Source organism: Arvicanthis niloticus, chromosome 14 (genome assembly GCF_011762505.2).
Source record: "Arvicanthis niloticus isolate mArvNil1 chromosome 14, mArvNil1.pat.X, whole genome shotgun sequence".
Lineage (NCBI taxonomy): Eukaryota > Metazoa > Chordata > Mammalia > Rodentia > Muridae > Arvicanthis > Arvicanthis niloticus.
Window position 1 is genome coordinate 37,551,205 of NC_047671.1, and position 72,089 is coordinate 37,623,293.

Below are 72,089 nucleotides of genomic sequence, written 5' to 3' on the forward strand. Positions count from 1 at the left end.
TATTGGTTAGAAAATTTGCTTTCAAAATATGATGACAACATAAGAACATTTCGAGAGATGCATGAATCTAAGTATTTAATTACTTCTGACCCAACACTGTATCAGAAACTTTTCTAAATACTATACACGAGTTAGAAGAAAACCTCATTCCTCAGCACAGAGGAGAGACCACATTACTGAGAGAAACAGAATCAGAGGAGATCTGTGAAGCAATCTGTCATGTACAACTCAGCAACACCCCAATATTAATATGGATGTGACAAATGTTCACACCTTCCTTGTTTTATTTTTATTATAATTTTTCATGCAATATATTTCTATGATCTATTTCCTTTCCCAAAGCCTCCTGAGTCCTCCTTACCTCTCTACTTTTGCAACTGATCCTTCCTCCTCCTGTTTTGTGCTTTTTAGCTTCTTTCAAAAGTTCCTAGTCACCCTTGGTTCCTAGTTGATGTCTGATGTATTTTGGAGTCAATACTTGTTGTCTATACGTCTTCAAGTTCCACAAACCTTAACATACTTTCTCTCTGTCATTCATTTTAGAAAATTCTAAGCCTTGTGTCTCCTTTTCGTCACTATTTTGAGCCCTCCTTTCTTTTCCCACTTCCTTCTTTCCTACCTTCCTCCTCCTCCTCCAGCTCCTGCTCCTGCTTCTCCTCGTCCTCTTCCTTCTTCTCCTCCTCCATCCATTTGTTCCAGTTTGGGAAACTACTATTGATACAACTTCAAGCTTAATTTTCTTCATTTTTATATTGAAGTATAGGAAATGGGGCTGCCCACAGTGTACTTTACTTCCAAAATCAATGAAGATAACTAAAACAATCCCCTTCAGACATGCACACATGACAACCTAATCCAGACAATACTGAGACTCTTCCCATAGAATTCTAGATTATGTCAAACTGACAATGAAAACTAATCATCAGGCACATAGATTCAGCAGAGACATAAAAACTAGAATTGACTATTACTGTGATTGTCTTAGGACAGGACTCTGGGTTGTGTTTGTTTGTTTGTTTTCTTTGAAGAATAGGCATTTACTATGGAGAATACTCCAACAATATTTTTAATACTTTTTCACTCTTGACACTGAACACTTGTAATTCCCACACAAGGGATGCCAAGATAGGAGGGTAGCCACAAGTTCAAGGCCAATCTTGGATACATAGTGAGTTCAAGAACAGCATAGGAAAGAGAAACAGAGACAAAAAGAAAGGTAAAAGTAGAGGAAGAGACAGAGAAAAAAGAGAGAGAGACAAATAACAATAAGAATGATAATAATATTAGTAGCAATAGTAATAACAAATATTTACATTTATCCTTATCCTCAGACACAGATAATTTTTCAGGATTGTTTCACCTGAAACTTTATGAAGGTTTTGATCAGGATAGTGGACATGTGGGCTCTGTAGCTCTGACATAAACAGTGAACAAGAGCCTTGTCTGAGCATTTGCTATGAAGTTCTCATTTCGTTGAAAGGCATCAGTGTGGCTTTATAGTCTCCCTGTGATGTAGCTTGGTGTAGGTTTTATATTTGTCCTGATTTTCAGAATTGTGTCTTCAGGTCTCCAATTCATTGTGTATAAATTTCAGCAACAAGCACTTCATGCTTCAATATTTATTTTTATTTGCATATATTTGTCAGAGACCATTTTATAATATCAGTATAATCATTCTAGCCAAACCTAACATACATAAAAAATGAAAATTATAGATTTTTCCCTCATGAAAATAGATTTAGCAGTCTCCTCTCAGATATTCAATAAGTCACTCATGGATGACTAAGAAGGCTCAACAGACAAAGGTGACTGCATAAACCTGGTGATCTGACTTTGATCCCTAGAACCTACATAAAGATGAAAGGAGAGAGTAAACTCCACAAATTGGTGCTCTACTATGGACAAGTGCTCTGTGGCATGTATATGTCTCCCTTGTTCTGTCTCTCCTCTTCTCTCTCTCTCTCTCTCTCTCTCTCTCTCTCTCTCTCTCTTTCTCTCTCTCTCTCTCTCACACACACACACACACAAATACACACACACACACACACGAATAAATTACAGTTTTTAAGATGCAGTGGGGAATAGGCACATATGTTTCTCTGACCCTCTTCACTGTTTATCGGTTTTCTGTCACTACAATACACAGACCATGAGCTAAGCAACAACTCTGGCTTCGTGGTCACTTGTCCATTTGAAATTCTCAGGTAAATCATTTCCTCTTTGCTTCTGTTGGACACCTCCAGCATGGACAGCCCATAGACTTCAAATTAGTTAAAATATACTCTTACAGTTAAATACTTATTGACAGTCAAAACTAAGATTTGTGTGTGACTGAACATTTAAGCAACACAGTTAATTTATTTTAGGTGGAAATCCTCTTCAGATAACTGATTATGGGTTTTATAAGAGACTGTTTTTGTCTACTTTGGAGACTTATTTTCAAACAACCGTTGACCACTTGTAGTAACCATTAAATAGACATTTAAGATTGAAATAGCTATCTGCAGGCATTCCTGCAAATTAATACTGTTTTGCCGCATTCCATTTTTCTTACAATTACTGTTTTGGCTGTCCATAAATTAATGTCTAGCACTCTAACAATGTAAACATTTATTCTTTTAATTTAAATTTCTTGACACGAGAGGTGCTTCCAGAATAAAGTAAAATATAATTATTCAGCTCAAGAAAGGCAGATGAAAATGACAGAGTAAATAGATCTCTTATATAGTCCTTTCTACAATTAATGATGATGCTGAGTCCTAATTTCTTTTGGATGAAGTATTGTTTTTTTTTTCCTTTAGTTTGTGTTCTTAGACATAATCTCCCCAAATCATCTTACACTATCTCCTTTCCCTCTCTTCCTTCTTCCTCTTTTTTCTTTCTTTCCTTGTTTTTCAAATTACAAGTCTATGTTGGTTACTCTTACTCTTTCAACACACAAATGGACAAGCAAGACCTTTGACTATGTACTGTGTCTGCTTCAGGACCCTCTTTCCTCTGGTTATCAAATGGAGTCCCCACCACTACCTGTTTAAAGAGATGTTAGATAACAATGTCCTCGATAGATGGTTCACTCTGGTCTGTTGTTGGTGTGGCTATTACTCTCATACATAGTCCACATACGACACCCTCTCCCTCTTTGCCTATCATGATGAGTCTACAGTGTCTGTAGACATTGTGCCCCATATGCTTCAGTGAAGGAACAATCTTTAAATCTGAATCAGTGTTTTTAAAAGTCTGTCTTGGGCAAAATAGTAACATGATAGACTATAATAGATGCCAAAAGAATACTAACTGGGCCACTGTGTCTGGACTCAGTGGGAGAGGAGGCACATAGTTCTGCAGAGACCTGATATGCCAGGGTGGGTTGATACTGGAATACAGGATGGGGGAGGGGGACCTGGAAGAGGGAAGAGAGGATTAGAATATAAAATGAATATATAAACAAATTAATGAAAAAAACTAATTCAAAAAAGAATAAAAGCTGGATCAAGTTTGAGGATATTTCTTTCATTCCTGCTAGACAGATCCTCAGAATCTGTGTTTCTTTAGCTCCCTCAGTTCTATATTTAAGCTTTATCTCTCAATCTTGAAGTTCATTCATATTGCTAACTTTAAAAAAAACACATATTTTAAAGGAGCTTAGCACTCCAGAGCCCATGCTAGTCTTGAATTCAGAATCTTGCTGCCTCTACCCCCAAGATGCTAGGATAGCAGGTGTTTACCACCACAACCAACTGCTACAGTAAACTTAATTAATTTATTTATCAAGTCAACAGCCTTTGTGTTTTTGGAAACCAGAAAATATTTTAAAAGATAGAAATTATAACTAAAGGCAGTTCACCTATTTTTAAATATGAATGTATATAAGTGTTGGAGTATGTAGTATAGACAAGTGAGCTCCTTTGGGACAGTGATCACAATTATCCACATCAATGATTATATTTATCACTTGTTATATTTTTCATCCCCAGTCACTTCCTATGGAACAAATGCATCACTTATTTATGGAAACAAATTAATGCGCTTTTCAACCAGATACATTTAGGGATAGAAGGGAGGAGTAGTAAATAGTTGACAATTATGACAAATCGGGTATTCAGACTATGCCAAATAAACCAAGATTTATACATATAGCCAATACTTTAACACTGGTAAGTTATGATGCTGTATGTCACTATATGCTTGAGCATTATATTATTGACAACTTTTAGAAATCTGTCCACATGTGTGTGTGTGTGTTTGTGTGTGTATGACAGACTAGCAGTCACTCTGAGAAATCTATATGAAGCTGCAATCAACATATTAACCATTTCTAAGAAAAAATTGTAAGCAAATAACTTAAACTTAATAGAAACAAGAGAGTTGCCTAAAAAGGAAGCAGTTACTCACTGTTTATTAGAAACAATTTTAGCAGTTTGCGGAGAGAATGTTACTTTCATTTTGATATGCAATCACTAGTGTGTCATGGTAGGCACTTTCTAAATTATATTTCTAAATATTACGTGACATTTCTCTCACAACTGTGCTTCTAGTTTTTCAATATGGTAATCTTTTATGCAATTTAATTTAAAATAGGTTAACTTTACATGAGCTTACTACAAAGAGATTTCAGAGAGGAGCTTGAAGAAGAATGTATAAATGGGGTGTGGGGGCAGCCCCCAGGGAGACACACCTCCAGAATGTGACAACAGTAGAGTTGGCAAAGGAGTCAACTCATTGTGTTTGAAAATTAAACTCATAATTCTCAACACTTAGGTATTTAAAGTGTCCCATAGTAGCTTGCTGTGGGCCTGAGAGATAACTCAGCAAGCAAAAGCACCTGTTCTATACACTACACTTTCAAATACAATCTCTCAAACTCATAAAATGGCTTCTGGAATCAAGAGGAACATATATTCCTACTCCCAGTACTCCTACAGAGAGATGAGAGGTGGAGAGGAGAAAAATCACACCCAAGCTCACAGGCCAGGCCAGCCTGAGGTACATGGCATGGCAGAAATGGAAGACATTCTGCTCTCAACAAGTAGATAGAGAGAAGAGACTCCTAAAATTTGTTCTCTGATATCCACCCATTTGACATGACAGACACATGCCTACAGGCTCACAGGCTTGCAAAACCTCACTAGTAGTGAAATGAAAAGAACTGGATCTGCAACTTTGTATTTCTCTATAATCTAGTTGGTAGTCCCAGAAGACTTACTGGGAAAGAGGCTTAGTCATGGGCAAGGTAGAATATATCCATGGGTGATTAAAAACTGCAATAAAAGACATATCTGCACACTTAGTATCATGAACCTTGTGTAAGATCCAAATAGAATACTGTGAGGTTCACTACATGAATTTTGTACCGGAGCCTCAAGTTGGAAATTTCGCAATGGTGTAGTAAGACTAGCAGTAATATAGGCTCCTAATTAGTATATCTATTATATTAGTATATGTCTGAAGATGCCTAGTATATCACCTCTGTATCACAAGTATATAAAATATACAGAATTAATTTTCCAGATTCCATTACTAGAAGCACACAGTTATACTCTAGCAATGCCTGAGATTTGCATATGATTTGGAAATATATATCAGAAAAGAAGAGTGTCGTTCGCTAGTGGCCATTGAAGGCTGAGATAATAGCAATGCATTAACGCTTCTCTGAAAAGTTTACCATTGGGTTATTTGTCGTAAGTAATTGTCAGCATCTGGTTTCGGAGGCTCTAAACTTCTTCAGAGCATTTTTAGTGTTTATGCTTCCTAAGACAGTTCCTCGCAGGGGGTCCTTCTGTATTTCTCTTTCCTGAAAAGAAAATTTGCAAAAGTAAAAATGTGTTAGATTTATTAATATGTACTATAGCCATTTATATTAAACAACTTCATAAGAAAATAGTTCTACATGTGATGTGCATGTATGTGTATGTGAGCATGAGTGTGTATTATGTGTGTGCATGACTGTGTGTGTGCTCATGTTTATGTGCACATGTGTGTGTGTGCACACATATGCATGCTTCTGGAGACCAGAGCCAGTGCCTCATAAATGCTCAGTATGACTTAAAGATATAAACGCACATGAGCTCTCGTCTATATAAGATAACCAATAAAGCCTTTGCCAAGCCTTCATCTGTGTGGAAGATTTTTACCTCAGCTCTTTTATTAACTTCAGACCGAGCCTATGAAAACATTATTAAAAGTATGGAGGAGTCGAGCACCACAATGTGACTACAACTCCAGAGTAAGAATGCACATTTCTTCTCAGGTACTTGAAAGATTTACAACATAGACCACACACAGATGATAAGGCTATTGGATACACTTCATAATTAGGTATGAAGAAACTACAATTCCTAACTCAAAACAACACAAACTTTTCAAAACCACTTCCATATGCCATTTTTATTAGTGTGTAAATATATTATTTTTCTCCATGACTTGATTTTGGTTTTCTTTAAGCTTTTATATATATATGGGGTGTGGGTGTGTGTGGGTGTGTGTACATATGCATACACACACACAAATATGTATATAAAGTTTTATATATATATATATATAACTTTCTGTTGGGCCTTGGACGAGGTAACTCCATTTAACCTGTTACCTTCAGTCATGTAGGACACAGGTAGAGGGCGTGATTAACAAGTCTCTACCTCCAGAGATTTAAATATTAATGAATTATCAAAAGGCCAGGGGTGTAGCTAATTAAGTTATTTCCTCCCCTTTTTCCTTCCCTATAAAATGAGACTCCCCTGGCCTTTGACGGGGGAAGCCTGTACCACTTACATCCATTAACCATGTCATAAACAATAAAGCTTTGGAAAACCAGACTCCACATGTCGCATGGTCTCTCCGCCTGATTCCCAGCTTTTGGAACCCTGGAACCTTGCCGATGCAGCCGCCGGCCTGCCCACCGACAGCTGCGTGAATGTGGGACCCTCCACTGGCGATGTGGGAAGCCCGCCCGGGACCCTGATGCCGGACTGCCCTGGGACTCTGCCGCAGGACTCCCTCCCCACGCCTGCCCGCGAGATTTCTTCCCCACAACTTTCTTCATCCATCATTTATTGATGGGACTGAAAGCTTCTTCAGTATCTTGGCTCTCTTAGATAACATGATATGGAAGTTTGTCAGCCGTGTGCTGACTTAGATTCCTTCATGTATATACCTGGATACATGGGACTAGTGTAACTAGATGGGAAGGTGGATCTACTTTAATCTTTTAAGAAACCTCCACACTCATTCTTATGGTAGATGCACTAATTTGCATTCCCATCAACAATGCAGAGGGCTCCTATTATCTCAGATCCTTACCTGCACTGCTCTATTCTGATTCACACGTTCTTTGTGCTAGAAATATTGAACAGTCTTATGTATTAATTTGCTATTTATATTCATTGTTTTAAGAAGTATTTGATAAATTTATTTGTCCACTCATTGATTGGTTGAATTGACATTTTGGAATTTTAATCTCATGTTTGATGAATAGCTGGCAAAGATTTTTTTCCTGCGTTCTATAGGCTGTCTCCAACACTTCTGGTTGTTTTCTTTATTGTGCAGCAACACCATAATTCATGCAATCCAACTAGTCAGTTCTTACTGTATCTCCTGGGCTTTTAAACTCTTTTTTGGCTTGACCTTCTCCTTGTCTTTTTCTGAAGTGCTTCCTCAAGCAATTTCAGAGTTTTAAGTCTTATATTAAGAGACAAATTTTACTTGATTTTTAGAATTTTAATTAAAATATAATTACATTATTTCTCCTTCCATTAACTTCCTCTAACTTCTGAGTCCTCTCTATTCACTACGAGCCATTTCATCCCATATAATCCCTCTAACATTCATGGCCTCTTTCTGTTCTGTTGTTGTTTTTGTTGTTGTTATTATTGTTACATATGTATATGTCAATGCACATCTATATAAATGCAACTATCTTAGTCCATCTAGTGTTGTTTTTATGTACATGATGTATGGGATGACCACTGGTATTTCATAACTAAATAGTAAGATCATCCTTGGGGAAAAGAAGTTCCTCCTCTCTCAGAAAACATTGCTTCCCTGTTGAGAAATGAAGCTCATAATGGTCTCCCTTCCATGTTAGTGAATTTTTTTGCACCAGGCAAGTGATAGACGCCTATCTTAACTCTGCTATATATCAATCTTGAGATTTTCTACTACGATTTGTTGAAAATTTGTCTTTCCTCTAGTATATACTGTTAGCACTTTTGTCAAAAAGGAGGTAATTGTACATATGTCATCTTATTTCCAAGTTCTTTCTCTTGATCCACAAGCCTGTTCTGTGCCTGTATCATGCTTGTTGTGGTTATAATGTCTCTGTAGTACTGTTTGAGACATCATCATTCCTCCAACATTGCCTGTTCTGTTTAAGATTACTCTCCATATTCCCTGTCTTTCTTTTCCAATATGAATTTTATGATTATTTTTTCTTAGATCTGTGAAGAATGTCATGGAAAGTTTGGTGAAGATTACTTTCAGTGATATATACATTTTTACTATATAAATTCTTCCAATCCATGGTCATGAGGGTCTTTTCATTTTCTAATGTCTTTTTCTATTTCTTTCTTCAGAAAACACCATTATTGAGAAAACATGTTAGTTTGAAAACCCCTATGGGGAATTAAAGACTATTTAGAGCTAAATTATAGTGAAAATATATTCTGTACAACATGCTCAATTTAGGTAATAGAGTATTAAGAAGGAATCATATAGTGTTTGAAAGGGAGTACTAAGAATTCATGAGCAAGGGATCTTGTGGATAAGAAGAAAAGCACCAAATATAAATTAAATAAGCTGAAGAAAATTTTACAATAAGAACAAAATCTAATAACCATTATCAAACAACCCTAACATATAAAATCTAAGATATTTACCATATATATACATATAAATATAAATATATATAAATATATATAATATTAATATATAATATAAATTATATATATTATATATTATAAATATATATATTTATATTATATAAAATATAATATATATTATATATTATAAATATATATTTATATATTATATATAATATTTATGTATATATAATATTATATATAATATTATATATAATATACTGTATATTATATATATTATATATAATATATATAATATATACTATGTACTATATATATTATATATAGTATATAGTATATATTATATATATAGTATATATATTATATATAGTATATATTATATATAGTATATATATTATATATATAGTATATAGTATATATTATATTATATATATATACTATATATATATAATATATATATATTATATATATATAGTATAATATATACTATATATTATATATATATAGTATATATTATACTATATATATATAATATATATATAATATATATATAGTATATATATATAATATAATATAATATATATTTTATATAGTATATATATAATATATACTATATAAAATACCAGAAGCATGGCTATGGTATTTATATATATGGCTATGGCTATTATATATATATAATTTATATATTATATATATATTATATATATTATATATATTATATATATTATATATATTATATATAATATTTATATATATAAATATATATACATACATATATATATATTATATATATATATATATTGCTGAGTACTATATAAAATACCAGAAGCATAGCCATGCCTGTGGCTCAAGAAATAAAGCAATTGTTGCTTTTGTTCTGGGTGTGAAATGTCTCTTGCATTTGGATACTCTGTTTCCATCTAGTAGTCCTGCTTTGAAAGGTTGTCAAACATTTTCGATGGTTACATAGAATAGAAATGAATCCAACCAGGCAGAGCCTGAAAGAAATATCCACTTCTGGTCCTTCCAGGAATCTCTGAATTCTGGGTCATGAGGATGTGAGCCTCTCTCACATTCATCTACTGCCATGCACATCCTGGTGTCCTGAATATGGTAGAGTGTACTCTTTAAAACTGTGTGGCATAAATTCTTTTTTTAACATCAGGTTATTTGTCATAACAATAAGAACAGTAACTAATATCAGATACAAGTTTTCTAGAACATTGTCATAATCTGTTGGTGGATTAAAAATCAACATGTGCAAATGCCAAGAAACTGTAAAAGATATTGCTAACTCACACTAGTAGTATACAGAAGTGGAAGAAAAATATCATCAAAATGAGACAGTAGACAGGAAACTTGGAATAAATAAAATTGAGTATATCATATCAGATGAAAGGTTAATCATAGTAGATCCTGACATTTTCTAGTTTTATACTAAGATATAAACTCTTCCCCTGCCTCTCTCATTCTGTCTGTCTTTATTTTTCCATGGCTTTATGGGAAGCTTTTTCTCTGGAGTCTCAATATAACACTTTGGAAAACCATTGCTATATGAGGCTGCACTGGAGGACTTTTCCTGGGTAGTAACGTGTTTAGTGATGTGATTTAGCAGGACCTTAGTAACAGTAGAGGGAATAGATTTAAATGAGATAACGACACTCTAGGAGTTAAATCAGTTTAATAGCTCTTCCAATAACTGAAGCAAAAGGACATTGATGCCTAAGCAAAGAAACAACCCTAAGAGTAACTTTAACTATCCTCTCTCACACACTGGAAACATGTCTGCATTCTGGAAACATTGAAGATCGTTAGGCAATGAGTCTGAACGTCACTCTTAATTTCCAATTATGAGACATCAGAATTTAATTGCATAAAATGATCTATTTGTTTTTAAAATCCAAATACAATTTTCTTTCTCACAATTGCTGCACCAAGATTTCACATAAGAAAAGTAGAGAGAGGGAAGGAGATTTTACCCAATGTTTTAGTCCATTTTTTTATGAAAAGAAACAGTTTGGGGGTCATATGGTGGCAGTTCCTTTTATTCTGGGGAACTTATGATTATATCCAGAAAGTTTATTAAAATATGCAAGGACCATGTTATAGAAGTTCATAGTGTGTCCAATTATTTTTATAACCTGAAAAAGAATGAATGTTTAGTCTTTGGGGTTACTTAAAAAATGATGATTTTCACAATACTATATTGCAAATAGGTTTTGAAGCTAACTGGGTTTTAATATTTGTGCTGCATGTTTGTAAACTTCCTACTTTGAGTGATCAGCTATTGCCTTTATGTTAGAGAACCAACTTTTGTTTATCCCTTTTTGGTTGTACTCTGATTTGGAAGATCTATGAAAAAACTTCTAGTATTTTAGGGTAATTGAATTTCTAGTTCTGTCTATAAATCAAGTATCTGCCCTTTGATCATAATGACATAGATGAAAGCAATTACTTTTAATGTCACTGAAGTCAGAAGTCTTTGACCCAAAAGCACAGTATAAGTTCTCAAAGGTTTTAGCGTATGATACTTATGACATTAGAGAAATAACAGAGACCTACTTAGAAAATTAGCCCTGTAGAAACTCTGAAGTTGATATTGGAACTCTGAAGAGCTGTCACTAATAACAATGGAGAAGTTATCCAAGAGATAAACCCTGTTCCCTACATTAGGGATGATATTTTCCATTAGGCAAAACCATCCACAAAGCACAGCTCTCTTTAAAGGGAGCAAATGACAGAAGCAACTGGGACCGTCACTTTGGAGTAAGTCACAACACATAACCAGTACCCAGGCATATTGCAGATGCTGCTTCTCAATGTGTGTGTATGAGTATATTAGGCTTTTAAAATAACATAACAAAAATTAAAATAAGCATTTAGTTGTCACTTTGAATGTAATAAAATAAGGATGAGACACTAAGTAATCATTGCCTAATCAAACATAGAAGAGCTGGGGTACCTCCACAAAAGGGCTCTTTATAATATTCTATTCAGAATTGCTATATATCAAGTATCTCATTAATGTCTTTTAATACTCCAGATGACTACTGGAGTACTATCATGAACATAGTTTGTTACTGTTTTTTAAAATAAAAAGGCAAAGCTTCAGCTTTCTTTGAAAAAATGGATTATTATTATTGTTTGAACAAATATCCCTTCTATACTCTGTATATCTAGAAAATAAACTTTGAGTTCTGATTTTCTTGCTTCTAATGCTGGGATCACAGCATTAGACCCTAACACAAAAAAAACTAGCCTAAAGCTATTATCTTGAGGAACATAGGAGGAGATAGGGTTTTAGCTACCATGCTGGAGATCAAGCCCAGGCTGCTTGCATGTTAAGCTACTCTCTCTCTCTACCTTAGACCCTTTAAACAAACTTCTTTTTAAGTCTAGAAATCATATAAAAGTAACACATTTTCTTCCATGTCATTTATGAATAGAATAGAAAACTTGAAACAAAATTATTTTAAATATACTGGCCATGCACAGGGACATGTAATTTTAGTCCCAGCTACTTAAGAAGCTGAGGTTGGTAGATTTGGGAGCCTAAGAAATCTTGGCCAGCATGTGAAGCATAAAGAGACCTTGTCTCAGTAAAGAGGGGGAAGAAGAATTGGAGGAGAAAGGAAAGGTATATTGGAGTGCATAGATCCAGAGAAGATGAAGAATACTATAGAGACAAAAGCTAATGAGAAAACGACTGTCATTTGGTAACAGTGATAGAGAGGAGATATTTCATGACTAGTGGTTTACTCTCCCTGTAATTTTATTAATACAGGTCAGTGTCACTTTAAAATTACATTGATAGTATGGATGATTGCTTACACTTTGTTTGTCAAGCAATCTTTGTTTTATCTATTCACTCTCCTAATTTCTGCATGTGGCCAAACAAGCAATACACAGAATAAAGAGGCAGAAAGTTCTTGGCCTTTTCACTGATTGATCAGGGCCACTATGAAAACCAACAACAATCAGAAATGATTGTCAGCTGAGTCATACAGAGCCTTTCATGACTGTAAAACTGAGTAAACTGTGCTCTCGCTGTGACTAGAGAGGTCTAATCCTATTTAAAATACATAGAGTTCTCACTCCAAAATAAGTAAAATGATGGCTAAATTGACCTTAGTAAATATTTCCCACGTGTAGGCATATGTCATTCTCCCAATCTCCTCCTCATTTCCTCAAGGTAACAGATTAGGTTAGTTCCTTTGAGTTTTGGTCTAATTAAGCCAGTGGGAATATATGCAGGTAGTTCACAGGAGGCCTGTGTTACTCATTTCTGTCACGAATAATTTTGCCTGGAGAGAATCTTCCATAAGTATCTCAAGATTCTCTGTCAAGAAATGGACTTGTTTTCCCCAGGGTGCAGACAATATGGTCCCCAGGGGGGTTGGGGGTAGAATATGAATAAGGCAAGATTCTGAGACTCTGGGTTTCACTTATTTTCATCCTACCTGCTTTTCTTTATATCTATTTTTGGTTTGTATACTCTATGATGCACATGTCACAGAAACATATTAGTGCCAGCTGGTTTGCACATAAAATATGTATGACAGCCATAGTGAAATATTTTTAAATAGTGGAGAGCAGCATCAGTAAGTAAATACGTGCCCAAACTGAATTTGACAACACATCAATCAGAAAGGCACCTTTGGATGCTGGAATCCCTAAATATAAGCTTCACTTCTTGCAGCTTATGAAAAATGTATTGTCTTTGCTCAAACCATGTGACTAAAGAAGTTGTGGAGACCACCTGCTTGCTTCAGTTGTAGTAATGAACTGTTATTAATGCGGTGACTGATAAGCCCTTTGGAAAAGTACTTGAATGACTCATTCAACATAGGCTATTGTAAGAGAAAATACAAAAATTTAAATATCTAAATAAAGCTTGCTTTTAAAATGGGATTCTAAGCCAGTAATGTGGGATAGCATTTTTATTTCATGCCGTGCTTGACTGTTTCATTTCAGTAGTGGATGGTAGCAGTTGACAGATTTTTCAATGAATATCCTAGAGCTTTATTCAGCTGAGGACTGGGCATGGTTCCGGAAATACCAGAATGCCTTTACACATCCAGTGCACTCTACCACAAGTCTGCTTCATAATAGTAAGATTCACCTCACACCATCATCAAAGTTCTTGTAAAATGAAATCAATACAGACATGAACTAGCAATTGAATAGCACCTTAAACAATTCTAAGTTTTACATGCATGCATTCATTTGTATCCACATGATTTTTCATGGAGAAGTAGAACCATGAGAGCTGTCCTGGTGCCTGTTACTTCCATGTTCCCAGTTGATCCATTGCGATGCTCTTTATTCATCTACATGACAGGCAACTACAGCAGACCCTAAGCCAGAATCACTCAGGGGAGGCCTGGACTTTCCACTCTTTCACTTCTACTGTTCTGTATAATCACTAATGATCTGTGTTAGTCAATCTGTGTGAGTTTCACACTTGGGGTGGGGTTAATCCTAAAATTTAAATTTTCATAAAGAAATTGTTCAGAGTTATAAAAGCACATTGCCCACGAGTTGGTCAAAGGATTACTTGAATCCATATTCTCTCTCCTCATTTCCATTCCTCAGCTATAACCTCTTCACATCTCTTACTTTCCACCCCTTCTTGTTGGAATAACCTGATGGTTAGCTACTTGATTTTTCATTAAATAAAATGCAGCTATGGAATGTTTTCTGTTGATTTTATTTTTCAGTTGATGTAGTTCAGCTCTTTTCTTTACTAATTTCATTGATTTTCTTTTTTTTTTTTTGACCTTTCTCCTTTATATAGTTATTTCTTATTATTTTAGTATTTTGTTTAGTCTTAAAATAGTTTAAGTGTCACACATGTCTATGTTCAAATTTTACTTTCTCTCAGATTTCAAATATAAATTATTGTCTTTTCAGTTACTTCAATGTATTTTTGCAATTTTCCTATTGATTTTTTCTCTGATCTAGAGATTTCCTGTAAATGTGTTTATTAATTTCTCTTTTTGTCCTTAAAAGGTTTATTACACTTTATGTGTATGATCCTTTTGTCTACATGTATGTGTGTACACCACATGTGTGCATGGTACCCATGGAGGTCAGAAGAGGGCATTTGAGCCTCTGAAACTAGAGTTACTGATGATTGTAAGCTGCCATGTCAGTGCTGCAGAAAGAATCTTGATCTTCTGCAAGGGCAGCAAATGTTCTTAAAGCTGAGCCATCTCTGTAGCCCCATTTTGTAATTTCCTTTTCCCCACTAATTTATTTATTTATTCACTTTACATCCTGATTGATGCCCCCTTTTCCTTCTCCCCCCCCCCCCCAACATGCACAATTCCTCCTTCCACCCTTCTTTTTCTCTGAGAGGGTGGAGGCCCTCCTGGGTATCTTCCCATCCTGACCCATCAAGTCTGTCTAGGGTTGGGTACCTCCTCTCTCACTGTGGCAAGACAAAGCAGCCCAGGTAAAACAATGTGATCCACAGACAGGAAAGTTTTGGGGACAGCCCCTACTGCAGTTATTGGGGGACCCATATGATGATGACCAAGCTGAACATCTGCTACATATGTGCAGGATCCTAGGTCCAGCCCATGTATGCTGTTTGTTTAGTGGTTCAGTGTCTAAGAGCTCCTAGGGTTTCAGAATATTTGACTCTCTTGGTCTTCCTGTGGAGTTTCTATCACCTTCAGGGCCCTCAATCTTTCCCCCCAACTGTGTCATAAGACTTCCTGAGCTTCTTCCAATGTTTGAATGTGGGCCTCTGCATCTGTTTCTGTCAGCTGCTGAGTGGGGCCTCTCAGATGACAATTATGCTAGGTTCCTGTCTGCAAGCATAAAGGAGTATCATTTATAGTGTCAGGGATTGTACTTACCATGGCGTGGGCATCAAGTTGGACCAGTTATTGTTTGGCTGTTCCCTCAGACTCTGTTCCATCTTTGTTCCTTCTCTGTTCTTGCATTTTTTGTAGATAGAACATATTTTGGGTTGAAAGTTTTGTCGGTCACTTGGTGTCCTTGTCCTTCGACTGGAGGTCCTGCCTTGCTACAGAAGGTGGCTATTTCAGAGCCCATATCCCCACAGCTAGGAATCTCAGATAAAGTTACCCCCACAGACTCCTGGGACTCCCAGGTCTCTGGAATATTCTAGAGAAGCCCCCACTCCAGCCAACTGCTGATTTCCATTCATTTTCCTAGCCCTCTGGCCCCTTTCCTTTCTCTCACAAACTTGACCCTGAACCTTCCTTTTCCCATTCCACAACCACAATCCCCTCTCCCACTCAATTCCCTCCTCCATCTGCCTCCTATGACTATTTTATTCCCCCTTCTAAGTTAAAGCCCTTGCTTGGGCTTTCCTTCTTGTTTAGCTTCTTTATATCTATGGGTATCCTATGCTTTATGCCTAATATCCACGTATAATTCTGTACATACCATGGATGTTCTTTTGGGACTGGCTTACCTCACTCAGGATGATATTTTCTAGTTTCATACATTTGACTGCAAAATTCATGATGTCCTTGTTTTTAATAGCTGAGAAGAATTCCATTAGGGAAATGAACCACATTTTCTGCATCTATTCTTCTGCTGAGGGGCATCTGGGTTGTTTGTAGTTTCTGGCTATTACAAATAAAGCTGTCAGGAACACAGTGGAGCACATGTCCTTGTGGTATGATGGAGCATTTTGGGGGGTATATGACCAGGAATATCAAAAGGATATAAATTGGAAAAGAAAAAGTTAAAATATCACTAATCATAGATGATATGATGATATATATATAACTGACCTCAGAAACTCTACCAAAGAACTCCTACAGATAATAAACACCTTCCACAAGGTGGCTGGATACAAAATTAACAAAAAAAATCAACATTTCTCATTTATACAAACAATAAATGGTCTGAGAAATAAATCAGGGAAGCAGTACCCTTCACAATACCCACAAATATTAAATACCTTGAAGTGACTCTAACAAAGCAAATGAAAGACCTGTATGATAAGAACTTCAGGTCTCTGAAGAAATTGAAGAAAATATCGGAAGATGGAAATCTCTCTCATAATCATGGATTGGTAGCATTAACATAATGGAAATGGCCATCTTACCATAAGCACAATCTACAGAGTCAGTGTAATTCCCATCAAAATTCTTTTTTTTTCTTTTCTTTTTTACAATTTATTTATTCACTTTACATCCTGATCGTTGTCCTCACTCGTGATCTCCCCCTTGCACAGTCCCTCCCCTCAAAACCCCTCTTCTTCTCCTATGAAAAAGAGCCCCGCCCTGGGTATCCCTCCTTCCTTGAACATTAAGTCTTTGTGGGGTTAGAAACATTCTTTCCCACTGAGGCTAGACAAGGCAACCCAGCTAGGAGAATGTATTCCACAGTCAAGCTACAGCTTTAGAGACAACCCCTGCTCCTGTTGTTTGGGACTCACCTGAAGATAGAGCTAGACATCTGCTACATATGTACTCCGGGCCTAGGTCCAGCTTTTGTATGCTCTTTGGGTTGTGATTCAGTCTCTGAGAGCCACCAAGCATCCAGGTTAGTTGACTCTTTTGGTCTTCCTGTGGAGTTCCTATCCCCTTCATGACCCTCAATCCTTCCCTCAGTCCTTCAATAAGAGTCTCCAAACTCCATCCATTATTTGGCTGTGGGTCTCTGCATCCTTCTGAGCCAGCTTCTGGGTGGAGCCTCTCACAGGATAGCTATTATTGACTCCTGTCTGCAAGCAAGTGTATTATTAATAGTGTCAGGGATTGATACTTGCCCATGGGATAAGTCTCTAGTGGAGCTGGTTATTGCTTGGCCATTCTCTCAGTCTCTGCTCCATCTCCTGAGCCTGCATTTTCAACCCATTTTGGGGTTGAAAGTTTTGTGAGTGAGTTGGTATCCCTACTGCTACACTGGGGTTCCTGCCTGGCTACAGAAGGTGGGCTTTTTCAGTTCTATATCTCCACTGCAGTGAGTCTCAGCTAAGCTCACCCCACTTCATTTGATTAAGAGCCTTCCTTCTCCCAGGTCTCTGGCAAGTCCTCGAGATATACTCCCGTCCCCAACCAGTTGCAGATTTTCATTCATTCTCATGGTCATCTGGCCATCTCTCCTGTCTCTTCCACAACTCTTTACAGATATTGAAAGAACAATTTTAAACTTCATATGGAAAACCAAAAGGCCCAGGATATCTAAAACAGTCCTGAACAATATAAGAGCTTCTGGAGGTATCACCATCTCTGATATTAAACTGCACTACAGAGCAGTAGTAATAAAAGAAAACTTCATGATGTTGGTACAGAAACAGAGACAGGTTGATTAATGGTAGTGAATCGAAGACCCAGAAATAAACAAACATGTGCACACGCGCACGCCCCCCTATGGACACTTGAGTTTTAACAAAGAAGTCAAAACCATGCAATGGAAAAAAAGAAATCATCTTCAATGAATGGTGTTTGTCTAACTGGATGTCTGCCTGTAGAAGAATACAACTAGACCCAAATCTATCACCCCGCACTAAACTCAATTCCAAGTGTATCAAAACCCTCAATATAAAACCACATGCACTTAATCTAATAGAAGAGAAAGTGGGGAATAGCCTTGAACTCATTGATACAGGAGACAACGTCCTAAATAGAATGTCAATGGCTCAGTCTGAACAATTAATAAATGGAACCTTACGAAACTAAAAAGCTTCTGTAAGGCAAAGGACACTGCCAATAGGAAAAAATGGCAGCCTAGAGATTGGAAAAATATCTGACAGAGGGCTAATATCCAAATATCTATATATAAAAAACTCAAGAAGGTAAACTCCAACAAACCAAATAACCAGATTAAAAATGGGGTACAAAGCTAAACAGAGAATCTCATCAGAGGAATCTCAAATGGCTGAGAAACACTTAAAGAAAAGTTCAACATCCTTAGTCATCAGTGAAATGAAAATCAACAGATTCCATCTTATACCCATTAGAAAGGCTAAGATCAAACACTCAAGAAATAGCACATGTTGGCATGGATATGGAACAAGAGGAACACTTCTTCATTGCCGGTGGGAGTGTAAATTTGTACAATCACTCTGGAAATCAATTTCGCTGTTTCTTATCAGGTTGGGAATAGTTCTACCTGAAGACCCAGCTATACCACTGTAGGGCGGTAGGCTGTAAGAGGCAGCTGGGCACCTGGTCGAACACAGGCCTCAAAGCCCGGACCCTAATGGGACAGAAGGTGTTCGTTCGGCTTTGCTCCTGAGCCCCTGGTTCCTTTCACTTAGCTTCATCCCTCCACAGTCCCACCCAAAGAGAGGTTTGTATCACCCAGCACAGGTAAAAGGCATGTCTATGGGCTTCAGCCTCAAGAGATTTCCATATTAATGAGATACCTGAAGGCCAGAGGGCATAGCCAATTAAACATTCCTTCCCAGACCCTCTTCCTTACAAACAGCATTTACACAAAGGCCTGCCCTGGAGGCACAGAGTACAGCCAGATTCATACACTTTCCACCATGATAATAAACCTTTTAAAGCCTTGGACTTCTTTGTATCTTTGGGTCCCTTCTGTGGAACTACTGAGCAGCTGCTTAATCTCTCTCTGAAGACTTCTCTATGTTCCCTCCGGAGGCTTGCCAACTCAACCAAGCTAGCAGAGCAAGCCAAGCGAGTGCAGTAACCAAGAGTCTCTACCCACAGGGTGCTGCTGAGGTTTCTCTCCCCCTCATTTCTCTCGCCTGTGGGCCGGACCAGCCCATATGCCCTCATGTCTCTGTTCTTCAGTGGCTCCCAGCGGCATCTAGGAGCCCAAGGACAGAGACCATCAGCCTCCCAGGTCAGCCGCATTGGCCTGGAGACCCCCACTCAGGAGCCCTGCCCCCGCGGGACTTCAGGCTGAGACCTCTCCAGACCCAGGCAGAGCCCCAGTGGCTTCTCAACCCAGCATCCATCTGTCCAGCGCAGCGTGGAGTGAACTTAGTCAAATTCTGGAGCTTCTACTCCCCAGAGACGTGGTTCCAGCCGCATGGGGCAGCAGATATGTGAGAACCACAACTCTGCCCAACAGGACCCACGCTCACCTGTGCTAACAGCCCTACATACCACTCCTGGGCATATACTTATTTTATAATTTTTAGTGAGCTAGGAACGTTGATCAGTTTTCATTATTACACCTGATTGTACTGGATTCTGGTCAGGGGATATGACATACAATTTTCCTTTTTTAATTTTATAGCTTCTATATTGCCCAGAATAATTTAAAAAAAATATTTTGTAGGCAGATTATGAGGGAAAGTACATTCTTTATTTTGAAGACATAAGATTTTATACCCATAAGCATATACCTGAATGAGTACATTGAAACTAGAGGATTTCTAAAAATTCTTACACTATTTTTGAGATATTGTCTTACTTTGTAGCCCTAACAAGTCTCAAACTCAACTATGCAGACCAATGTGGCCTCAGACCCACAGAGATCCCCCTGTCTCTGGCATTGCCTACCAAGTGCTGGGATTAAAGGCATGTGCTACCATATCCAGCTATCTTAAACATTCTCAGTGTTTCTTATTTATTGAATTTGGACAAAATTGGAAATGATAATACTTAAACTATTGTAATTCTAGTTAAATTCTTAAATGTCTTGTGCTTTGTCTGTTTGCCTGCTTGATTTAACACATGCAGTATTATAAGTAATCTACATTTTCATTAATTATGATCTTTATCATTAGATAATTTTATTTTTTTACCACTTTGAACTTTATACTGGATCTTGTCTGTCTGACCATACCTCATTTTTGTTTAATTTTCATGGTCTCATTATTTTAAGCTTTTCCTTAAAATAGCAGATTATGGTGTGTAGTTTGAACATCACCTAATGACACCTGTATTTTACTTGAAGAATATGAGCCCTTTGCATTAACTGTAATGACTTATATGCCTTGTTTTATCTCTTTTGCTTTTTTTCTAGTTTAATGTCATTTTTAACAAAATTAACATATTGTGATTTTTTATTGTAGTTTGTCTCAAACTGTTGATTTTTCCAAGTATTATTCACCATGGTTTTACATTTTCTTGCTGTGTCTTTCCAGAGCTCTCTACACAGCACTCTGTCTCCTCCAGCTTCCCTTTCTTTTGCTGTTCATATGTAGCACCTCTCCAATACCTTTCTTTAACCACTTCATTTTCTCTTTTGTCTTCTGTCTCTTCATTTCTTTCCTTCATTATAAATTTGTGACTTGATAGGCGAGGTTGTCACCCAACTAATTTTTTTTTTCAGGTTTTGGAAACACTTGGGAGCCCAAATTTTTAAAAATTCAAAAAATACTGTCATTATTTTTGTGTCATGGAATGGTTTCATTTTCTTAACTATTCTTTCCTTTCCTCTTTTAAATTAAGATTGCATCTCCATGGACCATAACCTCTAGTTTGAGGGATCTATTGGGAGATCATTGGGGGACTTTAGGCAAGGAGAACACCACTGCTTTTACTGGCCTGTTAATATCATTCCCCTTCCGTTGTATCTTGTCCTCAGCTACTCAAAAGATGCCAAGAGCAAAACTGAATTCTCTTTGTAGATGATGGGAAATACACATGCAAAACTACTTTTCTCTGTTGGCTCTCTGAAGCTCAAGTTCAGTCTCTGTAAAAGATGGAAAAATGCTCTTGGAATTACAGCTATAGAAGCAAGTCAGGCCCCAGGCACTTAATAGGATGTGATCCCTAGATGTGTTCACATTCTTCCCCCTATGTGTTCTCTAAAAAGAGAAATCAGTTTATTCTTGGCATCTTTTTGAGTAGCAGAAGATAAGACACAATGAGGGGAGTGTAGTATCAACGGAGCCTTGAACGTATTGGCCTTCTCTTTGTCTAAAATTACCCAGTGATGTTTTTGCCTAACCAGTGAAGTATTTGCCTAACCACTTAAATATAAAGCTTTCATGTATCTTCTCTTGAATGACCAAAAAGTAAGTAAGTAAGTAAGTAAATAAATAAATAAATAAATGCAACAACAACAAACAGCAGCAACAACAACAAAAAACAATAACAACATAAAAAATAAACAAAAACGTTAACTAACTCAAAACACCATTTTTTGAGTAAGAGAGTCAGAAGAGAGTTAGTTATAAGACCCCTTCTTGTCATCCATCAAATCGTATTAGAGATTGAAAGATATGAAGTATTCAATTTTCCATGGAAACAGGTGTTTCATTTCCCATCATATATGTACTAGGAGATTATCCTCCCCTGCTGATGTTATAGTTATCATACTCTGCCTCCAAATTAAAAAGTCTAACAGTTGATTTCAGAAATATGCATGAACGCTTTGTAAGCTCATCCATAGCACCAGATACTTTATAGCAAACCTTCCACAAGTTATATCTGTATTAAACTTGACAACTTCATTTAAAAGTAAAAATAGATTTATTCTTATGAGTGGCAAAGGCCATCTAAAGTTTATATCAAACTAGTAAGCCAAAGTTAGATTTCGCAATGTTTTATAAAGAATTATTTTCTCTTTATTAGTACCATGATTTATAATAAATAGGCAGGGAGACATGATTACATAAAATTTAATCTCTCTCATCTCAATTGTTAGACTTTTAATTAAGAGGCATCATCGTATGTGTCAAAGAAAAATGTCCTTTCACATTGTTAACTGTGTATGTATTATTATGTGCTTTTTATTTTCCTTCTTAATCAAAGTTTATTATCATCAGAATGAAAATATTCTTTGTAATATTTATGGTAAAAAACATGAAAATATGATCCAACTAACTTCATCCTTTGAATAACAAGAGAGACTATCCATACCATTGAGAAAGTAGTTCAATAGAGAAACTCAGAATCAGTAATAATACTTTTTTGCAATAATGAGGATTCCTTTTCAGCAGAAGATTGAGTTATTTAAAATGTAATGCTCCCAAATCATTAATCTACCTCTTCAAAAAAGTCAATCACCTTTACTATTTTCTTGAACATGGCTAATTTTTTCAAAATTTGACCTCCAATCTTCAGATCTCCATGAGATAGACTTGCTGGGGACTTTTATCCTGTTCTTGACATCACTACCAGGTCTTTATAAAGACAAAACTTTTGTCAACTTCTCCATATTAAAAAATATACCTACCTTACTTCAAGTTATAGTGATGTTTCAAATTATATAAACAAATAGAAGCTTACTTTAGTAAGCTCTAAGAACATATGAAAATTTATATCTGCTGATATAAATGATATCATACATGACGAAAATATGATGAGACAAAAAAGGAAGACTTCATTTTCTTATTCTCTGCTAACCAACCAAAGCTTTGTTCATTTTGTCTGTTGCCAGGCCGTGAAAAGATAAAATGTTTCCATTTGGTCTTTTAGGCCAAACTCCCTCTATTCATCATCCATTTGTAGTGACTCGCAAAGCATTTCATTTGCCGTATCTTCATTTCAGACCATCATTTCTGTTGTAATAATTGCAGCAGAAATCAATAATAACTACCAACCTTTCCCTTTAAACGGTGTAACTCGGCCTCCCTCACAGTTCCACGTGACCATGTGACAAGAGTATGTCCCAGATTACAGAATGTAACCTAGGGTGAGATATTAACAAATCTAGTGTTGGATGGTCCATGTTTTTTCACTTCATTACACACACATACACACACCACACGCCAGACATTTTATAGCATGCCTTCCACAAGTTATGTCTTTATTAAATATCTCTCTCTCTCTCTCTCTCTCTCTCTCTCTCTCTCTCTCTCTCTCTGTCTCGTTCCTTTGGATATATATATATATATATATATATATATATATATATATATATATAAAATCATCTTCCATCTATTGTTATGTCTTCTACCTTAAGGCCCAGTCATGACCTTGAGGCCCATTTATTTTAGAAAACTTCATTGCAGCAGGGGATTATATTTAAACCTCCTTTCTGTGTCCTGCTGCTCTACTTTGACTGTTAGAACAGTAGCACCATTACTGTTGGGCAAGGCTGTTCAGAAGGCATGTGATTCTGTGAGCTTCATTTGTTTTCAACATTCCCCCTATTTCCCTCTTAGGGAAAATGTAAAACAGCAATGTCACTAAACTTTGGCACACTTATTGTGAGACGTTTATGGTTTTTATGTTACATTGATTTCTGTACTGGGCATTTACTTTTGCTATAAAGTAGATGAAAATTTTAGGATAATTTTCTTCTAGTCAATTTGCCTGCATTTTTCATGAGATAGAGAAAACTAACATAAAGTCTGTGACACGAGTTAGATTGGTCCAGGCTTTTAAAGAATGGTTTCTCCAATACTGAACAAAACCAGTAATGTGTTGATATTTCATAAAGCCATTAGTTTGGTTTAAATTTATGGACTTAACTGCCATAAAATACCTTCTTTTTCAATCAATAGTACATTTACCTGGTTCAAAATTCAAAAGATACAGCAAGTTATATGGAGAAAACTATTCCTCTGTCTTTCAAGTTAATGTTACTTCACTCAGGCTCCCTTTCTCCCACACAGTGCCTGTTATCATATTACCTGTGTTTTCTAGGTGTACTATCCCAAAAACATCTAATTCTTATTTTGATTGCTATGCTGTATTTCTGTTTGAGTATCATTTAGTCAGTCCCTTCAAAAATCAATACAAATTGCAGTGAACAGCTTAGTACAACATTTATAAAAAAAAAAAAAAAATGACTCGGGCATAGAGATCCATAAGATACATGTAGCCTTCTGTAGTGGTCTTTCAATGAAGTTGTACTGACTGAAGTCCAACCAACGTTCCCATTCCAATCAATCTTTGAGAAATCAGTTTTGTTAATTATGGTAAACATGAGGAATAAAAGATGGTATCTCAGCAGAGTTCCAATATGACTAATTTTCAAAAATAACCATAGATATACATTGGCGTGAAAGTCAGTTATATGTAGAATTCTGTCAGCTGTTTGTGGGTTTTACCAAATTTCCTATTGATCTTCTTCACTTTGTTATCTAAAGTTTGGCCTGAGGCGTGCTGTCTGGATTGCAGCTTTTCTTCTGACTTGGCTCAAAATTAGGTTTTACATACCTATTGTTTTTATTTAATTAAAGTGATATCACTGATAAATTGACTTCAAGAATCTGAAAGAGAAATGTTAGCACACATCTAAATTCCTAAGTGTATATTAGTTTCCCAGTCCACCTGAAGCCAGATGTAGCCTAGGACAACAGCAAGCTATAAACATGGTGCTTCCAAGAAGACTGCCATACAGTACGTGACTCACTGTAAAGTTTATGGTCATTTTCTCCATATTTCTTCCTTCTGAATATACGTTGCAGTAATCCTGATAGACCATGAAATATTCAGCAAAATGGAAGAAACCAACTGGAAATGGACAAGCATGAAGGTAGGATAAATCTGGATCCTTGAAGACTCTACTAGGTACCATGTCATCCTATGCCTGTGGCTCTCTTACCTAGCTTTCGTGTTACTAAAGTCTCACCCTCTATTGTCCTCAAAATTTCCAGAGAACTGACCATTCCTGTATTCTGACAAAATGAGGTTAATTAAATAAAAAAAAAAAAAATAGCAGTCATTGAAACTACGAGGCAAATTTGTCAGTCCCCTTACGAGATGCCTTTAGAATTTTCTTTCTTATGGCCAGCCTCCCTATGTGGAGCCTACTATATGTCCCACTAGGCAGAGTTGGAGGCTTCAGTTGAAAGAAGCTAAGTATTGATTGGAGGTGAACCCTGGCCTCCCTACCTTGCTTCTGCTGGTTGAGAATCTTTATACTGGTAGCCAGCCATGTTCCTTGCCTGGCTTCTCCAGGCCCAGTATTTCTTCTGTGAACAGTAGATGGCAGAGGAAGTGATGTAACTTCAACCTCTGTAGAACAGAACTGTCATGGAGCAGGTGGGATGAGAAGTCCAAGTGAGAGAAACTTCAGCTTTGCTAGGAAACTGAGAAAAGAGAGCACCACCTTCTTTCTCAGCCACTTCCAACAGGAGCTTCTGCAGAGCTAAGGAGCAGAATGAGTACTTTGTCTCTGGTGATACAAATCTTCCCTATTCTCACATAGGTTCCAAAGGGGTGTCTGCAGAAGTACCTGCCAATTCCTCTGTCCTGCCAACCCTCAGTAATCACCTCTTCCCCAGCCCCTGATTGATATTAGTATTTATCTCTATATAGTTATTATTGACTCTAATAATTTTTATTTCCCAAGTACCTTGTATTCACAACCAAGCTTAATTAAGATTTATTTCTATATTCTTGCTGATGTTTATGTGAGTTTGCCTTCTACTGCTCTGTGGTTTAATGTCTCATTTTTCATTTTCTTTATTTGATGTTTCTTTATACATAAGTCTTAACAGTTCATTTTTTCAAAAGCAAGGTGAGACTTTTGAGTTAGGCTTTGATGTCCTGATTTACATGTCTCTAAATGTATTCTATCACTTTGAAGGTTTTCTTTAATCCATTTCTTTTCTACAATGTTCATGTATTCTATTTACATTACATGACCTAATGGAATACTTATTTGACATTTGTGATGGATAGAAGTTTCTTGGTACAAACTATTTATATTTGGCTTATGTGTAAGAAGGGTAAAGGTCATGTAATAATCTAAATGCACTTTCCTTGTAAACTAACTTTGTATGGATTCATTTAGATTTTATTATCTCACCAATTAAGTCAAAGCTGTGGGTTTAAAACAAGGCCAAGTTTCTCTTTTTCCTTATTGACTTGTTCTGTCTTAATTTTCCCTGTAAATATGGCTTCTCCCATTGACCATTCAGCTCATTTGCTGCTTAGAACAAAATCTTTTTTAGGTCTATTGTTAGTGTGGCCTGTCAGGACCTTCATTTAAGGATGTGGATTTTCTGTATTCTTCTAATTCAAAATCATGACTGTTCCTCTCTTCTATAAACCCTCCGTTCAAACAATCCTTGATATATTAATAGCCATTAAATCAGTTTCCTTTTAATGAGGTTTTAGAATTCTCCCAGTTTTGTTGAGAGTTTACTTTTAGTTTCTCGTTTCCCTGGTATAAGAAAATGTTATCATGAAATGTATTTAAATACGTACTATTTAAATTTGTAATTTATTTAAACAGTTACATAGAAATATCAGTTATGCATATTAATGAGGTATCATATAATAAATAACATATCTATAGACATAATGTTTCTATACATAACCATATTTGCCTCCTCACAGACTATTTTTGTTAAAACTTTCAAAATCCTGGCTTTTTAAAAAGGCCTGTTTATTACTGTATTGAGTTCATACATCATGCAAGAGTATACCAGAAAAGTTTTATCTACTATGTAGAATAAATTAGTATCCTTTAATTTTCCTCTTTTTCTTCTTCTCCCCCTAGTTTCTCCCCCTGATACCTGCCACCTCTAGAAACCAGCTTCTACTCTTAATTTCTGTGGAATCAAATTTTTTAAGACTCTACATATGAATGAGATCCTACAGCTTTTGTTTTTGTCTGTCAACTTCTGTGACTTAGCATAAAATCTCAAATTTTATCCACGTTACTGTAAATAATAACATTTCATTCTTTTTTATGAGTAATTAGTGTTCTTTGGAGTTTCTGTTTCATATTATTTTATCTACTAACAGTTGGTAGGCATTATTGCTTTCATTTCCTGCCTATTATGAGTAGTGATGCAAATAGTTATGCAATCAAAATACCAAAACATATGTAATTTTGATATCTGGGTCTGTTACTTTTTTTTAAGACTGTCTTAGATACATTTGCTTCTTTTTGTTCTAAAGCTTTCAGGTTAAAATCAGCAATAGGCCTGACATACATGCCTACCAACACAAAGTCTAGGGTCTCTGTGGAAAAACACTGAAACAGATAGCTATAAGCTATTGTAAACAGGCAGCTTTGGTGGAAACTTACCAGCCTCAGTAGTCATATATTTTATAAATAGGCAGCCTTGGCAGATAGTACCAACTTAAAAAAGGACAAGTGAATCATAGGGAGAGTAATAGTGACCTGTCCCCTGACCTTCACCCAGATGATACCCTGCTCTGAAAGATATCTGTACTCTCCATGAACACCTATGCTCCTGTGTCATCCCCTTCCCCACATCCTGAATTTTTGTGTTTATAGCACCTGTGATAAAAAGTAAAAATTATACAAAAAAAGCTTTCAGGTGTGCTGTCAAGTTGTTAGTGTATGCTCTCTCCAGTTTCTTTTTGTAGGCACTTAGAGCTATGAGTTTTCCTCTTACTACTGCTTTCATGGAGTCCCATAAGTTTTAGTATGATGTATCCTCATTTTCATTAAATTCTAAAGAGTCTTTAATTTCTTTCTTTATTTCTTCCTTGACCAAGTCATCACTGAGTAGAGTGTTGTTCAGTTTCCACGTGTATGTGGGCTTTCCATTGTTTTTGTCATTATTAAAGACCAGCCTTAGTCCCTGGTGGTCTCATAGGATACAAGAGATTGTTTCAATCTTTTTGTATCTGTTGAGGCCTGTTTTGTGACCAATTATATGGTCTACTTTAGAGAAGGTACCATGAAGTGCTGAGAAAAAGCTATATTCTTTTGTTTTAGAATGAAATGTTCTATAGATGTCAGTTAAAACCATAACTTCTGTTAGTTTCATTGTGTCTCAGTTTAGTTTTTGTTTCTATGATCTGTCCATTGCTGAAAGTGGGGTGTTGAAATCTGCCACTATTATTGTGTAAGGTGCAATGTATGCTTTGAGCTTTGGTAAAGTTTATTTATGTATGTGAGTGCCCTTGCATTTGGGGCATAGATGTTCAGAATTGAGAGTTCATCTTGGTACATTTTTCCTTTGATGAATATGAAGTATCTTTCCTTATCTTTTTTGATTACCTTTGGTTTAAAATTGATTTTATTTGATATTAGAATTGCTACTCCAGATTGTTTCTTGGGACCATTTGCTTGGAAGATTGTTTTCTGTCCTTTTACTCTGAGGTAGTATCTGTCTTTTTCACAGAGGTGTGTTTCCTATATGCAGCAAAATTCTGGGTCCTGTTTATGTATCTAGTCTGATAGTCTATGTTTTTTTATTGGAGAATTGAGTCCATTGGTATTAAGAGATATTAAGAAAAAATGACTTGCTGTTATTTTTGTTATTAGAGGTGTAATTGTGTTTGTGTAACTATCTTCTTTTGGGGTTGGTGAAAGATTACTTTCTTTCTTTTTCTGCGTTGTAGTTTTCTCCTTATGTTGGAGTTTTCCATCAATTATCCTTTGAAGTGTTGGATTTGTGAGAAGACATTGTGTAAATTTGCTTTTGTCATGGAATATCTTGATTTCTCCATCAATAGTGATTGAGAGTTTTGGTGGGCATAGTAGTCTGTGCTGGCATTTGTGTTCTCTTAGGGTCTGTATGATATCAGTCCAGGATCTTCTGGCTTTTATAGTCTCTGGTGAGAAGTCTGGTGTAATTTTTATAGGTCTGCCTTTATATGTTGCTTTTTCTTTTTTCCTTACTGCTTTTAGTATTTTTTTTTGTTGTTTTGTACATTTGATGTTTTGATTATTATGTGACGGGAGATATTTCTTTTCTGGTCTAGTCTATTTGGAGTTTTGTAGGCCTCTTGTATATTTATGGACATCTCTTTCTTTGGGTTAGGGAAGTTTTCCTCTGTAATTTTGTTGAAGATATTTACTGGCCCTTTAAGTTGGGAAATCTTCACCCTCATCTATACCTATTATCCTTAGGTTTGGCCTTCTCATTGTGTCCTGGATTTCCTGCATGTTTTGTGTTAGGAGCTTTTTTGCATTTTGCATTTTCTTTGACAGTTGTGTCAATGTTTTCTATGGTATCTTCTGCACATGAGATTCTCTCTTCTATCCCTTGTATTCTGTTGGTGATGCATGCATCTATGACTCCTGATCTTTTTCCTAGGTTTTCTATCTCAAGGGTAGTCTCCCTTTGAGATTTAACAAATATACACAAGAGGAATAAACGGAAGGAAATAATCAAACTCAGGGCTGAAATCAACCAAGTAGAAACAGAAAAAAACTATACAAAATATCAACAAAACCAGAAGCTGGTTCTTTGAGAAAATGAACAAGATAGACAAACCCTTAGCCAGACTAACCAAAGGGCATAGAGACAGTAGCCAAATTAATAAAATCAGCACTGAAAAGGGAGACATAACAAAAGAAACTGAAGAAGTTAAAAAGATAATCAGATACTACTACAAAGGCCTATACTCAACAAAATTGGAAAATCTGGATGAAATGGATAATTTTATAGACAGATACCAGATACCAAAATTAAATCAGGAGCAAATAAACCATCTAAACAGTCCCATAACCCCTAAAGAAATAGAAGCAGTCATTAAAAACCTCCCCACCAAAAAAAGTCTGGGGCCAGATGGTTTTAGTGCAGAATTCTATCAGACCTTCAAGGAAGACATAATACCAATTCTCTTCAAGCAATTCCACAGAATAGAAACAGACAGAACACTACCATATTTGTTCTATGAAACTACAATTACACTCATACCTAAAACTCACAAAGACCCAAAAAAGAAAGAGAACTTCAGACCAATCTCTCTTATGAATATTGATGCAAAAATACTCAATAAAATTCTTTCAAACTGAATCCAAGAACACATCAAAACAATCATCCATCATGATCAAGAAGGCTTTATCCCAGGAATGCACGGATGGTTCAATATTCGGAAATCCATCAATGTAATCCACTACATAAATAAACTCAAAGAAAAAAAAAACACATGATCATCTCACTAAATGCTGAGAAAGCATTTGACAAAATTCAATATCCCTTCATGTTAAAAGTCTTGGAATGATCAGGAATTCAAGGCCCATACCTAAACATAGTAAAAGCAATATACAGCAAGCCAGTAGCCAACATCAAACTAAATGGAGAGTAACTTGAAGCAATCCTACTAAGATCAGAGACTAGACAAGGCTGCCCACTCTCACCCTACCTATTCAATATAGTACTGGAAGTCCTAGCCAGAACAATAAGAAAATGAAAGGAAGTCAAAGGGATACAAATAGGAAAGAAAAAAGTCAAAATTTTACTATTTGCAGATAATATGATAGTATAATTAAGTGACTCTAAAATTTCCACCAGAGAACTCCTAAACCTGATAAACAACTTGAACAAAGTGGCTAGATATAAAATCAACTCAAACAAATCAGTAGCCTTCCTCTACTCAAAGGATGAACAGGTTGAGAAAGAAATTAGGAAAATGACACTCTTCACAATAGTCACAAACGATATGAAATACCTTGGAGTGAATCTAATCAAGCAAGTGAAAGATCTGTATGACAAGAACTTTAAATCTCTGAAGAAAGAAATTGAGGAAGATCTCAGAAGATGGAAAGATCTCCCATGCTCATGTATTGGCAGGATTAATTTAGTAAATATGGCCATCTTGCCAAAAGCAATCTACAGATTCAATGCAATCCCCATCAAAATTCCAAATCAATTTGTCATAGAGATAGAAAGAGCAATTTGCAAATTCATTTGGAATAACAACAACAGCAAAACAAAACAAAACAACCAGGGTAGCAAAAACTATTCTTAACAATAAAAGAACTTCTGGGAGAATCACCATCTCTGACCTCAAACTGTACTACAGAGCAATAGTGATAAAAACTGCATGGTATTGGTACAGAAACAGGCACGAAGATTAATGGAATAGAATTGAAGATACAGAAATGAACCCACATACCTATGGTCACTTGATCTTTGGCAAAGGAGCTAAAACCATCCAGTGGAAAAAGGACAGCAATTTCAATAAACAGTGCTGGTTCAACTGGAGGACAACATGTAGAAGAATGCAAATCAATTCATTCTTATCTCCTTGTACAAAGCTCAAGCCCAAGTGGATAAAGGAACTTCACATAAAACCAGATACACTGAAACTAATAGAAGAGAAGGTGGGAAGAACCTTGAATACTTGAGAACAGGGGAAAAGTTTCTGGACAGAATATCAATGGCTTATGCTCTAAGATCAAGAATTGACAAATGGGACCTCATATAATTGCAAAGTTTCTCTAAGCCAAAGGACACTGTCAATAGGACAAAACAGCAACCAACAGATTGGGAAAAGATCATTACCAATCCTACATCCGATAGAAGGCTAATATCCAATATATACAAAGAACTCAAGAAATTAGACTCCAGACAACCAAATAACCCTATTAAAAATGGGGTACAGAGCTAAACAAAGAATTCTCAACTGAAGAAATTCGAATGGCTGAGAAGCACCTTAAGAAATGCTCAACATCTTTAGTCATCAGGGAAATGCAAATCAAAACAACCCTGAGATACCACCTCACACCAGTCAGAATGGCTAAGATCAAAAACTCAGGTGATAGTGGATGCTGGAGAGGATGGGAAGAAAGAGGAACACTCCTGCATTGTTGGTGGGGTTGCAAGCTGGTACAACCACTCTGGAAATAAGTCTCATGGTTCCTCAGAAAATTGGGCATAGCACTACCCGAGGACCCAGCTATACCACTCCTGGGCATATACCCAGAAGATGCTCCAACATATAACAAGGACATGTGCTCCACTATGTTCATAGCAGCCTTATTTATAATAGCCAGAAACTAAAAAAAAATACCTCAGATGTCCTTTAACAGAGGAATGGATACAAATATGTGATATATTTACACAATGGACTAACTTATAATATATCAAAAATGTATGAAGTTCCTTTAGACATGTCCTCCCTGGAACTCGTTATCTTTTAAGTTTTGGATGACAGCCATTCTTTCTGGGGTAAAGTGTTTCATGGGGACTACTTTGCAATTTCCTGATGATTATGCTAAGAGAATTTTCATATGCCTGGTTGCCTGCATATCTTTCTTTAAGAATGTTACCTTACCTGCATCGGCCAATTCTGGTTTATTTTCTATTAAGACTTAGAATTTCAGAAACATTCTGGGCATTGACCCTTGTCAGATACATGCCTTGAAAGCATTTTCTCTCATTTGTCAGTTGTCTGTGCATCTTGTATACAATATAGTTCTTCCTGTGGTACCCAAAGCATTTTGATTTGATGTAATTCCAAGTCTACTTTAGTTTTTGTTTCTTATGCTTCTAAGCACAAGAAACAAAAACTAAAAGAAAAAAAGAAAAACAAAATGTCCTTACCTCTGACAATTTTAAAAGTTTTAAAGTATGTTTCCTTATACTAGGTTCCTAATTTTGAATTTTCCACTTGTCTATGATCCACTTTTAATATAGCTTAGAAAATGGTATGTGATAAAGATCTGGCTTGGTTGTTTGGCTTGTGAACAACCAATTTCCCTAGCACCACTATTGAAAAGACTGTCTATTCTTCAACGTGTTTCAAATGCCTTGTCTCAAATCAGTTACTGGTAAGTAAATGATCTTTCTTTTGATCCTCTACTTTCTTTCATTCACCTAAGGATCTGATTTTATATCTGAAGCATGCTTCACTGAACCTCATAGCTCTGGGTGGCAATGAAGTCAGATAGTGTAATGCTTCCTGCTGTCTTTACCTAGCTCTACATGGCTTTAGGTATTTGTGGTTGATTGCATACAAACTTTAGATACTTTTTCTATTTCTGTAAGGAATGGCACTGGCTTTTTGAAAGAGATTCGCCGAATCTGTTTATTACTTTGGGTTAGCATGTACATTTTAATAACATTGATCATTTCAATTCATAAACACAAGATGTTCATCAATCTATGTACTCTTCAGGTTCTTTGTATGAACATTTAATAAACAAAGCTATTTCTCAACTCTGGTTATACTTTTCTCAGTGTTTTATCTTATGTAGTTATTGTAAATGGGATTTCTTTCTTAATTATCTTTGCTGTCATTGCTGTTGTTCTTTGAGAACGCTACTGCATTTTGTATGCAGATTTTTCTATCCTGCAATTTTAATGAGTTCATTTGTTATTTCTAATAGTTTTTTGATCTACTATTAGAGTTTTCAATATACATGATCTTATCATCTGCAGTGGCAATTTGCATTTTTTTCTTCAATTTTAGTGCCCTTTCCTTTATCTCGCTTTAATATTCTGGCTGGAATTTCCAACAGTATGTACAATAATAAGAGGAAGATGAGTAATTATTTCAAGCTCCACAGTACAAAAACTTCTCAATTTCTCCTCGTGCAGATTAATATTAGCTGCTGGAACTTTTAAAATGCTCTTTATTACATTGATGGTCAATGTTTCTTCTTTGCTCAAAGTTGTTCACAGTTTCTTTTAATCATGAAAGGAACATTTAATTGTATCAAATGCCTTTCCTGTACCAATTGAGGAGGCCATTTTATTGGTTAGCATCATTCTATTAATAAAATGTAGCATGTTTATGGATTGCCATTTACTGAATTATGAATCGCATTTGATCGTGGTGAATTACATTATGTTCTTTTGAACATGGCTCACAAGTATATTTGTGTCTGTGATGTACACTCATGCCCATGTGAGTGTGTACACATGAGCCTCCACATGGCTCATCGTCAGGTATCTTCCTTAATAACTTTCCAAGATATTTTTCCCAGATAGACTCTCTCACTGAATATAGAGCTCACTGGACTGGGCCCATCTGGTTGGCCAGTGGGTTTTAAGGATCTCCCTGTCTCTACCTCACCAGGATTAGGATAACAATAGGTGTGACACCATGTTCAACATTTTTATATAGGTGCTGGAAATCCAAATTCATCAGTCTGGGTTAGTGAAGTGTGAGGCAGTTGGTTTCACACAAGAGGGAAGAAGCAAAGAGTGGAACCAGAATTTATAACCCTGAATGGCCTGCCCCAGATAGCCTACCTCTCACAGGGCTACTAAAACAGTACTACTCAATGAAGGGTAGGTATCCAAACAGACGAGTCCATGGAGAATATTTCAGATGCAAAGCACAGCATTATCGCATGGGTCTCATTTGCTTACAGTCATCTCACAATGCAAAATGCACTTAGTCTGACTACATGAGTTTTCACAGTCTTAATAGTATCTGACAATCCAATGTCTCTGTAGACACTCGAGGCCAACTCTTACCTCAGAACCTTAAAAAACAAAATAAAACAAAACAAAGCAAAACGGAAACGAGTTACATGATTCCAACATCCAGAAAGAAGGAGTAGGGGAATTGTGAAGAATGACAAAGTTAAATCAGGAGCAAAATCCAGTAGGCAAATAGTAAACTGTATTTCCATCCCCAGCACTCACAGCACATTTTGAGAGCATCTGAGCTACAGTAAGCTTGAGCAGCCCTGCCTCTCTAGCCCTACCATTTGTGGCACATTCTTGTTCTAGCTGTAGCTGATACCAGCAGCTCGCTGAGCTTGCTACCCCATGTTGCTAGACTATCTAATCTTACAGAATTTCTACCCAAAGTTATGCTTTGCCCTGAGAAATTCATGCACTAGTGGCTCAGGGCATCCCTGTAGATATATTGGCTGGCCTCATTAGCTTATCTCTAGAACTGTAGTTATCAACCTGTGGGCCATGACCACTTTGGGGGTTGACAGAGCCTTTCACTGACGTATTCTAAGACCATCAAAAACACAGATACTTAGATTACTGTCTTAGCTAGGATTTCTATTGCTGTGAAGAGATACCATAACCACAGCAACTCTTATAAAGACAAGCATTTAACTGGGGCTGTTTTCTAAGTCAGAGGTTTAGTCCATTTTCATCACGGTGGAAGAACGGCAGTACTCAAGCAGACATGATGCTGAAGAGGTAGCCGAGAGTTCTACATCAGGATTAGCCAGCAGCAGGAAGAGCATGATACATGGCCTAGACTGAGCATCTGAGACCTCAGAGCCCATTTTCATTCAAACCACTAAAATTACGATTCATAACTTTTAGTGGTATTTTCATCAAAATGATACAATCATGCCTGAGTGTACTTTCATGCATATATTACCAGAAGGCTAATGACAACACAAAATCAAGTTGGCAACTATTGATGCTAGTAGTATTTAAGTTACCAGTTCAGTTGTCTTTAATATTTAAATGTGTTTGTGCTGTGGGTTTTGTGGCTGTTTGATTGTGTGATTGTATTTCTCACACATTCTCCATCGACCTTAGAATATCTTCTGATTAGTTGATTAGTTTATAACAACTCCTGTCAATAAAATAAGTACAGTTTTTACCTAGCATAAATCTATCCATATCACATAAGTCAGAATTAACAATTTAAATATTACCAGCATGCCTTCCCACCAAACACACACATACACACACACAGAGATATACAAAGAGAAACCAAAGCCTACATGTGAATCAATCCAGTCTCTAAAGACTTTATACCATAGGGTTCCAAATGTATGACCTTCTGGAAAAGACAGATGCATAAATACATTAAAGTAATGAGAAAGCATTGAGTGGATGTGCTCAGGGTGCTTTCTTTCGAGTCAACTTTTCTGTATAATGCTACCACTGTGCATATGTAAAAATTCCTGAGAAGTTAAAACAAGAGATATAAACCATAATGTATACAAACTAAGGACAAACATTTAGGAAAGCAAAGAGCAGGTGGTGACACAATTAACATTTGAAATGAGATAAACTGGAATACTAAAGCAAGAGAAATTCTGAATAAGCACTGTACTGTAGATAGTGTGGAAGCGGGAGCAAACAGCCCTCCCTCATACATGTCATTATACATATGGCTTGAGTAGTGAGAGACAAGAGCATACAGTTACCATTTAGCTTGTCTTAATAAATATTTGTGTATCACATGTTAAAATTTCCTCACATTTGATGTGTCTTCTGGAAGTCAAAATAATCTTAATATACAAAAATTCTTTTTAGACAAAATCTGGGTTTCTATTATTTTATAATTGAAAGAGCCAGAACCCTTCATGATACTGATATTCTCATTGGAAGAGTACCACAGTGGTGTCCACCAAGGATATACTGCTGCTTTCCTATTCCATGGTATCCCTTTTCAAATAGGGGAAAACATGTGCGTCAAGATAAAGAAAGGCACTATAGAACTTTGTAATGGTCAAGTATGTTGGACACTTCCAAATTAAGACGTGTTAATACCTCCCAGTATTTCATTAACATATCTCTCCTCTGACTCATATCATTTTCTTCCTGACATTTCCTCTACTTCCATGTGGAGCCATTATAGGCAGCATAATAGACTGTTTTTCTCTCTGGCTACTTGGACTCAGTGACTCTTGATAAAAATAAAGAGTCTCTATTACACTCATGCTGCCTGAACCAAGAAATAATACGTTCTTACTATTCAAATTCAAATTCTGTACCTGGCACTTAAATTTATTACTACAATTTAATATTGTTGGCATGCAATATAGTTTTCAGAAGAAAGTGGGCAAAGGTAGACTGTTATGGGTAGGAAACGTAATCATTGATTTCATAGAAAAGAAGACAAGATACTTTGTCTAGCCAAATTGTAGGACAAAATAGTGGCGCTATGTCATCAGCTGCTAAGAGGAGAGTGTGACAAAGATGACTTTATGTTGACTAGTACAGAGAACTTTGTACTCACAGATGTTCTACCAACTTATTCTACTCATTGCTTCAAGTTAGAATTGTTGTATGATTGACAACTATAGTATAGGATGGAAAGGATGCCATTAACTTTAAATATACTCAGATTTTAGCAGTAATTAGCAGTAAGATACGGAGAAGTGAACATTAGTTCTCTTACAAGAGAACCCACAAATAGTTCTAGCACTATGTGTCTACTACAACCACCCTGGCTGAACAAGAAAAATAAGACTAAATGATTCTAATGCTTTTTCATGGCCTTTACCTGTACTGTCTCTGCATCTCTCTCCAGCTGCCAGCAACTACAGTGTTGCATGAAACTCCCTCAAACCTGGACACTCACTAGCAAGGCCAATCTGAAACACCAGCGACTTACTGCCTCTTCCATACCCCTGTATATCTGAGAAAATGACTAAATGGATTGTGCTATAAACAAGGTAGTCCCTTTGCCCTTTGGAGGAAAATCTCTAAGATTGTCTGCAGGCATGTAGCTATTTCCCCAGGGGGGTAATATTAAGATCTAGTGACCTATGGGGACATATCACTTAATGACACATACTGTATTGATTTCATTCCCTCCCAACTCTTCTTGTTCAAATTCTCTCTAGCTAGTGGAATACATTAACCCCACTGTTCATCCCCAGAACACTCCACCTCTTCTTTCTGAAGGAAGTCAGCTAACAGCAGGTTAACTGATATCATTGTACTTAAAAATATTTTTAAAGACTTTTGAAACGTAGGTCACATGGCCTTCTTAGGTCTCAGGTGAGCTGTAGCAGGCCTGTCTAGAAAACTGAAAATCAGTATTATATAAACAATAGTGTCAACCCTGTGTATCTAGCTGCTGTGTTTCTTCAATCCTACAGATTTCTGAAGATGAATTTTGATAAAAAAGAATATTTTATAATACACCATTTTTAAAAATAAAAATTTCCTCTTTCTTTCTAAATTAACTATTCATTGCCAATATAAATATGTAAAAGTCTTGATCTTAATAGCAGTAGGATTTTTTTTACTATTTGTTCTAGACAAATTTAATTGAATTCCTGTCTAAATTTTAAAATATGTATAAGATCTATTTTCCTTTTAATTACTTTTTTATTCAAGTATAACATGAACAAAGCAAAGAAATGTGACTTTTTAAAAAAATACTGTTTGTATTATTTTCTTTTACATTTGAAGTTTCTTAAGGATAGAAATAAAAATATACTTTAATATATTCTTTAAAATGTATGTGCTTATTTGTCTTCAAAGAATTACAATAGAATAGAAAATAGACTTACTATATCATCTTTTTCATTTTAATTAATTTTAATTTGTTGTAATTTTTGAAGTAAAATGTCATTGTCTTATACATGGTAAAAAATATAGCAATTGAAATTTTAATGTATAAAGAACTATATGAATGATTTATAAGAACTGGGATTCAAAAGGAATATGTGCTATGAGATATAATTTTTAAATTGTAGAATTAATACCTGAGTAATAAATACACAGCCTATATCTGAGCTGCATTAGGCTCACTAGAAAAAACTAACTAGTTTTAAAGCCAATATCTACCTAACCTTTCTAGAAATAATTATCCTCCATTTTCTTACTAATGACACAAATTAGAACTATATAACAGTATGAAGAGGGATTATTGTTTTATACTAAGTACAGACTGAGAGAACCTGGCTCCCACCTTGCCTGAACAGTTGCTCAGGTGACAGTATCTCACTTCCCAATCTCTCAATTTTATGTTCCCATTTGGGATATTTTATCTAGACTCTTCATATCATATTGTTCATGTCTGCTCCAGGTTTACACTGTCAATGCTTCTACATCAAAACCTATGACATTCCTTTGACAACACGCTAACTGGAATTGATTGAGTGCCTTGCCAAAATTCTGGGATAAGCATAATTTCAGTAAGGTTTGTCTAAACAAAGTAATGATTAAATGTTCCTGCAAAAATTTCTGCATTTTAAGATGAGGATACAGACACAGATTTATAAGAAATGAATGAGCAGATATTTTTGGATGCTGGGAATTGTTGTGAAAGAAAGTTATGTGAGATGTTGTGATGGACAATTATTCCAAACCAATTTCACTGTGGGCAGTAACAGGCTTTCTTAGGGATTGATATCAAATGAGAAGCGTTTGCATTTCAGGAAGAGAAAACCCTTCAGGAAAAGTTGCTAGGCCTAGAATCCCACTGACATGTGTGAAGAGGGGAAAGAATGAAGTATCTTCAGAGAACAATGAATGTATGCCCTACACCTTTTAACTATAGGTAAATTCCCTCTAATTTCACCAAATATTTAAAAAATGATTGAAGTCCAGAGTATTTATTTCACCTCTACCATCAGCTTCTGTGCAATTACTGTGTTTGTTTTAAATTTATAGATTGTTCATAGCAATATGATCTTTTAGGATCCACCAGAAAGCTAATTAATAACAACTAATTAGTAGTTAAGACCTCTTAAATATGTAGTCTTTGCATAATGACCATTGAGCAATTAATCCATGATAAAGTAGTTACAGTATTATTAACAGTGAATCAATCTAGAAGTTTCAAATAAATGAAGTAAATACATTGCCAATCAAGTCTTCTACATCTTTCTTGCAAGTCATTTACATCTTACATTCTGTATTAGAGTAGTCTCATATATATTGTCTGTAGTAACTGGATATTTCTAGATAAATTCTAGAAAAACTGTCCTTTAATTCAAGATCAAATTTCACAATAAATGCTTATTTAATAATTCCAGTGCTCTGCTGAAATTTCTGGTTTTGTTCTAGTGCAATCTTCATGAAAATGTATTTCTGTCCTAAGGAGATGCAGTTATGATGTGCAATGAATATTTAGTTTAGAATTTCAATTTTGTGATAAAAAAAAAAAAACAAGGGGCTTCAGATTCAAGGAAATAGAGGCCAACAAATTAGAGAAGCTGAATCCAACACAGACAATGGTTCAGCGGCCATCTTGTCCTAGACAAGACAATGATGAATTCATTGAGATTGTTTTATGTGCTTTAAATACTTATCCACCATGACAATATGCACTAATCATGACATACCCCATTCATATTCAAATTGAAACTAAATTGGACCAGTTTCCCAGGCACTGAGTTTTTGTGGTAAATGAGACCAGATATAATATGAAGAGAAAGTAGGGGTTATGTTAGGACACAGCAGCCTATTAAGATATGTTATAGTCGGGACCTCAGTGCTGCATTTCCTGTCATGAAAATATTAAGTCTGTTTTAGTTTTCCTATGTAACAATTTAGTTTCCTGGACCAACAAATTTCTCACCTATTACAGTTTATCTTCAAACTTATTGATTGATATATAATTTTAACATTCTCCAACACAGTTTTCCATCATCTCTGTGAGGACTGATTCTGATTTTATGCTGTTGTCTATACAAATGATCTGAAATTTTTAATTCATTTCTTCTTCCACATTATTAGAAATCCATAAAAATAACCATCTTTTGTTACATTTTAGTATGTATATCAGTCCACAGGAGCACCTTGACTTATTCATTTGGTCAGAGTTCTACAAAATGTGACAGATAAAAGAAATACATGATCATAAAATATGTAACCATTTAGTTACTGGGCATCAGTATTGAATTGGCCCGGTGTGCATCTTGATCATGTAATGGATTATTGTAGCCTATGGGATGACATTAAATAACAACCAAAAGTCAGACACTAAGAAGTAAAACTTCATTGGGCACAACAAAAGATAAATGAGCCGTGAGTAAGGCTTAAGCTTAGCCTTTTTAAGCAAAGAAAGAGGAAAACAAAGGGAAGAAGGAAAGAGAAATGAAAAGTGGGAAAGGTAGAATGAAGATAAATAATGCAGAAAAGCTAGAGCAAATGGAAGTTTTAAAAAACAAATAACTTTCCTTCACCTTGAAGGAGCTGAAGACAGAACCCAGGCCTTGCATTTGCTAGCCAAGCACTCTGCCACTGAGCTAAAAACCACAACCCCGAGCAAACAACTTTTAATGAACAAGATGCCTCAGTAGACAAAGGCACTTGCCACGCAAGCCTGGTGATCTCAGTTGGATTGCTAGAGCCCATAGCAAAGAGAGAGCGCCAAAGTTTATCTTCTAATTTCCACATGTTTGCTGTGGCACATGTATGGGTATCTATGCACTTTTTAAAATTAATGTGGAATTATGAATTTTCATTTTCATTGTAACTCACATGGGCTTCTATTACATGAAACACTTGGATCCACAGATTTCTAAAATCTCAGTTTCTGTAAACAAAATTTAGAAGTAATGCTAGGACATCATACTATAAAATACTCAACATAGGACTGAGTCATGCCTTTTGTTTTATATTTTGATATATGGAAGATAATATCAACAAACTAAACAGAGGGATTTGGGCACATCACTCGGAACCTGAAAATTATGGCTTATTCCAGTAAAAAATCAAGGCTGGGCAAATAGATTTCAGCAATGCTCCCTGCTAATCAAGGCACTGTTTCATTCAAAAAATTTATTTCATAAGTATTATAAATGAAAGGAAATCATGCTTAGTTCTGGGCATGCATTAACAGTTTAATCTATGTTCCTTTCTGAACTAATTATTTCCTTGTAGTGAATCAGCTGGTGAACTTTGTGCCTGGGAAGGTAACATTATATAAAAGTAGAAAATGTTCATTCACAAGGGCCTGCAATCCCACTTCAGCTTATGCTACTGGATTTATTTTTTTAAAAATATTCAATATGATCATTTCTTCAAAGCAAATGGAAATTTTCTTGTCCTTCTTCAAAGCAGCTGCAAGGGGACCTAAGTGGCATCAAACTGAAACATCATCACTGAAACTTGATTCCTTCAGCCCTAGGAGGGTCCTTGATGTAGATGATAGTAAGTAGATGCTCTCATATACTACTTCAAGATATCACTGCTAGACTCCCTTTCACCACTAATGCTTTTTCTCCTTGATACATAGCATCAAGCTCAGCCCACTAGTAGGAATACTGAATTCATAAGGTAGAGACAAGGCACAGTCAGGTCCAAGCAAACCAAAAATTCAACCTAAATCCTAAATAAAGATACAGCTTGAAAGTTCCCATAAATCTATATAAATATGTGTGTGTGTTCAAGACATATATATATATACACATATATATGTTCAAGAGTAACAATAACAAGAGTATTATGTATATATATACACATACATATACACACATATGTGTATATATATATACACACACATATATATGTATATATATATATATCATATGCAAATGTATATAAATGTTTACACACATACTGGTGAACAGATGATCTTTGCCATCTTAAGAGGAATAGATGGGTATAGTGACTTTTTTTTTCTTCATTTTATAAAGGAGACTTAGAAGTCAAATATTTTCTTCAGTATTTATTCCTACTGAAGTCATGTGACTACAGAACCACCACTCTCTCTAAATCAGATACTGATCCATGAAACAGAGTTCTACCTGATATAAATCAGGACTTTCTAGCAGAGTTGTGAGAGCCATTTGCAATATTCCGTTGCACCAAGGTTAACAATTTATAAGGAAAGGAAACAACTGAGCGTGTTCGCTTTGGTGAGAGTTCTCATCTCACACAGCATGCTCTCTCCATCACTGTACCAATGCCACAGGATTTCAGGCTAAAGACTCTAACAACCCTCCCTCACAAAACATCTTGGTCTTCCTTTAAGAAGAGTGTTAATTCTCCGTGACCCGAAGACCCCCTAATAAATGAAACTTCAACAGCCCCTCATCTACGAACAAGAGTATTAGCCTCTTTGGGTCAAAACACATTTAAATTCATTGATACATAATATACCTTCAAATTTATAAATGAGAAATGTTTAACTAATTAAGGGATATCATTACCATGTCATCTTTCACTGTTGGAATGACAAAGTGGCTAAGTTAATCATAATGTAATCAGTGATGGTTGGTTTCACTCTATATTAGTGAGACACTGCAAATGAGTGAGGTTCCGAGAGAAGTTAATGAAAAAATTCCACTTTGTAAGAAAAGGAAATGAAAAATGGCTTCTTAAATATTCATTATCAAGTAACTAAGCTAAAATTATTTTTGCTGCTTTAGTTCAAATTATTCATAACAACAGTCGTTTGTTGTCGCTCTATATGCTAGCTCCAATTCAAAGCAATGATGCCATTTAGTCTTCTCAGTAAATATGTATTAGGTATTGGTACCACAAAAGACAAGTGAAAAATAAAGCTTAAAAAAGTAACAGACTTTCCCAAAATCACCCATCAATAGTAGAAAGGAAATGAAAATCAAATCTTGGCCTTACTATTTTTGCTTATATACCTTCACTCTGATTTCTTCTTTTCCTCATTTTTATAGTAAAATATTATTTACTTTCATCGTATCCTAGTTTATTTCTTAGTTCTAGATCAAAAATTTAAGAGCATGGAAGACCTATATCTTTACAACATGATGTTTTCTGTTATTGCTATTTCTTGCAGTACGTATTCCCTTAAATAACCAAATGGGTCACTCATTCTTTTACTGAGCCCTTGCACTCAGCCATCTAATATGTTTTAGATACATTGTTTAAGTAACAGTAATACAATGATTCATAAATCATCTGGGAAGGAAATAATTACATTTATTTAATAGTTTTTAAAAGAATTCCTATATGTTCTTCTGTGTTTGCAAGTAACTTGGTAGGTCTGTGAAGTGGAATAAATTTTCTTCAATATTTTTACCTCTTAATAATATTATATTCTAATTATAATATAGCACCAGAAAATCACGTTACCATAATCAGATTGTTAAGTTAGTTACTTGATATCACAGAATTCCAACCATTCGCTTTGTCTCTCCTAAATCTAAACTTGTCTGAAGTAATAACTACCTTAATGTATTAACAATGTTCCCTCAGATTCTTAACTTTGACTTAAAAGAGACACTCCATCATTCTATTTGCTATATATTCTTGTCACCTATTTTGATTCAGCCATCTTATGACAAAGTGTAAGCCACAAGTAGAAGAAAAATAATACATTATTGCAACCAGTGTGCAGAAGTCCAGCACAGAGGAAGGTCCTTTGAAAACAAAATCATATTAGAGTCTGCATGTTCTTTGAATTAAGTAAATGTCTCCATGGATAAACTTCTTGCTGGGGAGGCAAGAAGTCCTGATTTTTGGATCCCTAGGACCCACATAAAGTGTACTCACACCAGTCACCTGTGGCCGGAGAGGATACACAGTGGGGCTTCCCCTTCTCAGAGGAGAAGAGGAGGAGAGAATGGAAGGAGGAGCTGTGAAAGGGCATGACTCGGAGGAGAGGGGGGCTGATGCTGAGATGTAAAGTAAATAAATTTTATATGAAAAATATAGTTACATCAATATGTCATTGCCACTGAGCAGGGGATGAAGTGTTGAGGAGAGGTAAGGTGCTGAAACAGGAGGATACTAGATACTTAACTGGCCAGACAATCTAGCAGAAATGTCAACTGTTCAGTAATAAGCCTACTCTCAAGAATAAGGTGAAAATGATAAAATTGGATACTGGAAGTTGACCTCTGGCTTTCACATATGCATGCACGGGCAAGTTTGTGGACACAACCACACACATAAAAACACGGAGAAAGAGAGAGGAAGAGAGAGAGACAGAGAGAAAGAGAGAACCACACTACTACTTTTATATCATTTTCCAGTTTAGAATCATTGTCTTTATGAGGAAGGACATTCTCATTTAAAGTAATTTTGTGTTGATGGGCTGTGTTCTGTCTCTTAACAATTTGAAGCTCTAGTGATGCCTTTAAATGATTGGTCCAGGTATATTGAATATGTTTCTGAAAAGAACACTGTACAAAATAAAAGAGATACACAATGCATATTTGCGATTATAATACTTATCTAAGACTGGAAAAATATGTGGAAAGAAAGAACAGTGTTTCAAAACTTCTTTGAGCTTAATGTTACAGAATTAAATACAAGAGTAATCCAGTGTTAAGAATCAGAGTAGAGGAAAAATCATTCCTTGGATCTGTTAATCAAGTTAGCTATACACATGTTCATGTTTTATAGAATTTTTTTATTTGTTTGCAATCTCAGAATAATTTTATGTCTCAGAAATTATAGCCTGAAAAGGACATTTGTAATAGCAGTCAGTTTTTAAAATTAATTCCTCAGAATTTTATGTAGAAAATATGTTTATATTTCTACATCTCTTCTGTATTTCTTCCAGGGATGCAATATCTATGTAGCCTTTCACAGGTGTGTGTTGTTAGATGATGTGTCTTCAGTACATACACTTATTTCATAGATATACCTGAGTAATTTTAACAATTTATGAAAACAAGGAAAACTTCAGAAATATTAAGTAAACAAGCACCCAGTTACCCACATAGTTCTAACCTGCAACTGAAACTTTAAAATTGATAATTTTATGTTTTGACTTGAGCTTTCCACTGTCCAATTTGTTGTACCTCGCCTTTGTTTGTAAAATCAATAAATTCTAGATTTGGTAAGCTTCAGAGCTTCTTTGATTCCTAGATCTTGTGTTGTTATTCTGTAACTGTGTTAATTTTCTATCACAAGTATAAATGCTTAAAACAATATCATTTATTTTCTCAGAAGTCCATAGGTCAGAAGTCTGGATGGCCCCAGGTAGTATCTCTGATCTAGTTTTACATCACTAAAACCAGGCATTAGCCAGCGTAGACTAGAAATGCAAAGATTGGGGTACATTATTTGCTTCCAGGCTTGTTCTGGTTTGGCAACATTTAGTTGTAAGCAATTGAAGATCTGTAAAGCCCAATTCCTTGTGGGCATCAGGTGGGAGATACTATTGACTGACAAAGGTCCCTATCATTGCATACAGCTCCTTATCTCAGCAGTGGCCTGTCAACCACTTCTTAACCATTCTGCAGGCTCCTGCTCCTACAAACCATCCAGAGAAGATTCTTTCATTTTGAAGACTTAGTGATCAGCTTGGGACTGTCTATTATAATCATTTTAAATTCAGTAACTTTAGTTACATGTGTAAAATATCTTTGTTCAAAATGTGTCGACATAACACATTTTCATTTCTTGTGGGTTAGGACATGTACTTCTGTTTTATGTGCCAACTTGACTGGGTTAAGTTGTACCCAGATAGGTCTTAAGACAATACTCTTTAGTGTGTCTATGAGAACATTTAGGAATGAGATTAGCATTTGAATCTGATTAAATAAGGATCAATCCTTACCTGTGTGAGCAAGCATGATCCAATCCATTGAAGGCTCACCTAATCAAACAAAAAAGGAAAAGGGTGAATTCTTTCTATTTCCCATTGCCTGTCTTTTTTCCCTCCATCACCTGGGTCCCTCACTCCCTCGTTCCTTCTCTAATCTACTCTTAAGCTGGAGCCCTCATCTTCCTCTGCTTTATATTATTGAAGATCTTAATTTTCTGATACTTTTCAATTCCCAGAATGACTCCAGCAGCAGCTCAGCTGTCAGGCCTTTGTTCTTTCTCTGGGACTTAGAATATTGATCTCCTTAACTTCTCAGAATTTTAGTGTCAGAGTAAATTAATACCACTAGCTTGCCTGAGTTCTCAATTATACAGATTGTATATTTTGAGACTTCCTGGCATCCACAGTCCTGTGAATCAATTTCTATAACAAAAGTTTCTCTATATATTTATTAGGTTCCCCCAAAATATCCTAATACAGTCTGTTTTTTGTCATTAACCTGTCTACCATAGAAACATACTATTTTTTCCACAATTTAATATCTTTTAAAAAGAATGACTCTTAAAACCACTGCTCTGTCCCAGTCTAATTGGCAGCAATATCCACCCTTGTTCTACATAACATAATAATGCTTATACTAATACTTATAATAATACCATAAAAATGTTAATTCATGAAGCATAACTATTTTATGCCACTCATAAATATAATATAAACACAAAAACTGCTATGACAAAGTATAAATAAAAGACATCTGTTTTGTACAAAAATAGATAACTGAAATGAAATTCATGAAAGAAATCTAAACGGATAAATGGTACCCATTTTTCGAATTCACTAGTTTCATCTACCAAACTGGCCCAATTTTGAGCAAGTGACACCCATCATCCCTAAGAGTAAAGGGAAAGACATTTGGAAACAGAAACAATTTTGGAAGCCGATTTTGTAAACATCTCATGAGACTTTAAGTCTTCCCCATCGCCTAAGAATCACAATCTGGTTTCAGCCTCATCCTGCCTCATACATGTCTGCCCCCTTTTTTGGGTAACATTTATTTACTGTACCCTTCATCAGGAACTTCCTATCATTAGGGTGTCTACAGCATCTCCAACAAGATAGCACTGGCTGCTAAGCAGATTAAGTCTCTGCTGTGAGTACAGCATGCCCACAAGCAAATCTTAGCAGATAAGCTATGAAAGAACATTATAAGCTACATGATTTATATCCCTTAGAGGTACTATCCTTATGAAATAGAGAATGAACAAGGCCATTAGATACTTCTGAGCCCAGGAATTCAACTATGTTCTCAAAACAAAAAGTAGATTTTCCTGAGTGATACAGACAAGAGACCAAGTTTGAACATTCCTTCCCAAGAAACCTAACTCAGAGAATGCCATTGGGACCACAACTTTGTGCTTTATATAACCTCTTGATTTTGCCTGTAGCTCTCTAGCAGTTGATAAAGGCAAAGGTGATGACTAACAGGTTAAGACTGCCAAATCTGGTGGGGTTAAGAGCTGCACCAAGACTTTAACTTATCTGGGTATTGAATCCCATGGAGGTGTCTGCTTCAGTATTTATAAAACTAAAAGGAAGATGCTTCAGGATCTCAGGAAACGCATATCATTATCAGCTGGATGATTCTTTCACGATTGTAGCCTTTGACACAGTTCAGCACCAGATGAACATAGGAAACAGAGGAGTGAGATTTACAAGCACACTTAGTTCCTAGAAAGAGACTATTGACGAGAAAGCAAAGCTTTTCCCCCACTAAAGCACAGATGTGGCTTTTGTGCTCATTTTATCTGATAAATAAGACACTTGTGCAGTTTTATTTCCTAGGTTCCCCTGCTATGAAGAAGCATTTTATACTATAGGTATAACTTACCTTTAGCATTCTGCACAAATTCTCTGGGCTGTCTGCTTGTCAATGACAATTCATGAGTTGAAACTGGAAAACAGTAGCATTCATGTGACCAGTTTTTATTAAAATCATTCCCATGATTGAAATTATGATAGAACTCAACTCTATTTTATGCTTCAAATATATTTTAAAGCAATTAGAATAAATGAAAATACCAAAAAATGAAAAGAAAAACGTTTATTGAATGACTTTTACTCCAGGAATTTTCTCTATAAAATATTCAAAGACCTATGCAAATATACATGTAACTATGTATATATGGCATAAATATAATTTTATACTCATATGTTTATATGCAGTTTTAGTAATCATATTACAACAACTAGAAACAAGCTTATTATCAAATAATAATTTTAACATGCTCGTTAAATAACCATGATATATCTTCATGAGGATGACTTTCCAAGCCAAACAAAGATATTACATCATCTTCCTAATAAGAGAGAAAAATGTACATAGACTACAGAACAAGGACTATAGAAAATGTAATAGAAGGCATGGAGATATAGAGAAAGGAAAGACTGATCACTCATAGTCATTCTTTATAGTCTGTGTTGTATTGATTTCCACCAATGGCAAGATTACCCTGAGCCAGTTATCATGCATATTTTCAGCAACTGCTCTCCTTCACTAATTCTGCCATCTTTTGTTTCATAGATAAAACAAGATTACATTCCCATCAACATTTTACGTTATTGATCTTATTTTATGTGTATGCATGAGTGAGTGTATGTGGGTGTGGAGTTGGGCACATGTGAATAGACCTGTGGTAAAGTACATACTTGTATGCATTGAGAGACCAGAGGAAGGCATATGATATATGAATATCTTCATATATCACTTTCCACCTTATTCCATTGGGCAAAGACCTAGACTGGTAGGCAGGCACTAAGCCCCAGAGATATTCTTTTCCTTGCTCCTATTAATACAATGGTTTCAGGCCTATACAGGACCATGTTCAGCTTGCTAAGTGGGCCCTGGCAATCAAATTCAGGTCCTCATACTTACCCAGAAAGCAATGTGGACCCAGTGTTCATCTCTGCAGCCCATATACACTGGTACTTTATATGCCAATTTCACTGAAATCAAATATACATTTCTATATACCCCATGCACACAAAGACAAGTACATGTAGGCTATGATTTACTCCACATACTATGTCTCCCTCCTTTTTATTTCTATGAAGGTTTACAATATATTTTATGTGCAATATCTTTAGTTCCTTTGTCCTGGTTATTTTTTGACTAAATACAACTGATCTAAGAATTAATACATTTATTCAGGGGACAGTTGTTAGTATGAGACTTATTTGTAAGTAATGCAATATATCTGCACTAATACTAGGAGACAAAAAAGAACTCAGATACTAAAAAGTACAAAATAGAAAAATTCAACAGGTTTATAAGACAAAAGAAAATATTTAAAATCTGCCAATTATTGGAAAAATTGGCAATAAGTAGAAACTCAATGTATACATTATTTTACATATTAAAAAGTTGAGAGAGAAAACATTAAAGAATTTGGAGATGGCTGGTACTAAGACCTGAAGTTGGGGACAACTATTGAGAAACTGAAAGGTATAAATTAACATAAACAGATAAAATATTTGGCCTGAGGTAACTTTAGTAGAACCTGAGCTTGACAGGGGCAAACTGTATAAGAATTCCCATGCCAGAACATTAGTGGTGAGAAAGTGTGTACTATGAATATTTGATTCTTTTTTTTTTCATGGAATCTAATAGTTTACTATCTGAACATAAGGCAGATTACAAACTCCTTCATTATCATCTAATTTAAGCTTATAGTCATCTCCTGGGTTAGGAGCAAGCCATAAGAAAGAAAACACATCAGAAAACATCAATTCATCAATGATGTCTCCACTAGTAGATCCTGAAGCTATTCCTGTAGCTGATGTCCACCGGAAACTCTAGCTTCTTTAAGAAACATGTTGCTAAATCAGGTTCTGAACAGCTGTAGTAGATTTCTGCTGAGTCAGTAACTTTGTGGACTTGGAGGAAGGCATTTCTGGGGTAGGTACTCTCAGCTGTGTAGCTGAAGGTGCCTGAACAGCCAATAGTGTGCCGTCATTAAAGCAATTGCAGATGTTTTTGTGAGCTACATGTGTTCTTTAATTTTCTTTCAACTAGATCAATTCCTTCAAAGACTTTGGTGATGTCATAAATTCTTTGCTTTTGACTCACAGCCAAACTATCTGCTGTGGCTTTGATATCTAGGATGCTGTCCTGTGCCTCCTGCAACAAGAAGAGGAACTTGGGGGTGAGCAGACCTAAGCTCTCCTCATGCTTGCTGCTGTTTCTGGTGAGTGCCCAGGCTGCTAGAGGATGGTGCCCTAGGCAGCTGCAGCAGCAGCTGGACCTGAGCCTATGGCTTAGGTTGAACAAAGATGGTAGGCTCCATCACCCACCCACTAGCCTTCGTGGAGCCTCTTGCTTGACCTTTGCTCAGAGGAGGTACCCATATTACACTAGGGGTTGCTTGGCATACCTAGAGTCCACCAGCTGCTGGAACCACCTCTAGTGTAAGCATCAAAGAATGTACCACGCCACAGAGCCCACCATACCACTGAACACAGGGACAGATGCTTTTTATTTTAAAGGATTAGTCTGTCTGTAATATGAAACTAGATTGTAATCATAACAAAAATGGATTGGGTAGACCTGCAGGTGGTTTCTGTATAATGTGTTAGACCTTGTACTATACTGAGCAGTGATAGTGTAGATGATTGTTCTAGAAACAGATTTACCTGGTACTGAATTGGGGAGGGAAATGAATGGCAGAGCTGAGAATAGTAGACAAGCTGGAGCCACTAGAATGTCAACTGTAGTCTCTCCTGAAATTAATCTGGTTTCTACCATGACCCTCTATTGGCTCTGAAAATACACTTGTAATTTGAAATCCAGCTAATAATTCTGAGTCCTTCCCTTCTTCACCCTTGTCTTAGATAGAGCTTTACTGCTGTGAACAGACACCCTGACCAAGGCAACTCTTAAAAGGTACACATTTAATTGGGGCTGGCTTACAGGTTCAGAGATTCAGTCCATTATCATTAAGGCAGGAGCATGGCAGCTTCCATTCAGTCATCTGAAGGCCGATTGGAGAAGACTGGCTTCTAGGAAGCTAGGACAAGCATCTTAAAGCCCAAGCCCACAGTGACACATCAACTCCAACAAGGCCACACCTCCAAATAGTGCTATTCCCTGGGTCAAGCATATTCAAACCACTGCAACCCCCAAAACAGTCTCAGCATGCACAATCACTCTTTTCTTATGTTTCCAAGATTTCTCTCATTTTCTCCAGTTGATGGTTATCCCTTAAATCCCTTAAATGTGGGACAGTTTCCCACAAATTCTCTTTGTTTTTACTCCTCAGTCTCTTCAAGCATCAACACAGACAATTTCTGATCTGTGTTCCCAGCATAAATATATTCTCCTAACAGCTCACAGTTTGTATACCCAACTGCCCGCTAAACAGCAATGGTTTGAATTGCTGGAATCACTTCAATCTGTTAAAAGCCAATTTTCAATTTTATGAGCCCCAATTATGTGTTCTTATCTTTTTTATATCTGGAACTCAGTGATCAGCCATAAAAGGCTTTTGGTAAATTAACTTGAGGCCTTGGATTTCAATGACCAAGAGTAATATTGTGTGGACTCACCTTTCCCTTGGCTGCATAGGACACATTGACTTATTATCTCTTAACTTCCAGCTTTGCCAACATGATTTGTTTGGAACAATGCAGTGATGCCTGACATAGCCTAAAGTTTCAAAGACCATTGCCACTGGTCCCTATAGCCAAGTTATGCAATTAGCCCAAGTGTTCATCAACACATGAATGGATAAAGAAAATGTAGGCTATGCACACAGTGGGGTTTTATTTAGCCACAAAGAAAAAATAAGTCACATCATTTGAACAAAAATGAATAGAAATATACCTCACAGTATTAAGCAGACTCAGGCAAACAGTAGGTTTTCTCTTATACATGAAATCTGGACTTAAAAAAAGGTAAAATATGAAACAGAAGATGAACTATTTGGGAAACTAATGGTCAGCGAAAGAGGGAAGAGAAATAGGAATGGATTTCAGGAAAGATTATGAGCAATGTAATTCATATAAATTCATAAAAACATGGATGTTTCTTATACATATTACCTTGTACACTAAGCATATTCTAATTTAAGGCCATAACACTTGGGCTACTTTCATTATAACTAACTCCTGTGGCTGCTGACCTAAGAAACATGAACAGAAGTGGTAGCTCATGAATTCACCTTTGCCTTGGCTGCATAGAATACATTGATTTACCATTTCTTGACTTCTAGCCTTGTCAACATTAACCATTTGGAGTAACATTGGATCCAACCTGGATTTGTGAATCAAGCACAGTAATGCTCAAGTTCAGTCAATAGCTGTATGAATAAGGAAAAAAGTGCAACTTACACTAATTTTTACAACTCATGCTTACAACTGAATGACTTTCATTATTCTACTGATTAGGATCCCATATCTTATAACAATCATGTGATTTTTTTAGGGACATAATTATTTTTATGTTAATATTTTCAGTAACCAGTATAATGTCTAAAGCATCAGAAAATTAATTGTGGATGACAAAACTAGTACAAGAAAGACTGAATTCTTAAAAAAGAAAACAGAAGTCAACAAATTTTAGTTTTCTTCTTGTTATTGAACAAATAAGTGACAGGATGAGGAACCTATTTTACCCTATTCTAAGTAACCTTTTCTAAGATGAAAACCTATATTTCCCTCCCACTGAAAAGTCTCAAGATATCTATTACTAGAAATAGTAAATTCCAAGTACATTTATGAGTGCTTTGTTTTAAAATATTATGAGATAGAACAAGATATCTATCCCTGAAGGTACAGCTTTATTGAATCCTATAGCTTTGAAAAATATTGTTAGTAAAAGAAGTTATAATTAAACAAGAGTAATATCCTCCTTAAGAAATTCTGTTTTAACAAAACTAATTACAACCCTATTATCTCTACATATTGGATATAACCAAATAGTCAAACCAAATTAATTTCAACAGTTCATTTCTTCCATGTCTCCTCAAATCTGCTCTCCTTGAGGAAGTTTTGAAAGCTTATTTTTATTTTTAATCAACTCGATAAAACTCAGTGCATTTTTATCTTTGTTTTTTAGAATTTTCTTAAATGTTTTATATACCATATCATCATTTAATATATAATCCTTGAAGAAATTTCTAAAATATTTTATCTCTCTCCTTATACTTTACATGTGGATATATGTGCCTGTGTTTTCATGGGAAAGATCAGTATACTGTATGATTTCTAGGTTCCCTGAAAATACAAATTATGAAGTCTCATTTTTAACTATCCAAAATACCTATTTCAGGTTTCATATACATTAATGTATTCATTAGTTGAGACCTATATACTAAATTCTGAAAGGATATAAAATAATGTAATCATAAGATAATTAAGGCAAATATTAACCAGTAAAATCTATAGAACTTATAGAGTATTTAGAAAAAAAACTTGGAACTAAAATTTGAGACTCTGTCTCTGTGTAACCATGACACTGGCAGCACATAGTCTCCTGCAGTGATCAGCTTGCAAACAACACTGCCATACTCTCTGAAACAGCCTAGAACTTTAAGGCCACAGTAATTTGAAGCAGTTAGCATTTCTCTTCAAGTGACTTCAAGGAAATTTCTTTGATATATTTCATTATAAGGAACCACTTCAGAAATGATTAAACAATAATCATTATTGGTAGTAAAGCAATATATTAGTTATGCTTCTGTTGCTATGATAAAAACTATGACTGAAAGCAACTTAGGGAGGAAAGGGCTTATCTCATATTACACTTCCAGATAACAGTCCATCACTGCGGAGGGGTCAGGACAGAAACTCAAGATAGGAAACTGGATGCAGGAATCTGAAGAAGAAGCTATGGAGGAATTCAGCTTACCAGCTTGCTCTCTGTGACTTGCTCAGCCTGCTTTCTTTTTCTTTCTTTCTTTCCTTTTTTTGGATATTTTATTTATTTACATTTCAGATGTCATTCCCTTTCCCCATTCCCCCACCCCACCCCCTGTAGAAACCACCATCACATCCACCCTCCTCCTTTTTGCATTTTAATTACATGCAAGTATTAAGGTCAGTTCTAGGTTGAGGAACTAGCAATACAATAGATGCAAATAGTCAAGGAACAAGCAAGACAATAAACACAAATAGTCAAAGAACAAACAAGACAATAAACAAAGTTCTCTGATTACAATTTCTAAGGGCTTATCAAGATGACCAAAATATCTGAGCCTACTTTCCTGTCCTAGCCCAAAGTCATTTTCATGTCTGAAGCCTACTTCTTTGTTCTAGCCTAAGATTTAGATTCCTGCCTGAAATTACTTCTTTGTTCAAGCCTAATGCCTGCTTTCTTCTTCATCCCAGGATACCTGCCCAGGGGTGGTTCTGCCTTCCCTAATCTGGGCCCTCCCATTAATCAAGCCAATACCCCACACACACATAGACTTGCCTACAGGTTAATCCTATGGAGCTGTTTTCTTAATTAAGATTCCACGTTTCCCAGTTATATCTACATTTGTGTCCAATTGTCAAAAGCCAATCAGCACAAATTAGTAAATGCTACTTCAAAAAGCAACTTGTGCTGTTTGTGGTATTTTTGAGACTGTGCATCTGACTCAGTGAATAAGGAACTAGTGATGTTGACACTAGTGTGGTAGTCTTTAAGATGTATGCATTAACCACATCTCTCTGTGATTACCCCATGCATCTTTGACACACTAAGATTGACTAATGCATGAAGATGGAACTTCAGGTAACTTTTCTGTCGTCTAGTTTGCATTCACAAAATTAGCAATGAAGAAATATTTTATCTTAGATGGGGTCTGAATTCTTAAGGTGAATTAGAACAATCTCTCAAATTTTAAGAATTTGTTATACTGGAAGTGTCAATGGAATGATAGATTATTCTTCACTGAAAGGATGTAGGAAGACTTTACAGTTTGTCAATGTATTCAACAAAGGCATCATCTATCCACGTGTCACTGATGACCTCATATCCTCAATTGGTCTCCTGGAAAAGTTGCAGTCATGTTACTCTGAAAGACTATTTTAATGTATTAGTCACAGTTCGTTTCACATATATAACAGAAGATGGGTCTTTGGAAATAATGATCTATGCTTTGATAAGACTTTGTTCTAGTGAGACTTGGTAAGCAGGCAAAACACACAGCAATATGCAATGCCCTCTTCTCTGTTGGTGTGCAGTGATGGAGGAGGAATCCCCACACAGCAATGGCATTTCTATTATCATTCTCAACTGCTTTGTTTTGTACTCCAACTTGTGCTCAACTAGTATGGTCAGGGTCCTTTTTGTCTCCTCATGCATCTTATTCTTTTTTTTCCTTTCCTACGACAATGCCTCATGTAACCTAGACATACTTTAACTCACTATTTAGCTATATATGGCTGAGAATTCCTGATTGCCCTGCTACTTCTAAATGTCTGGGCTTACAAGATTGTGTCACTTTGTCTGCTTTATATAGTACTGAAAATTCAACTGAAAACAACATGTATGCTAGGGAAGCTCCTTATCCCCTGAGCTGCATCCCCAGACATGACTCTACTAAGTCTACAATAGATTATTCTATTTTGAACTGATTAGATTCAATTAACAATAACTGTCATTCAACATATATGAGCTCAATTGACTGTGGGTTTGGTGGGCATTTTAAGTGATTATGAAGAACAATTGGATGTTGGGCAATTCCTATGCCATTCCATATAAGTTTCCTAACATTTGAATAGACAATGTATTCAATGTTGAGGTCTATGTGCAGTGTAACTGTGCTGAAATATTGTTTACATACATTATCAATCATGTTACAATGTACCACTATCCCAGTAGTATTAGTAGAAAATCAAATGCCCCTGTGGAACTATATTTTGCTTATATAATAAGCGACTTTAAAATTCTTTATATTTACTTGTATTTACTGGGTTTGTAATGGGCATGTTTTCACAATGATACACATACAGAGATCAGTAAACAATTTGGGAAAAATAGCTCTCTCCTCCCATCAAGTAATCTGGCATGGCGGCAAGCACTTTGACCTGCTAAGCCGACTCATTAACCCAGCTCATGTTTTACTCATAATGAAACACCTGAGATACTCAGCAGTGAAAGAGATATTCTGCTTTTGTTCGGTTTGGTTTGATTTAATTAACTCACAACCATGAAAGCTAAAAATCCACACAGCATGGCGCAAACTTGGACCAGTGTCCCTTTTAGTTGCATCACTTCATAGCAGGTTCTGGGAAGGCACATGACATCCCGTGACAGAGACAGGGAGCATGATAATCTATATCTGAGTCTGGTCTCTGTCCTTCTTATGAAGCTACCAGAATTCAATCTTCTATATCTAGTCTCTTTCTGAAGTCCCCACCTCTATATGCTATGGTCAACGTGGATTCCAATCCTGTTAATGTTAGCAATTATGTGACTTGCTTAAACTGTTAGATGAGCTGGGCAAATCATACTGAAACAATCACAGCTTCACACCGAATGCCAGAGAAGTGTGAATAGTAGAATAGCTTTCTATTCTTCTTAAGAAGGCAATAATGTAGTGAAAACATTTTATCTTCAAATTTTCATTCAGAAAATGGGGCTTCTAATGCAGCCAATCCACTCTTGACATTTTCTGAAGAATGAGTATTTCAGAGTAGCCTGTTTAAGGAAAATGTTCCCTCTGGGTCTATTTATCATCCTTCATTGACTTTCTGACTTATCAAGTCAGTTCAAAGCTAAATTTCCAGATCATTCTTTTTACTAGAAAAAAACAGATATGTCCTATCATAGTCCATCTTTGAAAAGAAAGTATTTGCTGATAATTAGCAAGGCTGACCTGTTTGAGCACTGAAGCCGTATCAGGAGAAAAGACAAAATTTTAAATATTCTAAAAGTAGGGTTTCAAAATTCCTTCAGACGTTATATGTTCTCAAATTCTATTTCAAAGCAAGGTATGTGATATGACCAGCTATGAGCTGCCTCCACATGCTGAAAGTAACTAGGGACTAAATTATTTCATTTATTTAGTTCTAAAGCTCATTTAGATATATTTTTGTAATGAAAGCTCATATAGTACTTATTATGGAAAAAATTGATAAACTGTGTTTTACATCCTAGCTCTATCATGTGTAACCTGCATAATCAAAGAATTTCAACCATTAGTTCCTTTGATCATATAAAAAATTATTCCATTTCACATGAGATTTTTCTAAGAAAGAAAGTTCCCTGTGCTAGAATCTAGTGATGAGTATTTTCTGTTTTCTGGCTTTTAAACAAAATTTAGAAGTGTAAGTCTTTATATTTTCCAGAGAAAACTCACACTGATATTTTGTATCCACATTTCAGAAGGAAAGGGTAAACCTCCATTTGAAATAGACTCTTCTCAGTTTTGCCTCCTAAAGCACTAAGAGCCTGTGCCCAGCCACCATTACTGCAGTTTGTGTTCCTAGTGCTGTGGCTACTTGGTGCTCAAACATTGAGCACCTTTCTCGTCCCAAACATTGAAATTTTAGCTGATGAAGAGGTCCAGAAGAGCAGCAACCTCTTTGACAGTGGAAACAACTCTGGCTTGCTTCTATTCCAGACATGTTTAAGAATCAGAGCTTTGGGTGAAAGCTCAGTCAAGAGCATCCCTTTAGATGGGATCTCTAAACAAGCCATCTCTTGCTCTATCACCGTTCTCTGCGTTGCTGAAGTCAGGCCCAGTAAACTCACTCATCACATCCCTGTCTCAGGCTCTGCAAAGCATGCTTTATCCAAACCAATGAGCGTGATTTATGCACAGTTTTCATTGAAAATTATAGTCAAATTTGGCTTTGAATTCTGTAGGATTAGATTTTTCAAAACCTATTTTTAATAAGGATCCTTAAATGCTTTAACATCCTTTCTAGCCCACCCTTCCCCCAGAGGTAGTGGACAGGAAAGGTTAATAGATCAAAGAAGGACGAAAATCTGTTTAGAAATATTTCTTTGGAACAAATCCAATCTGTGTTGTCAGGATATCAGCAGTTCAGTTCACACAAATCAGCAGCAGCAGCTCGACCCACTCACAAACCATAAACCAATCTGTAACAGCAGGTCAATCTAGAAGAAACCTCAAGGCTCTGCCAATTGACCTGAATCTACAGAAGTGGCAAGAGGCCACCAGAACACCACAAGGAACTGTCATAAGATAGTTTCCAGAAAAACATCACATGACACAACTGAGTCTACAAAGAAATTTCCACTTCAGAATTTAAGTTTTGGAAGTAGACAAGTGTGTATTTTAAGTAGTCATTCTATTTTTATTTATTGGGGGACTAACTTAAGTTTAGGTCAGGCAGGCAGTTGGAGGACATCAGAAATAAAGGTCAGGAAAAAAAAGACCCTTTGCTTTCTGCTGGGCTTTTCTTGTTCTGGGAAGCATCATAGACTCTTCTTGACTCTTCCAAGCACATAGGAAACACTGAGTCCTCTGGTGATGAGCGATGGGGAAAGTATTTGCTTGAAGGGATGGTTGAAAAATGAAAGAGAAGGAGGCATGGGGGGAAGAGCCATGTGAGGGGAGACTAAAAGGGGGCTATGAACAGAATGTAAAGTGAATGAAGAAAAAAAGGAAGGAAGGAAGGAAGGAAGGAAGGAAGGAAGGAAGGAAGGAAGGAAGGAAGGAAAGAAAAGAAAAAATGAGCCAGAAAGAAACATGTATGAGTTTATTTCTGGGTCTTAGATTCTCTTCCATTCATCTACCTGTCTGTTTCTATACCAATACCATGCAGATTGTATTACTATTGCTCTATAGTACAACTTGAAGTGAGGAATAGTGAAACCTCCAGAAGTTCTTTTATTGTTCAAGATTATTTTAGCTGTCCTGGGTTTTTTGTTTTTGTTTTTTTTTCATAAGATGTTGAGAATTGTTCTTGCAAGATCTGTGAAAAATTATGTCTGAATCTGGATAGGATTGCACTGAATCTGGAGGTTTTTTTTTTTTTTTTTTTTTTTTTTTTTTTTTTTTTTCTATGTTAATCCTTCAGATCCCTGAGCAATGGAGATCTTTTCACTTACTGAGATCTTCCTCAATTTCTTTCTTCAGAGATTTAAACTTCTTGTCATACAGGCCTTCACTTGCTTGGTTAGAGTTACACCAAAGTATTTTATGTTATTTGTGGCTATTGTGAAGGGTACTGTTTCTCTAAATTCTTCCTCAACCCAGTTGTCACTTGTATAGATACTGATTTCTTTGAGTTACTTTTGTATTCAGCCACTTTGCTGAAGGTGTTTATCAGCTGTAGAAGTTTTCTGGTAGAATTTTTGAGGCCGCTTACATACTATCATACTATCTGCAAATAGTGATACTTTGACTTCTTCCTTTCTAATCTGGATCCCCATCATCTGCCTTATTTGTCTTATTGCTCTAGCTAGAACTTCCACACACCTACAGACAATTGATTTTTGGCAAAGGAGCCAAAACCATACAATGGAAATGGGACAGCATCCTCAATAAATAGTGCTTTTTTAACAGCATGTGTGCATGTAGAAGAATGCAACTAGACCCATATTTATCACCCTGCACAAAACTCAAATCCAAATGGACCAAAGACCTCAAGATAAAACCAGATACACTTATCTAATAGAACAGAAAGTGGGGAATAGCTTTGAACTCATTGACACAGGAAACAACTTCTTAAAAAGGACACCAATGGCTCAGGCACTAACATCAAGAATTAATAAATACTGCCCCATGAAACTGAAAAGCTTCTGTAAAACAAAGGACAATACCAACAGGACAAAAGGACACCCTGCAGATTGGAAAAAAGATCTTCAATATCCCTACATCCAATAAAAGGCTAATATCCAAAATAGATAGAGTTTAAGAAGTTAGATACTGGTGATCCAAATAACTCAATTTAAAAATTGAGCACAGAGGTAAACAGATAAGTCTCAACAGAGGAATCTCAAATAGCCTAGAAGCACTTAAAGAAATGCTCAGTGTCATGCTTAGTCATCAGGGAAATGCAAAACAGATTGACTCCACCTTACATCCATTAGGATGGGTAAAATTAAAAACTGAAAGGACAGCACATGCTGGAGAGATTGTAGAGCAAGAGCACACTCCTTCACTGCTAGTGGAAGTACAAATTTGTACAGCTACTCTGGAATTCAATTTGGCAGTTTCTCAGAGTATTGAGAATAGTTCTACCTCAAGACCCAGCTATACCACTCATGGGCATATACCCCAGAAAATGTTCCACCATCCCACAATCACAATTGCTCAACTATGTGCATGGGCAGATTTTATAATAACCAGAACCAGAATCAGCCTAGATGTCTCTCAACTGAAGAATAGATACAGAAAATGTGGTATATCTACATAATGGAATACTACTCACCCATTAAAAACAAGGACATCATGAATTTTGCAGACAAATGGTTGGAACTAGAAAATCACTTCCTGAATGAGGTAACCCAACCCCCAAAACACATGCATCATATGTACTCACTTATAAGTGAATATTAGCCATAAAGTACAGGATAACCATGCTATCACCAAGAAACCCAAAGAAGCCAAATAAAAAGGAAAGGACAGGGGAGGATAGTTGAATCTTTTTCAGAAGGAGAAAAAAAATTAGTTATTAGAGGTCTATTGTAGGAAGGGAACTGGGTGGAACAGGGGATTGGGAAGAAAGCAGAGGTGGAGGGGGTGGGTATCATATGTGGGAAGAGAAGGAAAAAAACTGGATGTTCTCTAGGATGAACCTGAATGGAGAAGTCTCTAGAGGGTCTAAATGGGCAACTCTAGCTGAGATTTCTAGCAGTGGGAGATATGGATCCTGAAGTGGCCACTTCCTGTAGCCAGGCAAGACTTCCAGTGGAATGATAAGGACACCCACAAAGCCTTCAACACAAAATGTGTCCTGCTTACAAGATAAGCAAGGACAGAGTCTGAGGGAATAGCCAACCAATGACTGCCTCAAATTGAGACCTATCGCATGGGCAAGAAACAATCCCCAAAACTATTAATGATGACTCCATTATGCTCACAGCCAGAAACCTAGCATAACTGTCCTCTGATAGGCTCCACCCAAGAGCCAATGGAATAAGACACAGAAACTCACACTTAAACATTAGATGCAGCTCAGGGAGTCTTGTTGAAGAGTTGGAAGAAAGATTAAGGGACCCGAAGAGGACAGGAATTCCATAGGAAGAACAACAGAGTCAACTAACCTGGACCCTTGAGGGCTCCCAGAGACTGAATTACCAACCAAAGAATGAGCATGGGCTAGACTTAGGCCCACTGCACATATGTAGCAGGTAAGCATCTTGGTTTTCATGTTGGTTTGATCTTGGTTTCCAGTTGTTTAGAGTCCTAAACAACTAAGTTGTTTTTAGTTGTTTAGAAGGGGGCTTCCCCTTCTAGGGGTAATGAGGAGAGGACTTACCTAAGGCCTAAGACAGTATTGGGAGGAGAGGAAGAACTGATACTGGCTTGTAAAGTTAATCAATTAATTAATTAAAAAGAAAAGAAACTGGTATGTAATGAGAATACAAAGGAAAAATACAAATAAGCCAATGAAGACATAGATAGTTCCAGATATATATATATGTATAATATATATTTTATACAATATTATAATTACATATTTATATAATTTTATATGATATTTAAAATACTATGTTTCTTTCAGAGAAATCCAAGGTGGGTTGGAAAGGTAGCAATTTTTAAAGTTATTGAATTGTATATTGTACCCTATGAATTGTAAAGGCCACAGTAATCTCCAGTAGGTAAGATTTTAATTTTTAGCATTTTTTTTCTAAAACTCTTTGAAGATAATATGATCAAATCATGGGACCAAACTGTGTGGCTCCACATTCAGCCTCTCCTTTTAAATTCTTCTCTTTATGTGATATGTCACATTTAAGATTTGTCTCTACATTTCTCTTAGCTACTATGCTATATTAGAGGATTTTTATTGTATATAAGTACATATATATATATATATATAATGTGAGCTATATATCCATATATATCCATATATGTGTGTCTGTATATATACATATATAAAATGTGAGATATACATATATATACACATATATACATATATATATATTTATATATGTGTGTATATCTCACATTTTTCTCCAGTGTTATATAAAGAAAATATGGCACAGAAACTATCAAGTTATTGCTCCACTATTACATAGTAATAATAGACTAAGGTTCAAGTACAAAACAGCTTGATTCCCAACCCCAGAGTGAGAGATAGTAAGGTGGCATCTGAGGATTCTTCACTAGCACGTAACATCCACTTCCTTCACCAAAGTCAGATGCATTGAGACTCTCTCAATTGCTTACATAAAACACAACTAAAAATGATATCACGAATTTGATGTTTTTAAGTATCTGTAGCAGATAACCCAAACAGAAAACAGTTTCAGTCTGAAATGCCTCCTCAAGACAGGTCCACTAACACCCACTTTAATTACACAGGCTTACACATTCATGTCCCACCCCACCCACGTAAAACTTTGGAGAGTCAGTCCCTAAATTTGCTTTTCTAATTAAGCATATTAAGTATAAACAAAGAATAATGACTGTTTCTATACCCAAAAAAGGAAAATTTTGGAAATTTATGATTAAATTTTATTACACTGACTACCTTTCATTATTTTTTCTTTTCTTTTTTTTAAAGGATCATGTCTGTTCTGAATTTGACAGTCATAGTACGTTCTAGGCTCACTTTCCTATTTTATGCAAGGATGTCGATTGCAGTGTTCCTAGGTGTCATTCTTGACACTTAAAAAGTAACTAGTGAATTTCCAAAGTAGGTCAGTTTTAGAACCAGTTTGAAATACTTGTTTTAAAATAATGCAAAGTTACGAAGCAAATCAGAAGGAAGTCCTTAGTTTTCTACATTGCATGTATAGGGAATGGTACAGCAGCTTGTAAGTATTTAAATTAGAAGTCCATAAAATGGCAAATCAAGCCATAAGCATTTACACCTGCTGGCCCAGTTATACATAAATTAACAGGTTATGTAGGAGATTTTAAAAAGACTGAAAACATTATTACAATTTAACTTCATTATTGCTCTGAAAAATATAGAAACATCATGGAAAAAAATTTTAAGAGAAACCAGAAATTCATATACTCTTGCATAACACTACTTACTGTTTTATAAATATTTCAACTTATTTTCAAACATAGCATGGACGGACAAGGCAAATCTCTGAGCCTATGTTGCCTCTACACTCCTTTCAATTTTGTCAGTGTGCTCCGCCTGTGTGAATGCCCTAGTAATGTGTGCTGTGATTTTGTAGGATAGAGGCATAAATATTAAAGCTCACTAGCTCAACATCTCATATGCAATACTGAAAAAATTACAAAGCCTAATCAATTATCCAATAGGCTTAGAAGAATTAATGACGCATGTGGATTACCAAGTATTCAGTATATGTGGCAGGATGAATTTTAGCTCTCGGCAAGAATGTATTAGAGAACAAGAAGGCAACAGCTAAGAATTGATCAGGGTAAATAAAGTAGAGACAAAACGAAAGGACCTTAGTGAAAATAATGAGATTTGGAAAGAAGTCAAAGAAAATAAAACTAGTTCATGAAGGCAGAATGTCATGGCAAAGTACCAGGAGCAGGTTTTCTTCCTATATGGAGCATCAGAGAAACCATTTTCAGTCTTGGTCATATCTCAGAGCTAGGGCTGTCTAAACTACCTCTCACAGCCCCAACAGTTATCATCCCTGTAATCTTCACCTCTTATACTTTCTTCCTCACTGGGAAAATGAACATAATACTATCTACAGTATCTAGAGTATGCTTTATTTTAAGAATTTGCATCCATTGAGATATGACTAGAATACTATTTAATAAACAAATGTTAATGATCTTTTTAATTTTTAAATTAAGCTTTACTTTTGGGTAAAGATTAATTTAAATACTATTAGTTTCTCATACAAATGTATTTTCAAACTTTATATTTCAAATACAATTTTCCTTCATAGCTTTTTGAGGATCTCAGAAATCAACAAAGGGATATGTGTATGCATGTGTGTATATAAATAGTTACTCATTTTAAATTTTTGATTGACACATAAATACAGATTTATGGGGATTACTATGATGTTTTGATAGATCTATTTACAGTGTAATTAGCATATTGGCATAGTATTACATACATTTTCTTATTATGGTCTAATCATAAATGTAGTTTGGTCCTCTTGAAGACTTAGTTTACATTATTTAAATTTACATTATTTAAATTATTTTAATTTACATTATTAAATTATTCTTTTCGGTTATGACTGCTTTGCTATAGGTTAGGTTTGACACCTCAGTTATGTAATAGCTTCTAACTGCCCAGAGTTGACATACCTACATCAGGGACCCATCGACTTACAATTTATACATTTTTGTTTAAACTCTGCAGCTTTTTGATCATTATGATCATTTTGGACATAATTCATAACACAGGAATCTAAGAACTGTAAGATCAAGTGTTTTTCTACCACACTTGATGTGACTAGTACCTAATGCTGCCATGATGTGGTCTTTGTAGTACATTGAATTTATTTTTTAATTATTATTTATTTTATTATGTAGATACTTTGTATGTATCCATGCATGCGTGTCTGTGCACCATATGCATAAGCAGGCAGTATCCACAAAGGCCAGAAAAGAGTGTCAAATCCCAGGGAACAGGAGCTACATACTATTGTGAACTGCTATGTGGGTTCGAGGAATCAAACCCTAGAAAAGCAGCAGGTGCTGTTAATAGCCAAGCCATACCTCCAGTCCCCTAAGACAGTCTTACTTAGGATTATTTAGGGCTTAAGTAATCAATCTAACTTTATTGGCTAATGGTTAGTATAGGACATGAACTATTTTAGTTCTGATATCTATAGATCCTCTCAAAATTCATATTGCTATAGAATATCAAGACATATTAATTTTGTGTATGTCCTATGTAACAAGAGTGGTCAGAAAATCATTAAGATTGTTTAAGAAAAGTTGTTCTCTTCATGTACTGAATTCCTTAATGGACATTAATTCATTAAGTTCATAAAAATAATGTCTTATTTTAAAAATCTATGAATGCTCACCAGAAAAGAATTCCTTTATCTAATTTTTTGATATAAATAATTTATATTTTCAGATAAATGTTTTTAAAACATTTATTAACTTTTAATTTTTTGAAAAATTCATAGTCTTACAACGTTGTTTCATTTTGTGAATAGGATTGTAGGCTTGTTTTGGGTTTGTTTGGTTTTGTTTTATTTTGTTTGTTTTCAATTCATTCTCTCTCCATTTCCACATCTGCTTCCTCCTTCATTCTGAAAGGATTCATTTGTACCACCCACCTAAATCCATTACAGACAAGACCAAGGTTTATATTTCATAAATAAAGCATTATGATTTCAGCTTTATTCCCTATATTATTATTGTTTGCTTTCTTGCTTCTTGTTCAGTGTTTAAGTGGTGATTTTGTTAAACTCATGACTCCGAAGTCTTCTTGAATTGTCAGCTTGTCATAGAAAATATGTCACAGAGGCCCACAATACGCATGTGTAGGACAAGCGTCTGGGCATGCGCTCATCTTTTGAACCTGCCCCTCCACCACTACCACTATGGCGGAGGCAGTTTCTGTGCCCCAGTTTCGGCCAGTTACACACCTGATATTTGACCTGGATGGGCTCCTTCTGAATACTGAAGACTTATATACTGATGTGTTTCAAGAAATATGCAGTCGCTACGGGAAGAAATACAACTGGGATGTTCAGTCCCTGGTCATGGGGAAGAAGGCTATAGAGACCACACAGATCATTGTAGAGTTCCTGAAGTTGCCTATGTCCAAAGAAGAACTATTGAAAGAAAGCCAGGAGAAGCTGCAGAAGGTGTTACACACAGCTGCACTCATGCCAGGAGCTGAGCAATTGATCCACCACCTAAGGAAAAGACGCGTACCCTTTGCCCTGGCCACCAGCTCCGCGTCTAACTCCTTCCATAAAAAGACCAGTCGACACAAAGGGTTATTTAGTTTATTTCACCACATTGTTCTGGGAGATGATCCTGAAGTACTGAATGGCAAGCCAGCCCCAGATATATTTCTAACCTGTGCCAAGAGGTTCTCTCCTCCCCCTGAACCAGCAGACTGCCTTGTCTTTGAAGATTCTCCAAATGGGGTGGAGGCAGCTGTGACTTGTGGGATGCAGGTCGTCATGGTACCTCATGAAAACCTGAGCACAGACCTAACGAAAAAAGCCACCCTGGTGCTGAGTTCCCTCCACGACTTCAAGCCTGAACTGTTTGGTCTACCTGCCTATGAGGAGTAAGGATGAACGGTGACCATACTGCTGTGGGCCTCATGTAACCCAAGGTTGGTTCAGGACCCACATTGCTGAGTGGAAACATTAGGAAATCAACAGCATCCATATTGTTAACCTTTACTGTCACTGTAGGTTATAAAGTCATGTGTTCCATTATTTATTCAGCCTCCTCTGTGATTTGTTGAACGTTTGACAGTAGAAAGAAATTGAGAGCTCAGACTGACCATCGGCAGTTACTATCTAAAGCAAGGTTAACTGGTGTACAATCAAGGGAGTGTATATGCATATATATATATATATATATATATATATATATATCAACTATATGATTATACTATGTATATCATGTGCATGTATATCATGTGCATGTTCATGGATATATATGCATAAATGTAAAGTATATAATTTTCTCAAATCAAGTAAACACACTTATGTTTTCTCCCTCTGAACATTGACAGTTGAAAAATATAAACTACATATTCATATATGACTAAACTGCACATTCATATATAAATGTGTCTTTTTATGTGTATAAATATATGTGCATGTACATAGTATATGATGCTTCTAGTCTTCTGGAGTTGACATTAACAGTACAGTGCTGACTGATGAGTGAGATACTCATTCTCTCTTCTCATTAGCTTGAGAATGAAACCTTGGTGAGAACCAGGTTTAAGTTATTTTTGTGACTTCAGATGTCTCTTGGAACGTTACTCAGTGTCTTAATGAGTAGACAGCATATACCTTCTATGTATAACCTATTCTGTATTGGAGAATGTTTCTACCTCAGAAAAAAAATTACTTCCCTCCTTAAGAATATGTTTTCTACTTGAAGATTTATTATTATACATTTATTGAGATAGGGCCCTTCCATGTTGCTCTGGCTGGCCTGGAACTAGCTGTGTAGATAATTCTGAATTTGAACTCATGGAGATCCACTTGGCTCTGCCTTCTGAGTAATAAGACTAAAGGCATGAGTCTCTTCACCCAAACTGATATGTTTTATTTTTCAATTGTGTGTGTGTGTGTGTATGTGTGTGTGTTGTGTGTGTATGCTCACTCAAGTGCAGATGTCAACAGATTCCAGAAAAGAAGTATCAGATTCCCCAGAGCTGAAGTTTCAAGCAGCTGTAAACTGACAGATGTCAGTGATGGGAACCAAACAGCGTCCTCTGCAAAAACAGGATGCACTCTTTAACTGCTGACACATCTCTCTAGTCTCTGGTGTTACAATTTTCAAGTAGAATATTTTTTGTAGCTGTTTAGTAAGACTGGGTTTGGTATAAATGATGGACAATCTTTTTACCTTTATGCTTCTGTAGATCGGCTTCTCCTTTGGAATTCAGCTACACATTGTCTGTGCCTGCAGAGGAATGAGTGCAGATGACTTCCTCTAGATGTGGACTGTTTCACATCACTTGACAAACTGCCTTAACACTCTCAACGGCCTGGATATTTGTTTACTCAATAATTCTTTTCCAAACCAACTGGGACATCTTGCTAACATCTTTACAAGTTAACTAAGTGAAGCAATATCTCTTGTACATTTTCAAAAATGAATGAAAGTGTGTGTGTGTGTGTGTATGTGTGTGTGTGTGTATGTGTGTGTGTGTGTGTGTATATATATATATATATATATATAGACAGAGAGAGAGAGAGAGAGAGAGAGAGAGAGAGAGAGAGAGAGAATCTTTCCAAAATACTTAGAAAAACAAAAATTCAGGAGATGTTTGGATTTGCTTTTGGTAAGGCTAGAGAAGGATGGCTTATTTCTATTTTTTATTTTTCCCCTATGACCATTTTTGTAAATAGAAGGTAATCTATAAGCAACTATAGTCATATACATTTAGTGTGCGTATATTTTCAGATCCTCATAAATCATAAATCTAATTAAAATGAAAACAAAGGTTTTTAAGTTAATTGGTAAGTAAATTTTAAGAGAAAACTTTTTACATCATCCTTCTTCCTGTGTACTACCTTGTTCTCTCAGCATTTGCATGTACACATATCAAATTGTGCACGTACATACTATCCATCCACATTTATTGCAGATCATATGTTGTAAATTACCCTACTTGCTAAAATTTCTATTACTCCCATTGCTTGTGATACTTTTGTGGTCTATGAACAAATATAAACAGATGGGGAAGTTCAACTTAGCCCCTGCACATATCAGATGATATCAGACAAGGTGTTACAGGACATTTTTGTTGTAGGTCTGCTGCTGCAAGTGTGTTCATCACGCAGCCTGTTAGTGACAGGTGCTCTGTGTTTGTGTTTTGGTTGGCTGGTTCTCTATTGTATAGTATTGCAAGGCACGAGAACAGTAGATTGTTCTAATAAAGGAAATATGAGATCTGTCATATACGTTCTACCCAGGGTGTCTTGTAGTATTCCTGATTGTGAACTTGTTGTCAATAGGTCAGTTGAATATTAAATAAGATGCCATTAAGGAAAAATGTACATAAAGCAAGATTATGGTTTTTTTTTTTTTTTTTTTTTTACAAAGAGTGACCAAAGACACTATAGGTAATGAGAATACTTTATACCACATAGACTTTGGAGTATATGTGAACCATATATGTATTAAATAGCATATATACCCATTCAAAAACATATACCCCATGCACATGTGTGTATGTGCATGCACACACACACACAAACATACACATACACACACACACACACACACACACACACACACATTTTAACTGAGCTACTCAGGTATTCTAACAAACTTAAGTGCTAGTTTATTGGGGTAAAAAGTCTTAGAACACAAAACTTCACAATTTAGATTCAGATGGCTAATGAAGACTGCCTAACACTTTTGATTGCTTGTAAAGGAGCAATTTTAGCAAGGGAGTTAATAATTTTCTGGGAATTAAATGCCCACCAAAGCCTGCTGTCATGAACTTTGGGTTTGTTTTTCTACTTACTGCTGCCATCTTCTCTGCCAACTCATTTCCCATGAGTTTACTGACTAGATTTCAGTTTAGAAGAAATCATTATACCTTGAACACAGAATTTATGCCACTAGCTTTGAAAATAAATAATCTGATGGCATGCTACTTCCAGGGCTTAGGCTTCTAGAGAAAGAGTTGGCAATTCAATGTCCATGCCCAAAGACTACTGACCTTCCCAGGTAGAGGAAGCATAGTTCATCACCCCTTCCAAACGGTAGGTTTGCCTTTATCCATCAGATTTAAGAGCTACCCATTTCCCTCTTATATTTTTATTATTTGTATCAGTTAAAATAGACTTGAATATATTGGTAGACATTTGTTTGGCCATTCATCCATTCATTCATTCATTTAATGGTTGTTGTTTATCAACCATGTGTTAAGTACTATGTAAGACAGTGATAAGACCAATTTCCTACCAACTAGGATCTTTTCAACAAGCATATGAGAAAGAAGTAAATATCTAAACATTTAAATAAGGATAGTAATATAAAGATAATGATATCAAATACAGATAATGATATGAAGTAGACAAAGCAAAGTGGTATGATAGAGAGTATTGAGGCTTTGGAAAAGGGAATGTGCTGCTTCTTTAAATACATGTACCAGAAAGACTTCCTAAGAGAATATGGGTCTGTAGCTCCAATGTGGGCATGGGTCCTATTGGGCTGATTTGTAGATCCCACGTGTCTGCCTTAGGTCAGGGAGGCAGAAGCATGGGAATTTGACCGAGTTTACTCCACATGTTGCAGGACAGATGCTGGGCTATGAGAAGCCATCAAGACCCACTCCAGGCATGGGGAAATCTCAGTCTGAGATCCCATGGGGGCAGAGCTCTTGGGTCTGGGGTCTCCAGGCCAAGACAACTGGCAGGAGACTGGTGGTCTCAGCCCTTGAGCACCCAGACACCTCTGGGGATTGCAGAGAGACTGAGACAGGGGACATATGGGCTGAACCACCCCACAGCCAAGATAGATGAGGGAAAGAAGCTCCTGCAGTACCCCATGGGGTGAATGAGACTGTTGGTCAAGGCAACTCACTTGGCTGGGTCATGGCTGGCTCAACTAGCTTGCTTGAGTTGGCAGGTTTCCATGGCTGGAACATAGAGAAGTCCTCTGGTGGGAGATTAGGCTGCAGCTCATTAGTTGAAGGCCCCCTCTATGGTTCTTCATGGCAGACCCCAAAGACATGAGGAAATCCATGGTTTTAAAATGTTTATTATCATGGCAGAAAGTGGATGAAGCTGTAACCCATGTCCTCAGGGTAGGCCTGAGGTTAAATATCTTTTGTAAGGAGGTGGGTCAGGAAAGAATGCTTAATTGGTTATGCCCTCTGGCTTTTAGGTATCTCATTAATATCTCTTGAGGCTCTACAACCTGTAGTCACACCCTCTACCTGTGCTACCTGTGCTACTTACGTGACCTAAGGCCACAAACCTTTCTTTGGGAGGGGTTATGGATAAGTGAAAGGAACCAGGGCCCAGGAGCAAGGCTGAACTCCTACCGTCCCATTAGGGTCACTGGGGTTCAAAGCCTGCACTAGACCAAGTACCCAGCTTCCTTTCACAGCCCACTGCCCCACAACTCTTCCTTTTTCTTTTTTAAAAAGGAAGGGCATCACTAGAGTGACTGTGTCATTTGTAGTGAAAATTTTGGATGAGGTGGAAGTCAAAGGAAAATACTACACAGGCTGTAGGGTGTAGCACAATCAAGTCACAGGGTAAGGAGAGTCGAGGGTAGGCGTTAGGAAGGCAAAGGATCATTGTCATGTGTAGATAAAAATGGCTAGGGAACCACAGAGTTCCTCACGACAGGCTGTGTATAGTTGGCTTGGAATGCTCTGGGTTCCTCCAGCTGGAAGTCAGACCTGGCTGCTCACTGAAGGCCTCTCCACAATTCCTCATAGTGCAGCCCCAACACACAAGGAAGTCTTTGGGTTTCCAAAACCAGTTTATTGGCATGACGGATGGTAGATAGATCTGGATGCACACCCCCTAAACCCAAGGCAGACCTGAGTTAAATAGGGATGGGAAGAGGAGGAGGGGCTGGGGAGGAATGCTTATTTGACTCCACCCTCTGGCCTTCAGGTACCTCATTAGTATGTAAATCTCTCTAGGGTCTGGGGCCTGTTCATCATGCCCTGCACCTGTGTCCTACTGACTGAAGGGTGCAGGTTGAATGGAGATTAGACCTCCTGACAGGAGCCTGGGTTCTGGGGGCTTGGCCGAACCTACAACCCAAGAACCAGGATACCCTTCCATGGCCCGACATCCCACTCTCTTTTCTTTCATAAAAGGGGGGGCAACTCTGCATTAATGAGAGATGTGGACCACATGGAGTAGTCTAGAATC

The 72,089-nt window shown here is 36.3% G+C and overlaps 1 protein-coding gene and 1 pseudogene across 1 annotated transcript; one reads left to right on the top strand and one right to left on the bottom strand.

Moving 5' to 3' along the window:
* Positions 1-50,104: 50,104 nt before the first annotated feature.
* LOC117719609 (transcription factor E2F5 pseudogene) lies at positions 50,105-52,164 on the bottom strand (annotated as a pseudogene).
* A 13,916-nt stretch (positions 52,165-66,080) lies between these two features.
* On the top strand, positions 66,081-66,850 carry Pudp (pseudouridine 5'-phosphatase). The gene has a single exon (XM_034518646.2). It carries the CDS (start codon positions 66,081-66,083, stop codon positions 66,783-66,785), a length of 705 nt encoding a protein of 234 aa, XP_034374537.1. The 3' UTR covers positions 66,786-66,850.
* Positions 66,851-72,089: the final 5,239 nt, after the last annotated feature.

What these genes read in the sequence shown, in the direction of transcription:
- Pudp (XM_034518646.2), top strand. Translation starts at nt 66,081, where the DNA reads ATGGCGGAGGCAGTTTCTGTGCCCCAGTTTCGGCCAGTTACACACCTG.